At 35.2% G+C, this 70705-nt stretch overlaps 8 protein-coding genes and 2 long non-coding RNA genes across 10 annotated transcripts; 4 read left to right on the plus strand and 6 right to left on the minus strand.

Annotated features, from left to right (window-relative positions):
- Positions 1-2383: 2383 nt before the first annotated feature.
- Positions 2384-27229, minus strand: LOC110704595. The gene is made up of 5 exons (XM_021882406.1): positions 26780-27229; positions 25936-26223; positions 25629-25682; positions 25380-25436; positions 2384-2610 (listed from the first exon to the last, which is right to left on the minus strand). The coding sequence occupies exons 1-5, from the start codon at positions 27186-27188 to the stop codon at positions 2537-2539; spliced, it is 882 nt and encodes a 293-aa protein (XP_021738098.1). The 5' UTR covers positions 27189-27229; the 3' UTR covers positions 2384-2536.
- Positions 27230-29143: 1914 nt separating this feature from the next.
- LOC110704586 lies at positions 29144-31639 on the minus strand. Its single transcript, XM_021882398.1, has 4 exons — positions 31475-31639; positions 30507-30785; positions 29496-29543; positions 29144-29366 (listed from the first exon to the last, which is right to left on the minus strand). The coding sequence occupies exons 1-4, from the start codon at positions 31587-31589 to the stop codon at positions 29287-29289; spliced, it is 522 nt and encodes a 173-aa protein (XP_021738090.1). The 5' UTR covers positions 31590-31639; the 3' UTR covers positions 29144-29286.
- A 3171-nt stretch (positions 31640-34810) lies between these two features.
- LOC110704587 (vegetative cell wall protein gp1-like) lies at positions 34811-37968 on the minus strand. The gene is made up of 8 exons (XM_021882399.1): positions 37442-37968; positions 36857-36934; positions 36681-36725; positions 36494-36538; positions 35741-35785; positions 35535-35579; positions 35362-35409; positions 34811-35236 (listed from the first exon to the last, which is right to left on the minus strand). Exons 1-8 carry the CDS (start codon positions 37734-37736, stop codon positions 35157-35159), a joined length of 681 nt encoding a protein of 226 aa, XP_021738091.1. The 5' UTR covers positions 37737-37968; the 3' UTR covers positions 34811-35156.
- An 841-nt stretch (positions 37969-38809) lies between these two features.
- LOC110704596 lies at positions 38810-41747 on the minus strand. The gene is made up of 4 exons (XM_021882407.1): positions 41565-41747; positions 41010-41288; positions 39270-39311; positions 38810-39024 (listed from the first exon to the last, which is right to left on the minus strand). Exons 1-4 carry the CDS (start codon positions 41680-41682, stop codon positions 39014-39016), a joined length of 450 nt encoding a protein of 149 aa, XP_021738099.1. The 5' UTR covers positions 41683-41747; the 3' UTR covers positions 38810-39013.
- An 11088-nt stretch (positions 41748-52835) lies between these two features.
- Positions 52836-53975, plus strand: LOC110704588. Its single transcript, XR_002507976.1, has 3 exons — positions 52836-53068; positions 53420-53485; positions 53911-53975. It is a non-coding gene; the product is annotated as an uncharacterized LOC110704588 (long non-coding RNA).
- A 118-nt stretch (positions 53976-54093) lies between these two features.
- Positions 54094-54762, plus strand: LOC110704589. The gene is made up of 3 exons (XR_002507977.1): positions 54094-54144; positions 54232-54330; positions 54434-54762. It is a non-coding gene; the product is annotated as an uncharacterized LOC110704589 (long non-coding RNA).
- Positions 54763-57475: 2713 nt separating this feature from the next.
- Positions 57476-58933, minus strand: LOC110704590. The gene is made up of 2 exons (XM_021882400.1): positions 58474-58933; positions 57476-57729 (listed from the first exon to the last, which is right to left on the minus strand). Exons 1-2 carry the CDS (start codon positions 58910-58912, stop codon positions 57620-57622), a joined length of 549 nt encoding a protein of 182 aa, XP_021738092.1. The 5' UTR covers positions 58913-58933; the 3' UTR covers positions 57476-57619.
- Positions 58934-61991: 3058 nt separating this feature from the next.
- Positions 61992-63128, plus strand: LOC110704649. Its single transcript, XM_021882468.1, has one exon. It carries the CDS (start codon positions 61992-61994, stop codon positions 63126-63128), a length of 1137 nt encoding a protein of 378 aa, XP_021738160.1.
- Positions 63129-64004: 876 nt separating this feature from the next.
- Positions 64005-64799, plus strand: LOC110704650. The gene has a single exon (XM_021882469.1). The coding sequence runs from the start codon at positions 64005-64007 to the stop codon at positions 64797-64799; it is 795 nt and encodes a 264-aa protein (XP_021738161.1).
- A 1651-nt stretch (positions 64800-66450) lies between these two features.
- On the minus strand, positions 66451-69421 carry LOC110704597. Its single transcript, XM_021882408.1, has 4 exons — positions 69213-69421; positions 68658-68936; positions 66911-66952; positions 66451-66665 (listed from the first exon to the last, which is right to left on the minus strand). Exons 1-4 carry the CDS (start codon positions 69325-69327, stop codon positions 66655-66657), a joined length of 447 nt encoding a protein of 148 aa, XP_021738100.1. The 5' UTR covers positions 69328-69421; the 3' UTR covers positions 66451-66654.
- Between the last annotated feature and the right edge of the window lie 1284 nt (positions 69422-70705).

The following is a 70705-nucleotide window of genomic DNA, read 5'->3' on the forward strand; positions in this document are numbered from 1 at the left end:
ATTTCAGATTTATTTACCCACTTTAAAGTTGTTGTAATTTGATATAAAACACTATATTTTCATAATTCTAACATGTAAACTTAAAGTTGGGATGTTATATTACGGACTTTGATTTTTTGGGGACAATCTAAAGGCTTTATTTTGGTGATTTAAGAGGTTTTAAAGTAGTTTAGTATTGCTGTAATTTTAATTGCTTTGGTATTGATTTATTTCTAATTGTTTTGGTTTAGGAGAGGACTTTGTAGAAGGCGACTTCTAGTTTAAAGTGGCCAACCGGATTGTTTACACAAGGTACGTACAAGATACGAAACCTTGCTTGTAGGTGCATGTTTAAGGACGAATCTAGAACTTAGTATCATGTATAGGATTGACTGGGTTAAATTGTCTGGTTATACATTGTGAATTTCAAATGATGTGCACTAGTTTATAATGCAAGTATTATTTGTGCTTTAATTATGCAAGGTGCGCTTAAGGCAAAGGTATGTGATTGGTGTAAAGATCAAATTATTACTCGTTCATGATTAATGTAAACAGGATGAGTAAAGGAGAAATTCAAGTCTTGTAAGACGAGGTTAAGGTTTTGGGGTGCCTTATGCACTCAAGGTGTTTATACACCGAGGTAGTAATGGAATAATTAATAAATGTTGTTTGTCACTATTAAATCAAGAATCTAAATTGAGAATTTGCCATGTTGATTGAATTGCTTTTTGGGATGTTTGTATTGATATGTATATGAAGTCATCACCAAGTCTAACCTGTAAATCACGTAAGTGCAAGATGGATGAGCAATAAAACTCTGGAATGGTGCACATCTGGAGTAATGACAATCAGGGGTTGGGTACATGGGGTATTAGCCGTGTACTTTTATCGAGGCCGTCTGATCTACGAGTCTTCTTATTTCAAATATTATTTTTCTAAAACTAGGAGTTAGGTGAGATCTCATACTAACTACGGTCACGGAGTCGCTCCGTGGTCGTTGGATGTTTATTGATGTTTCCGAAAGGAGGCATGGGGTTTTTCTTTATTGATGTTCCAAATGGGACATGGGTTGGACAACCTTGTCTATTGCTAAATCCAATGAAATAAATAAATGAGTCAGTTTAATATTAATTAGTGAGGTCTTAATAAATTTGATAATCGAGTCGTGAATTGAGTTTGTATTTAATGATGCTTGTGCTTGAATATTAGTAGCATGTTAGGTATTTTCTTAATTTGTTTTCGCAGCTTGTATGTACTCAGCTTTGCTGACTGCGTGCTTTTGTGTGTGTCTTTCTTTGGTCATGGCCTTCGTCTTTCAATGACCCTGTGACGATCCAATTTTTACACTTGTAATATTGGGGAGCAGAATAACCACAGGTTCTTACACATGCAGCATTCATCAGGGTTGTGGGATCTTGAGTAGAGAGTTGGTTGTTTCCATATTATTTATTTTGCAAAGTTTGAATTTATTTTAATTCGATTTTAGTTGACACTAATTCTTTTGGTTTGAATTTATTTGAATACTGAATCTAATCACTGACTACTTTTTATTGGGTTTTGAATAAGGGCCTTAATGGTTCCAACTTGTAATACTTATTTTGATTTAATTCCTTTGTTTTGAGGTTTATTTAAAACTGTTTTGGTTTTCCGCTGCAAATTTCTGAGATAGCCTTAACGTTTGAACACGTGGCGGTAGCACACCAGTAATTCTCTTGAAATTGTTCAGGTTATATACAGGTTTCTCACAGGTTTTTAAGAGAGAATTATTGGAGTGTTACATCCATACTAATTAACCAATTGATGATACAAAGTTTTAAGATTAACTCTACCTAATAAAGTCAAACCATATCTTTTTTCAATGTTTCTGAGACTACAATGGGTTTCAATATGAAGTACTCCGTATATCAAAAGAGTGGTAGCTAGGATGCTAACTAAGATGCATGATTGGTTTATTATATGGTTTTGTGGACTACACCTCTTAGTACCATAATTTTTCCCATCAATCCATTCAAAAAAGTAAAAATTATGATGATGGATATTTTTAGATTCACAATAATACTGTAGTTTAGTATAATCAAACATTTTACTTCGATCTGTAGCATATGAATTTATTAACACATAGTTTAATGTGAGATAATTTTCAATCAATCAAGTTTCTCAAAAGTTGTGAAAATGTAATTAGGGTAATATTAATGGCCGATCATGGTAGCAATGTTAACGTATTATTCCATGAAATTTTATTGTCTGTATTGGTATGTTGTACGTATAGCAAAGAAATTTTCTTTTATAATAAAAGTCCAATATGTCACACACGTACTTCAATAGAATTATAACGCATAGATTATATTTCTTGGCATTGTTCTTAAGATAAGTAAAATAAATAAATAAATTAAAAAAAAAAAAGGACATTAAGAAGCTTTCATTTCTTGGCATTACAAAGCATAGTCTACAAGAAAAAATGGTACCAAAGTATCATATTTTTGTGGAATTCATGAAATGTCTAACGTACAATGTGGGTGCTACTTAGTTCAAATGATAAACGAACATGGAGATACAATTATTGATATAAGAAATATGTCAAGAGAAAGAAACAACATAATGATCCACTTATCCCAATCTTGTTGGCAGTGCCTGCTCAAAATAAACACAAAGATATTCTTTCATTAAAAAAAATAAATAAACACAAAGATACAATAAATATAATCTATAAACTTCCTCCCAATATCCGTTTTAGGTCACTCCTTAATTTTTTTGCAAATTTTCTCACTATACTTTTACCCTTCTTATTAGAGCCGCATAATCATTCATTCATTTTATATTAAAAATAAGGAAAATTTGTGAATAAGGTCCTTTTAAGTAGACTTTTTGTGACAAAGCCCCTTCTATAAAAAAAAAAAGGTGGCACAAAAGGACCTTATATCATGTTTGGGTTGTGAGGTGGGTCCTTTGACCATTTTCTGACGTTGACTTTTTTATTTTCCGGCCAAAAAAAGCCATGTGTAAAGCACGTGACTTATTTAAGTTCCTTTTTTACCCTGTTTTCTCTCATTGTGGGGAGGATTAGCCTTGAATTACTTTGAATAGCTTTCAATTTTAATTTATGGGATTATAATTGAAGTTTTAGTGTTGATTGTTTTCAGAAATTAGGGTTTAATAGGGGAAAAAAGGGAAAACGAGGGAAAAGAAGAGGGAGAAAAAAGGAACTTAGATGTGACTTTTTTTGGCCGGAAAATAAAAAAGACAACGCCGAAAAATGGTCAAAGGACCCTCCTCACAATCTAAACATGATATAAGGACCTTTTGTGCCATCTATTTTATAAAAGGGCCTGTTGAGCAATTAGGTTTTGATGATTATAAACTAATGATGATTATCTATCTAACGTGTATGTTAAGTTGTGCATAGAAAAAGCAAATTATGCTTGGAACAGGATACAAGGAACCTGAGTAATGACAGGTATATATGTAAGGAACTTGAGCAATATAGGATAAGCAATAGAGGAACAAGAACAACGATAAGTGTTATGGTTGATAAGCATGATGATGGCTAAGGGACCATGAAGGTAACTATGTAAACATGTGTTTACATATGTTAGCTTCATAAGGTAAGTTAGCTTCATAAGGTAAGTATCCTATACATATATAGGTTATGTATGTGTAGGAGTCTTTTAATTTAGTTTAGTTTTCTTTATTGTTTTTATAAATAAAAAACTAACCTTCTGTTTTACTTTGTTATTCTCAGAAGTTTGCTCAGTTCGTCATCATCAAAAAGGGACAACTTGTTGATCCTTATGAGGTTTTGATGATGATGTTAAGAATTGAGCAAACTTCCATTTAATAAGGATTTTCTAGTGTTGTGATGTTTGCAGGTTCAGTAAGCGTTGAGGGCTGAAGTAGGAATTGAAACAGAGGAACTTTAGAGGATCCATGAGGATACAAGTAAATTTAGAAGAAGAGTTCCAGAAATGGAACTTCCAGAAGTTTCTTAACAGGAACTTCAAAACGGGTTGTAACGACCTGGTTTCGGTGTAATGCTGGGGAAAACCCTAAGATCCAGAATATATCAAGACTACAGGATTCCAGAACAAGAGTTTCAGAGAAGCAACATGAAGACAGAGAAATAGAAGTATATTGCTCTAGGATTCATGTAAGTATGTTGGACATAAAAGTCGGTCTGGAACAAGTCTATATAGAACCAAGGTGAATTCCAAACAGTCAATGAAATTAGAGTAACTGACTTGTCAGGAACTCAGAGACTGTCAGAGTTCAGGAACCTAATAGGAACTTAAGTATGAACGTCGTTAAAAGTCGGTTTTAATGATATATATATTTACCTTATACGTGCATATCTTTTAGGGATTTGGTTTTACTGAATAAAGATATTTATCTTCTAATAAATCCCTTTTGGAAAAAGATAAGATTGTTTAAAAAGTATTTTAAACAAAAAGATAAGTTTTGAATAAAATCTGATTTTATGCTAAGTTTATCTTATTATTATTGACAGTTTTTATTCTTAACAAAAAGATATATTTTCGGAAAACTGATTTTTAGAAAATATCTTTTAAACTTATCTTTTCAGAAAATCTATCTTTTTCAAGATGAAATGAATAATTCGAGTGTACTATAAATATGCTCATATGCATTCATTCAAAGTTGAGGCTGACGAAGTGTAGTGGTCGTGCTTAATGGTTTTATCCTTCACCACGAAGCTAAGTCAGTCCTCCTGGTCAAAGTTCCTATCAGGTTTTTGGTTACAGTACGTCTAGTGAGTTCCAGACAGATCTTGAGTGTTCAACATATTAGTTTTATCTCTCTATTCATAGATATGTATTTAGGGATATTCGATGAGATCTTGTAATGGGAAAAAGGGTTTTGAGTGTTTTGTATTTTGGGGTGAGATTGTGAATTATCTTAAATTCACGCTTGTGTATGAGTTTGAAATCTCGTAAAATTCGAGTGGTAGTTAGTCACCTGAGTGGGTGTGTCTTGGATTGCACAGTGAGTGAAAGGAACCTGAGAGGTGTCTTGGGTCACCTAGGAAGTGTCCTGGGTAAAGGGAGAAAAAGGGTCCTGAGAGGTGTCTTAGGTCTGGTAGGAGGTGTCCTATCATATAGTCAAGTGTCCGTGGTGGAACTTTCAAAGCAAAGGTCAGTGTAATAGGTTGTACTAGGAGAGTTGCCTATTATAGTGGAATTTGTTTATAAGTCCCAATAGGGCCGAGGTTTTACTTCCAGTTAGGCACTGGATGGTTTCCTCGTAAAACTTGTTGTGTGCTTTAAGTTCCTTTACGTTTTGTTTTTAATTTCCGCATAAGTTCCGCGATTGGAACCTACTACCATTCACCCCCCTCTTGTAGTAGTTCATCTAAAATAACAATTGGTATCAGAGCAGGTGCTCTTGATAAACCGGGCAACCCCGAGGAGCAAGTTCCAGGCTAGGATGGATACCTACAAGGAATGCAGCGAATGGAACTCAACCCTAGAACGTTCCCAATACCACGTGAAGACCAAAGTCTGCTTGTGAAGCAGATTTGATTCAAAGATGAACATCTTTGAGGTAAGTGTCTCGTCTTTGAAGTCTTTGATTATATATGTGTACAAGTTCTTTGTAGTATTTCTAGTTAAATTTTGGATTTTGTTTTGAAAGTTTGCAAATCAATTTTGTGTAACCTCAAATCTGATTTATAGAGTGAAAAGTATTTGTCAAATTTACAAATTGATTTATTTTTAAAGAATCGGTTTACTGGAAATAGTTCAAGGAACGTATTATGTAGAATTATGCATATTTGGTCTCTTGGAACCTAGATTACCCCTGTATGGAAACTTAATTCTTTGGGCAAGGTAATGAACGTATATTTTGAATATTTGCCAAAGAATGACCTTATCATGTGTATGTGTTTTTCTGAATATTTATTATGTAGACACATGGTGTTTATTGTTAGTAAAGATAGTTGGTTTAACCGTAGTTGTTTTAATTATGGATTATTGATGTCTATTACTAACATGAAGGTACCTAATATAAATTGGGTAACCAAAGCCAAAAGATGACCGATTTTGCAGGCTAAGTGAGTGGAGACAACTTATTAATAATGATGATCTTTGGTTGTTTGTATATAAGCAATTATGTGCAAATTCCTCTCACTAGAAAGCCTTTATAAGAGGTTTGTAGTAGGTGAAGCGACAGTGGATAAGTGTGTAAGTCGCCTATACATCTCTCTGTAAATATTGGTCATGTGCTTTTAGTATGTATTAATCCTTCACAAAGTCCTATTGAAATTCAATTCCCTAATATTATGAAGGTTATTTGTGAATGGATGAAAAGAGAAGTTGTTTGGATGTTTATAATGTATATCATGACAAACTAACTTCTCTTCTAGCTTTGTGCAAGTTATTAATGATTGTTTTGTAGGTTTGTCCATTGAGACAAATTGGTGCGCAAAAGTTTGTTCCATTAGGAGCTCAGTGCTTAAATGGGTTGGAACTTGGTGAACTTGGAATGATAAAACGAATTAGGGATACAGGAATAACAAAGCTTCTATATCAAGGTGCTATAGGAGTTAGCGTATACGTTCCTGTAAAGATTCTTGTTCAAGTTCCAGTTAAGTTCTTATTTGGAACAAAGCATTAATTCCTGTAGCAGACTCTTATGAAGGATAATGAGTTAAGATGATTATCTTTGACTGCGTGTTGGAGATTCATCATTTTGTTGATGGAACGACATCTAAAAGGGAGTATTCTTACAGGAACTTTATGTTTTAACACTTTTATGCTTTAGGTTTTATCTACCTCTTTTGACTAACCTACTGACATTTTTAAAGGCACAAAGGAATCTCTTGGGTTGTGAACTTTCAGGTTATATCTTTTGAATGATAATATGAGGGACTTTGACAAGGTGTTGAAGAATTTGAGATTAAATCAACACGTTCCTCTACCCAAGATACAACGGTCTAAAGGACCAGAAGGACATGTTCCAACTTTATGTCAAAAGGAACATGGAAGAGTTGAAGGTTTATAATAGGAGGGAACTTGCATTATCTCGACAGCGAGGATCCAAAAGAGATGATGATAGCCAAATCAAGGTATCTCTTGCTATAAACCTGCAATGGAAGAACTTTGACTTATAATACTAACACGAAAGGTAAAATTTCTACATAACAGGAAGTTAGTAAGTCAAGTTCCTATCCCATTGTGAATATTTTTCTTGTCAAGTTTTTAATGCACATTCTGGTTTTCAATTGCTTGTAACTCTAGTTGTTTTATGGCTTCAAAATGACATCATCAATAAAGAGTGGAAATGTCACATATGAAGGGAGTCAAAAAGGGAACACATCATTTGTGGATCTCAAGGTGATTCCTAACAACAACCTGACATCTCTAGGTTTTATTGAAGATGAGATACCTCTATGCTTCAAACTGTGAACATGTTAATCTTTTCATGCTTGATAAACCTAGTAGGAACTCGATAATAGGTATATGTACATGTAAGTTCCAAACAGGTTAAGATCGAGAAGCATGAGAATGAAACACATGTTACATTCTCTTTCAACATCAGGTAGATGGTAAGTGTTTCGGGGTTTTCTGATGTCCTGCGGGAGAGTTACAATTCCGAGACTGGAACCGGACGCCTGTACCTGCAAAATAACGGAGACTCCTGAGAGCTCCGCCTCCAACGGTCAAGTTAGTACCTGATTAAGGAGTAATTAATACAGAAATTAAAGTAATAAGGTCTCTCTAGGTGAGAGTATTTAATGTAGGTAATCTGCTTTGCTAGCGAGATCAGCCGGTTATTAGTGTGTTCTGTAATGTATTCGGTCCCTTGATTAATGAGGATTAATCGAGTATTTATAGCCTTGGGAAGCGTGCAACTCTCTAGGTTTAAGGTAAACCTAGGGCCGATCGGGCTTCTAGACTGAAATGGGCCTTGATGGCCGGTTGTCCCATTTGGCATGGGTGGACACGTGGCGTGTCTTAAGTGGTCCGTGGAGGACGCGTGGCGGAACCTGGTTGGTCCACTTGTCAAACGGCGCTTGGTGGATAAAAATCCCCTAATCATTTGCCCCTCACAGGTGGCACGCGACTGGTCACGTGTCGCCTGTGACAGGTGTCGCACGGTGACAGGCGACGGCCCGTTACAGGTGTCACCTTGCAGACGGCCGGGAGACTCTCCCGCCCAAATTTGAATTCGGAGGCGACCCTTCGCCTTCTCATTTTGCCTATAAAAGGAAGTGCTGACTTCGGTCATTTTCACATTTGAGAATTTTTGCGAGAACATTCGGACCCCTGAACTTGCTCTGACATTTTCGTACTTTTTCTGCCTACCGCCTGTTCTGACAAGCCGACTGACCCGAACTTCCAGGACTTCATCAACTGTCATCCGTTCAGGTAACTCAGTTCTCTTACTCTTAATTTTCTTTTTATTTTTTGAAATGGCACCATGGAAGCACACGACACGCCCTAAGTTAGTGATCAGCCGGTCACCGGGGACGGCTGAATCTAGGACTAGGAGTGCCGCCTGCCCTTTTCTGGACCCATCTTTGCCCTTTATACAAAGTCCGACTGAATCTGTGTCTATGCAGAACGTGATGGCCAGAACAAAAAAGACTGCTAGAATATCAAACTCAGACGGCTCCTCCCAAAGGGTACTCCTTAGCGAAACATCTGACCAGGCGCCAGATGTGGAACGAGGCGACTGTCAAGCTGACAGTTCTGAGAGAGGGACCAAGGTGTTCCCTTCTCATCTAACCGTGGACATGTCTAATTTACCTTCTGCTCCTTCTAAGGGAGAGGAGGCGGGCCCCTCTAGGAGAGGGGAGGAGTCGTCCTCTTCGGACTCGTCAGGGGACGAGTCCGATTCCAGTTCTTCTGACCATAGTTCTTCTGACCATAGTTCTTCTGACTCAGAAGAAAAACATAACCGCCTACAAGAGGCGAGAAGTTCTCATGCAGTGGAGAAGGGGGATAATTGGGCAGAGCCGTCCGCCTCTTACAGAGAGGAAAACACCCCTACTACTGCAGGGTGCCCCGGGGCCGGATCGCAACCATGCGAGACAACGTGGCGAGCTTTATTGCTAACCACAAAATGGGCCCGGAGTATTTACTGTTTGTGCCGGATCCAGAAGATACTGTCGTCTGGCCGGCTGGTACCAGCTATGGTGACGGCTGTTTTGGCTGCTATGTGGCGGCCATCAAAGCTGGTCTGCGCTTCCCATTACATCCGGCTGTTCAGCGGATTTTAGATGGGTATGATCTGGGGTTATGGCAGTTAGCCCCCAACTCTTGGGTAAACGTACTCGGCTATGTGGCCGGGTGCGAACTGAACGGGGTGGAGCCAAGTTTTGAGGCTTTCGCCCACATGAACTATCTCAGCCGGACCCCTAAGTCGGGAGGTACCGGCTGGTATCAACTAACAAGCCACAGGGGTTACCTCATGACGAGAGGTAAGGCAAACAAATGGAAGGATTGGCGGAACACCTTCCTTATTATCGAGAGTTCAGACACGGAGCTGAACAAACGTTTTAACAAGTGGAACAGGGATCCGCCTCTTCTTGCAGGCGGCCGCAGCATGCCGCCTGTTCCCCCAAAGGCTAAAAGAGAGATCCTAGACAAAGGACTCTTCAAAGTAGAGACTAGGGTGAACTCTACTTCAGGGGTACGAGAGCAAGTACCCCTACACTGCGTCCCGAGCTTCAAGTGGCTCTATGATGAGTACTTCTTGGCCGCCTGTGGCCTCGGCAGTCGGTGCTCTAGAGGTAGCCGGCCTGACGAATACTCTGTTTTCTCACGCCTTGTTTACTTGGGATTTTTACTAACTTTGCTGTTTATTTCTTTCAGCCGACGCCATGAGTAAAATAACAGCATCTAAGACTGCGGCGGCCATGCTGCGGGTTTCGCTAATGAAGCAGTCGTACGCCGACTCCCCCAGCAAGGAGGCACCCTTGGTAAGCTTTGAAAACTCTTCCCCTTTAAGTTGTATTATGCATATACTAACCCTTTTTGTTTTCAGTCTGGCACTCCAAGGGCTTCTTCCTCGCAACAGCCGGACCCCAAGGCCCGGAGAACGACTGTTGCAAGCTCTCCTGGGTCTTCCAGGAAAACAGTGGCGGCTGAGAAGCAGCCGGCCACTTCTTCAAAAACCCAGGCGGGGCCGCCTAGATGTATGGACACTTGCTTGTAAAAACTCACTCTTGCTTCCTTCTTGATTAGGTCTAACTTGTTTTTCCTTCTGCTTAATGCAGCCGGCCCCCAGGGACTTGACTTGGTTGAGGTAGCCAAGTCAATGGTTAAAGTAGTTCCTCCCTCTGACAGGGAGGCGGTCAAGGGTGCCGGCACCCTTGACCTCGATGGAATTTCGGGGATCCTAGCTGAGGTATACCCTTTTGAAGTTCCAGGACGCCTGTTAACCCTTATGATTGGAAACTGACGCCTGTTTTTCTTTGTACTTAGGCCCTGCTCCGAGTCAACAGCCTTCGCAAGCCGATTGATCGGAAAAACAAAGAGGTAAAGGCCGCAAAGGCTATGGCCGCCTCCAGCTGTGATAAAGCAATGTTTCAAATTGCCCAAAATGAAGTACTGACCATTGATCTTCTTTATTATCAGGCGCAGGCGACCGCCGCTGTTCGGGCTCAGCTAGAGGCGGCCCAAAAGAAGGTTGACGAGCTGGAGGGGACCGTCACCAAATTTAAAGCCGAGCTGAAACCCCTTCGCCAGAAAATGCACTCTTACGAAGCCATGGAGAAATCTTTGGCTAACGTAAAAGAACGCCTGGTGAACCAGGAGAAGAGTCTTACCCAAGAGCTCTCGGACAAGGCCGAGCAAGAAAAACAAGAGCTCGTCCGGGAGATGGTGGAAGACTCCGCCCAAATCCAACGCATGACCTGGGAACGACTGTTCCCCAGTGCCGACTTTGCCTCATGGGAAAGAACGTACCGCCAGTGTTCGGAAATATATAATCAACAGATCCTGGCGGCTGCTGAAGAAGAGGCGATGGACGTTGCGTTGGAGGAGGAAGAGCCTGTTGTGGCGCTTGTGCCACTTGGGGGAAAGGCATCAAAAGATGATGCAGCGAAGGCCGAGTCCAGCAAGAAGAGTGCTGACCAGGCGGCTGCTGCTGATACTGAACTGCCCCCTTCTTAAGCTTTAAGTATATTTTTTCTTTTCACGGCCTGCGTGCCGTTTGCTTTGTAATTACCCGGCCAGGGGGCCGGGGTTTTGAATATTCTGCTGGTCTTTTATGGCCGGCTCATTTTAATCAAATTTTTTGTTTTTGTTCAAATTTGTCTAAGTATTTGAAATTTGCTCACTAGACAGACTGTTGTGCATGGCCGAACGTTAAGACAGGTACAAATAGTAAGTATGCCGCCTATGCCCCTGGACGACTGGTTGTCTGTTTCCAGGATAGATGATCAGTCGGCCATTTAATCAATCGGTATTCGAACTCTTTATTCAATTTGACCAAGTAAATAGAATTACCAAGTAGCCAAGGAATTTAAGTAGGAAAACAAGCGGCGGGTACCGGTTGTTTCCCTTTATTGCCAATGTTGGCCTCTAATTTGTTATTTGTTAACCTAGCAAGAGTATTGGTTGAGAGCCTTTGTTTATTAAAAACAGGTGGACGACTCGTACCTTTTAGGCTCAGTACTAAGTTTGAGTGACTATTAAGTTAACATAGGAGTTACTTAGTCTTCGTCACAATCTTGATTGAGTAGTAAAGGTATCAGGCGGCGTAGGCCGGCTAGACCCCTTGATTCACCAATGTTTGTTGGCTATTTACTCAATAGGTTATCCAGTAGGAATAGGGGTTCGAGTGCCCTTGTTTGTATAAAACAGGCGGACGACTCAAACTTTTTAGGTTCCATACCAAATTTGAAGGAGTGACTATGAGTTAACTTTGGAGTTACTCAGTCGCCGTCTCTTTTGTTTGAGAAGTAGAGGTACCAGGCGGCGTAGGCCGGCTAGACCCCTTGATTCGCCAATGTTTGTTGGCTATTAACTCAATAGGTACCCCCTGCATTTATCCCAAGTAATACAGGCGGTCATCTGACTCAGATGTCAACTGCTACCACTGGTTTGGTTAGTGATAGAGTTATCCTTGTCTCAAAAACGGCTACGTGGTTGCCCTTTGGGGCAGTCGTATAGGTGCCGTGTAATTAGTTTATAGAACAATGTTCCACCCAAAAGGGAGCTGCTCTCTGCGACGAATTTCATCCGAATGGATGCCGCCGGACGCCTGCTATAATGTTGGGACAGGTCGGATTAGTTTTTAAAAGTTAGATCAGTTGACTAGGCGCCTGGTCTGATCATTCGGCCGGTGGCCTTGGTAAGTTCTTGGTGAACGTAGGTGCTAAGTCAAAGAAGGGTAGCCGCCTGTTAGGCACAGGGTCGGCCAGGCCCTAATCTTTTTAGCTAAGTATTGTGAGTAAAATACTCAATGGAGAGTAGCCGACTGTAAAGGTACAGACGGCATGCCCCTCTGATGATAGAGTGAAAAAACTCAATGGAGAGTAGCCGACTGTAAAGGTACAGACGGCATGCCCCTCGTAATACAAAATTGAATAGTAAGTGCCAACTTTATTAAGTAGCTCTTTACTTTACATCATTCAAAAGAAATATTTCTTAAGGTTATCTACATTCCAAGTTCGAGGCAACGGTTGTCCGTCTGGTGTTTCCAGACGGTAGGTACCGTCCCTGACTTCCGCATAGATTCGGTAGGGTCCTTCCCAGTTGGGAGTTAGTTTGCCAGACTCGTTAGCCCTACCAACTGCTTCCATTTTTCTAAGTACAAAGTCCCCTACTTTGAGTGGACGCCTGTGCACTTTTTTGTTGTATGATCTAGTCATTCTCAGGCGGTAGATTTCATGGCGCAAAACAGCATTGCCCCTCTTTTCAGGAAGTGAGTCTAATGCCAGGCGCATAGCTTCCCAGTTTGCCTCTTCGTCATATAGCATTACTCGAAGAGTCGGCTCGTAGTGTTCTATTGGAAGAACAGCTTCTGCACCATAAGTTAGGAGGAATGGAGTTTCTCCAGTCGCCCCTTTTTCAGTCGTCCTAATGGCCCAAAGAACATGTGGTAGTTCATCTGCCCATAGGCCGCCTGCTCGTTCAATTTTTTTCTTGAGACCGTCTGAGATGATTTTATTAAAGGCTTCTACCTGGCCGTTTGCTTGTGGACGGCCGACAGATGCAAAGTAATGTCCAATTCCTTGGTCTCCCAACCAGCTTTTGAGAACAGGCGTCTCAAATTGGGGACCATTATCAAAAACCATAGACATGGGAACCCCGAACCGAGTGATGACGTTTTTCCAAATGAATGAAATTACATCTTTCGTCTTGATTCCCTTTACAGCCTCCGCCTCTACCCATTTAGTGAAGTAGTCAACGGCTACAAGTATATACCTTCTGCCGCCTGTAGCAGGCGTATATGGACCCAGAATGTCCAAGCCCCACTTAGCAAACGGTAGTGGGCTGTGAATGGTAGTGAGGTCAGTAGCCGGACGGTGAATTAATTTGCCAAACCTTTGGCACTTGTCACATTTTTTCACCATCTCCATTGCATCTGCTTCCAAAGTAGGCCAAAAGTAGCCCTGCCGCCTTGCCCTTTGAGCAAGCATCCTACCACCTATATGGGAAGCACAGAAACCAGAGTGAAGATCATCTAGTATCTCTCGTCCCTTTTCAGGAGTAACACACTTTAAGAAGGGTTGAAGGTGCCCCCTCTTGTGCAGTTCCCCCTGTATCATTTCAAAACAGGAGGCTCGTTTTTTCAGTGATGCCGCCTGTTGAGGATCATCCGGCAGTGTACCGTTTGTCAGATATGCCCTGATTGAATCCATCCAGGTTGAGCTTCTGTCTAGAATTCCAATAGGATTTTCCTCGATGCTTCTCTTCTCCATTACTTCCCCAAAACACAGTTCGAGGAGTATCGGAGGAGGCGGATGATGCTAATTTCGAGAGTGCATCTGCCTGGTTGTTTTCTGATCTCGGTACTTGGATCAGATGGAAATCCTCAAGGGAGCCGACTGCTTGTCGGACCGCCTGTAAATATTTGATCATGGCCGGATGTGTTGCTTCGTATTCGCCATTGTACTGACTCACTATCAGTTGTGAATCAGAACAGGCGTCTATTTTCCTTGCCCCGGCCGCCTTACACATGCGGATCCCGGCTAGTAAAGCTTCATATTCTGCCTCATTGTTTGAAGCCTGGAAACTGAAGCGTAGAGCATACTCGAACCTGTCGCCCTCTGGAGATTGACATACGACGCCTGCTCCACAACCGTTTGAAGTAGAGCTTCCGTCCACATATACCTTCCAGACTTGGTCTGGAACTTGAGAGTCAGGAGGACGAGTCATCTCTACAATAAAGTCAGCAAAGGCTTGCCCCTTCACTGCTTTTCTAGGCTCGAAAGTAACTTCGAGACTCTGCATTTCTATGGCCCATTTGATCATTCGTCCGGAGGACTCCATGGTGGTAAGGGGCCGTTTGATCGGTTGGTCGGTATACACGACGACTGCATGTGCCAGAAAGTAGGGCTTCAATTTTTTAACAGCCATGAAGAGTGCAAGACCAAATTTCTCCACTAGGGGATACCTCAACTCGGCATTTTTCAGTACGTGACTGACAAAGTAGACCGGAAGTTGACAGCCGTCCCTTTCAGCAAGGAGCACCGCGCTTAACGCATGATCAGAGACGGCCAGGTACATGTAGAGATTTTCTTTGGGCAAAGGGCTGACCAGCCTTGGCAAGGAATGCAAGTGAACCTTTAATTTCTGGAAGGCGGCCTCAGCATCCGGCCCCCATTCAAACCTTGCCTTTTTCTTAATTGCCTGGAAAAAGTATAGGCATTTGTCGCCTGATCGGCTTAGAAATCTTCCCAAGGCCGCCAGACAACCTGTTAACTTCTGAACCTCTCGGACGGTACGAGGCGACTGCATGTCAATGACCGCCTGTACCTTCTCAGGGTTCGCCTCTATTCCTCTCTGGTTGATAAGGAATCCGAGAAATTTCCCAGACTTAACTCCAAATACACATTTCTTGGGATTGAGCATGACATGGTGCCGCCTGAGTGTGGCGAAAGTTTCTCGGAGGTCCGTCAGATGATCTTTCTGAAGTTTAGTCTTAACAATCATATCATCAATGTATGCCTCGACGTTTCTCCCAATCTGATCAAAGAACACTGTGTTTATCATTCGTTGGAATGTAGCCGGGGCATTCTTAAGACCAAACGGCATGACCGTATAACAGTATAATCCCTGATCAGTGACGAAGGCCGTCTTCTCCTGATCTTTCTTCCACAAAGGAATTTGATGAAAACCAGAATAGGCGTCCATAAAACTCATCAAGGCATGGCCGGCTGTTGAGTCGACCAGGTTATCAATTTTGGGCAGAGGGTAACTGTCTTTGGGGCACGCCTTGTTCAAGTCTGTGTAGTCTACACACATTCGCCAGGTGCCATTCGGCTTTTTAACAAGTACCACATTTGCAACCCAATCTGGGAAGTAACATTGCCGAATGAACCCTGCATCAAGTAATTTTTTGACTTCGGCGGCGGCCGCCTGACCTCTTTCTTCACCCTGGTTCCGCTTCTTTTGCCGTACCGGCTTCTTTTTCGGATCCACAGCGAGTTTGTGTACTGCCAGATCAGGACTAATGCCTGGCATTTCATGGACTTCAAATGCAAAGATGTCCTTGTATTCTTTCAACAGGTTGTGAAAGTCATCACCAAGGTTTCTCAGAGCAGTCGTCCCAACTTTGACTGTTCGGTCAGGGCGGGAGTCGTCTAATATCAGGTCCGTATGCTCACCAGCCGGCTGAGGGCGGAACTCATCCGGCCGGTCCTCTGCCAATGATTGCTATTTTCTTGCCTTTCTGGCGGACTCTGTCTGGGACGCCTTTCTTTTTCTGTCGCCTGTTTCTTGAACAAGCGCACTTTCCTTGACATTGTCAAGGTCTATTTTTTCTCCACTTGACCCAGTGGCCTTAGCAGTGGGTTTGACATCCGAGAGATAGCACTCTCGGGCCATCCTCTGATCTCCCCTTAGGGAGCCGACTGTTCCATTGTCCCTTTCAAACTTAAGCAGCATAAGTGACGGGATTATAACAGCCTTGGCACTATTCAGGGTTGGGCGACCCAGAATCATGTTGTAGGCAGAGAGTTCCTCTACAACTAGGAATCGGACTACCATGTGTCGTCCTTCCCCTTTTTCGCCCAGGCGGACGGGTAGATCAACTCGTCCCAGTGGGTGGACGACTCCTCCTCCAAACCCTATTAAAGGGTGGGAGGCCGGATGTATGCAGTCCGTCTGATATTTCAGTTTTGACAGACATTTGCTGCTGATGAGATCTGAAGAGCTCCCAGTATCTATGAGGATTCGACCAACTCTCTGGTTGGCCACTTTACATTCAATAACGAGAGGGTCGTCATGCGGCCCCCTTATTCCTCCTAGATCCTCTTCAGTGATGACAATCTCAGGAAATGTATATTTGGACGGTCGTTCTTGGTGAACGGAATTTACATCTAACCGCCTTATATTATCTTTGTTGCCCCTAATAGTGGGGCCGCCTCCTGAGAAGCCGCCTGCAATGGTGTAGACGACTGCATCATCTGTATCGGAACTGTCGGCCTGTTGATTCTTTTTGGCCGACTGCTTTTTTGAGGAAGTATTCCCCGTAGATTTCTTGACATAAGTGTCAAGATCACCTTGATCAGCCAAGCGGTCTAGGTACCGCATGAGACTAATGCAGTCGTTGGTGTGATGACCAATGTCATCATGATAAGCACAGATTTTGTCTTGGTTCCGGTTGCTCGCAGAACCCTTCATGGGGAGCGGTTTCTCAATTGAGAGCCGTCCCTTTATTTCTTTTAGGATAAACTGGTTATCCTTGTTAAACACATACTTTGGGGAGTATGGTTTGAATTCCTTTTTCTTCTTGGCCGGCTGTTTAGAGGAATCAGCCGCCCAGACCCCTTTTCTTTTTTCATCTTTGTTGGACGACTGTTTCTGTCGTCCTTCTCTATTGTCGAACCTCTTCCCGTCCGACTGTTTCATTGTACACAGATCAGTCGCCTGTATATAGGCTTCTGCTTCAATCAAGGCCTCTTGAAGAGTCGCCACCCTTTTTCGAACTAAATCAAATTTGAAGGTAGACCCGTCTTTGAGACCTCTAAAAAAGTCAGTATAAGCTACCTCATCCGGTAACCCTTGAATCTGTATTCTCATCAGGTTGAACCGCCTGATGTAGGAACGAAGCCCCTCCTTTTCACCCTGCTGAATTGTTCCCAAATCAAGGGTCGTTTTCTTCGCAGGGATGTTCATTGCAAAGTTGGAGGCAAATAAGTAAGCAAGCGTCCTGAAACTGTTTACACAACCAGTCGGCAGGTTGCCGAACCATTGCTGTGCAATTCCCTTGAGAGTTGCTGGGAAACACTTGCACCAAGTGGGATCATCCAACCCTTGAAGGTACATCAGGTTGGTGAATGCCATCAGATGGTCTTCCGGGTTAGTAGTGCCATCATAGGCGCCTACTAAAACATTTTTTACTTTGGCCGGCTGAGCGGCTTCAGTAATTTCCTTGGAGAAGGCCGACGGCTGTTCACCAAGTCTAAGCAGCCGTAGCTGCCAGTCCATAGGTTGGACGTTTTTTGCTGCAGGTCCACCAAATGGAGGTGGCTGCATAAAATATTGTTGTTGCGGCACAAATGGTAAATTTGGTACCGCCTGCGCACTATGAAAGCCAGACTGACGGGAGGTGCCGCCTGACTGACTCTCATGGTACGACTGAGTTGGCCTCATCGAGGCATTTTGCAAACTGTCCTGAAAATTTGAAGTAGAAGCCGACTCTGATAATCGGTCACTCTTCTTCTGCTCTAGCAGGTGCCGAGCATCTGTGAACGTTTGCTTTGACCCGTCCGCCTGAATATGACGAACCGGTTTCCTATTTCCCGTAGGATAACGGAGTTTTGTGAAATCAAGAGCAGACGGCTCCCGCTTCTTAGATTTAGGATGGGGAGTCGCCTCTCGCCCTTGAACTGGCTTCCTCTTCAGTGAAGTGGAAGGTTTTTTGGCCGCCTGCTCTTTGACTGAAGCAGGCGGTTTTTTGTTGATCAACTCTTGGATCTCTCCCTTGAATCCCCTCATGAAGGTCATGAGTTCGTTCCTTGTGATGGGAGCAGACCCATCAGTCGGCTGTTGCCGAGCAAGCGGTGCGCCTGCTGGCTCGCTTCCTGTTTGAAGATACTCCCGTTCCCTTATTTCAGTATGACGGGTACGGCGGGCCCTTAGGGTCCCGTCTGGAGCTGTATGAGTTTCAACTTCAAATTCACTTTCGGTATCATGGTCCGACTGAACTTGAGGGTCGTCTAGGGGACGCCTCTCTTCTGGGGTCGGTACAGACTTGGATGCCATCTCTGAAGTACTCTCCCCACAGACGGCGCCAAATGTTTCGGGGTTTTCTGATGTCCTGCGGGAGAGTTACAATTCCGAGACTGGAACCGGACGCCTGTACCTGCAAAATAACGGAGACTCCTGAGAGCTCCGCCTCCAACGGTCAAGTTAGTACCTGATTAAGGAGTAATTAATACAGAAATTAAAGTAATAAGGTCTCTCTAGGTGAGAGTATTTAATGTAGGTAATCTGCTTTGCTAGCGAGATCAGCCGGTTATTAGTGTGTTCTGTAATGTATTCGGTCCCTTGATTAATGAGGATTAATCGAGTATTTATAGCCTTGGGAAGCGTGCAACTCTCTAGGTTTAAGGTAAACCTAGGGCCGATCGGGCTTCTAGACTGAAATGGGCCTTGATGGCCGGTTGTCCCATTTGGCATGGGTGGACACGTGGCGTGTCTTAAGTGGTCCGTGGAGGACGCGTGGCGGAACCTGGTTGGTCCACTTGTCAAACGGCGCTTGGTGGATAAAAATCCCCTAATCAGTAAGCAACACTAATCCATTGGATCTTAGTGATATGGATATGTTTACCATGTGATATGTAGAGACTAATTGAAAGAGATGTCTTGTTTATAAGTAATGAAAGCAAATGAATACTTGGTTTCTTTTCTTAATAGAAGAGATGATGAACTGTTTATTGAAAGTCTTTTCTATCACAGGGTATGTGGCTAAGTATTCATCACTTATGAGATTATAGATCTAACAATGGAACCTAGTTCCAGTCATGTTTAGTGTTTGTTGCAGGAACACAGGATTGTCAACAAGTTTCCAATTTTGAATCATGAAAGACAAGAAGAGAACAAAATTATATACTAATGGTCTTTTCAGGTTCTTTAGAATAGTTTTCAATGTCTCTGGCTACATCATCAACACTGAAGCAATAGATCTTTGATGAACAAGACACCCTATGTTCTACTTAGGGATGTTTGATGATAGAAGTACCAAGGCGATTTATCCATAAACGCCTAGACTAGTAAAACATAAAGAGTCTACACTATCATGGTTAATGTGCAATAAATGAACATATTTTGAGACTGACAGGTTTGTTCCCATCAAACAGGTTATAAAAGATGAACTCATGTGTTCTTGAAGAACTAACGGAGTTCCTAATAAAGAAATATGTCACTAAGGATAACAGCAAGGGCTAGCTACATATGTTGAGGAACTTTGAGATGTTAAGTTCAAACTCATGCAACAAAGGTCAATGAACTCAATACAAGAAAGCAAGTTCCAACAAAGTTCCAGAGCTAAGATAATATTTGTTCCGACCAGCAATATCTCAACAAACTATGGAACTAAAGTGTTTTTCATGCATATATATAACCAAAGGGAAAACCTCAACAACCAAGGATCTGAGAAGAGCCCGAGATATCAATCGAAAAGGATGGACTTTATAACTCATAGTTGTATAAAAGATAAGTCTGTTTTTAAGGTTGATGTAAACATGTAATTGGTTGTTATCAGGTTAGATGTGCAGCAGGAACTTAATAAGCTTAAAAAGAAGAAGATGCATGTCACATCCTGAACCTATTCTAGAACACCTAAAAAGGGTCGGAGATTAAAAAAGGTGTTCTGGCAAAAGCTTGTTGAGTAAGGCACGTGAATGGAACAAGGCCAGGTTGGTTCTTAAAAGAAACAACCAATACAAAGGTATGTATTGTCTTTAAGGAACTTGTTGCGTGTGTAGCTAGACTTGAAGCAAATTGAATAATATTTGTTCTTGCTGTTTATATGGGATTAGAGTTGTACCACATGGATGTCATGTATGTCTTGATATGAATTTTTGTAGACGTCTATGTGGAACATACTCTAGGATAGAATCCTATCCAAGTTCCTTCTTGAAAATTGAGTTTTAAAAGTATCAATTTTTGTTTTCAAGATTAACTGAGTTATTATTAGTACTTGTTTACATTGATATATCTCTGGTACTACTAACGAGCCATTGTGAATTGGTTTTTGCTAATTTATGATAAGAAAATATATTTGTAAGATTAACCACTGACAATGGAACTTGAGTTAGAAGTGGAAGTTCATATTAGATTCGAGATCATCAAGGAACATAACAACCACTTCAAGAACTCCAAGGTAAGCCATCATACTCAACCAATGCTTTAAAGTTATATTTTTACTGGTAAGAGACTACATAAGATATAAGTTCCTTTTCACATGTCGGCATTAGATGAATTGAATTGATATTTTTTTGGTATGAATGCAATATGTGAATTTGTGAATTGATTCTCTTATGGTCTTGTCTTGATTTGTCATATTCTTGTTTATTGCTTAATGGAACAAGACTTGATGAAACATAACACGAGTATAAAGTATTTTTTCCCATAAGTTATGTCAAGCTGGGGTTCCTATGTTATACTTAAAGTAAAGAATATGCGCTTATTTTTTATGTGTCACACTTAGTTCTTGTGTTGTAAAAGACATACTCACTTGCCTAAGAGTATTAGAGGTCTCATAATAGAACTATGGGTGCTGTCAAACACGAAGTTCCTAAGTTGTCAAAGGAACAATGGAAGAAACTTTGATGGAACAAGACAGGTAAGTTCCCAGACCGTTTGTAACTCACTTGTTTAAATTTCAGAGGGAACTAACCTATCTTTTAGCCAACTTTCAAGCATCTACGCCATATATCTTCGATCGCAACATTATTCTACAACTCTAAGTTGTGTGTCCGTGTTGCATATACTTTAATTGTCCCATATTTAGAAAATCGAAGATTCTTATTAACCCAATTCAATTTCCTCTTTCCGTTCACACACTTTTACTTTTTATTCTTAATTCCCATGTGCTCTAAGTTTGTTCACCATCTTTTTATGGTTCAATGAAGCGTGAAAAAGGGTGATTACATGTTGAGGGGGAAGTTGAAGAAAAAGAAAGAAGTAAGTACTTGAAAAGGAAGAAGAATGGTAAGGGACTCAGGGGGAATAAGGTAGGAACCAAGAATTCAAAATGGTTCAGATCTGGTTGTGGAACTCAAGTGTATGAGTAAATATTCTCTTCATTAATTTAAAATGTGTTATACTAGGAAATCATGCAAAATTTGCGTAATGACACCCTTTGAAAAAAAAAAAAGAGAAAGAAAAGGAAAAAGGGTGGTCAAATATTTAATTTCCTGGGTATCTATATATGAAGAATGTTGACTATGTTGATGTCGTGTACTCGTATACTTGGTGAGCTAGTGAAGGAACAATAATAAACGACGAAGGAACTTGATTATGATGAAACTGAAATCTATTTAAGTTCCAGTATGGAGAATGTTCCTCAAAGAAGTTGGTGGTTAAGGTAAGGGAACTTGGTTATCAATTGGCAAGATGAATATGTGTTGTGTTCAATAGGAGATTCAAGAGTTTGAGATAAAGTACAATGTGGCGGTTCTCATCTCAAAAGGTTTAAACGAAGAGCACAAATTCCACTTCACGTTCCCTCTACTTATTTTGTTCCATATGCTTCTTTATATATCCTTTAAGCTTGCGCTTTAATTGGTCTATTCATGCAATCCATTTCTAACTTTTTAGCTCTGATCTTTACTTGAATTTTAACTTCTTATTTGTCAAGTTCAATTAAGGGTTTTGAAGTTGGGCCTTTGGATTGTGAGTTGGAAGTTAGTGTGGAAATGGTATCCGTGTTTGAAAAGTGAGTACCTTGAGGCTTTTAGGAACAACAAGTGTTTAACTAGTATATACTTACTTATTATATGGTGGTAGGTGTGACATATGACTTTAAGTGCATATAATTTACGAAAAACAAACGTGTGGAACAATACCCTTTTTGATAATGACAAAAGGGGGAAGAATATGTATGATGCTTATGGTATGCAGTAATTAAGTCTAAAGTTATTACATCATGATTGTTGAAAGTATTTATATATTGATAAATGATGTGTATTGCTAAGTTCCTAACTATTAAGTTCTTGTGTATGTTCTTAACTTGTTTAAATGTTATTTCCTTGAAAAACTAAGGGGGAATAAATGTACAACGATTATCCTTTAATATGTGATGAGCATCAATAGTTTGTCATCATCAAAAAGGGGGAAATTGTTGAGCAATTAGGTTTTGATGATTATAAACTAATGATGATTATCTATCTAACGTGTATGTTAAGTTGTGCATAGAAAAAGCAAATTATGCTTGGAACAGGATACAAGGAACCTGAGTAATGACAGGTATATATGTAAGGAACTTGAGCAATATAGGATAAGCAATAGAGGAACAAGAACAACGATAAGTGTTATGGTTGATAAGCATGATGATGGCTAAGGGACCATGAAGGTAACTATGTAAACATGTGTTTACATATGTTAGCTTCATAAGGTAAGTTAGCTTCATAAGGTAAGTATCCTATACATATATAGGTTATGTATGTGTAGGAGTCTTTTAATTTAGTTTAGTTTTCTTTATTGTTTTTATAAATAAAAAACTAACCTTCTGTTTTACTTTGTTATTCTCAGAAGTTTGCTCAGTTCGTCATCATCAAAAAGGGACAACTTGTTGATCCTTATGAGGTTTTGATGATGATGTTAAGAATTGAGCAAACTTCCATTTAATAAGGATTTTCTAGTGTTGTGATGTTTGCAGGTTCAGTAAGCGTTGAGGGCTGAAGTAGGAATTGAAACAGAGGAACTTTAGAGGATCCATGAGGATACAAGTAAATTTAGAAGAAGAGTTCCAGAAATGGAACTTCCAGAAGTTTCTTAACAGGAACTTCAAAACGGGTTGTAACGACCTGGTTTCGGTGTAATGCTGGGGAAAACCCTAAGATCCAGAATATATCAAGACTACAGGATTCCAGAACAAGAGTTTCAGAGAAGCAACATGAAGACAGAGAAATAGAAGTATATTGCTCTAGGATTCATGTAAGTATGTTGGACATAAAAGTCGGTCTGGAACAAGTCTATATAGAACCAAGGTGAATTCCAAACAGTCAATGAAATTAGAGTAACTGACTTGTCAGGAACTCAGAGACTGTCAGAGTTCAGGAACCTAATAGGAACTTAAGTATGAACGTCGTTAAAAGTCGGTTTTAATGATATATATATTTACCTTATACGTGCATATCTTTTAGGGATTTGGTTTTACTGAATAAAGATATTTATCTTCTAATAAATCCCTTTTGGAAAAAGATAAGATTGTTTAAAAAGTATTTTAAACAAAAAGATAAGTTTTGAATAAAATCTGATTTTATGCTAAGTTTATCTTATTATTATTGACAGTTTTTATTCTTAACAAAAAGATATATTTTCGGAAAACTGATTTTTAGAAAATATCTTTTAAACTTATCTTTTCAGAAAATCTATCTTTTTCAAGATGAAATGAATAATTCGAGTGTACTATAAATATGCTCATATGCATTCATTCAAAGTTGAGGCTGACGAAGTGTAGTGGTCGTGCTTAATGGTTTTATCCTTCACCACGAAGCTAAGTCAGTCCTCCTGGTCAAAGTTCCTATCAGGTTTTTGGTTACAGTACGTCTAGTGAGTTCCAGACAGATCTTGAGTGTTCAACATATTAGTTTTATCTCTCTATTCATAGATATGTATTTAGGGATATTCGATGAGATCTTGTAATGGGAAAAAGGGTTTTGAGTGTTTTGTATTTTGGGGTGAGATTGTGAATTATCTTAAATTCACGCTTGTGTATGAGTTTGAAATCTCGTAAAATTCGAGTGGTAGTTAGTCACCTGAGTGGGTGTGTCTTGGATTGCACAGTGAGTGAAAGGAACCTGAGAGGTGTCTTGGGTCACCTAGGAAGTGTCCTGGGTAAAGGGAGAAAAAGGGTCCTGAGAGGTGTCTTAGGTCTGGTAGGAGGTGTCCTATCATATAGTCAAGTGTCCGTGGTGGAACTTTCAAAGCAAAGGTCAGTGTAATAGGTTGTACTAGGAGAGTTGCCTATTATAGTGGAATTTGTTTATAAGTCCCAATAGGGCCGAGGTTTTACTTCCAGTTAGGCACTGGATGGTTTCCTCGTAAAACTTGTTGTGTGCTTTAAGTTCCTTTACGTTTTGTTTTTAATTTCCGCATAAGTTCCGCGATTGGAACCTACTACCATTCACCCCCCCTCTTGTAGTAGTTCATCTAAAATAACAGGGCCTTTGTCAAAAAAACGCCTACTTAAAAGGACTTTTCTCACAATTTTTCCTAAAAACAATAAAGACCCAAGTTTATAGTCCCTCGTCATTTGGTAGCATCCATTTAAAAAACATTACATTATTTTAACTTTTGACACTATTGACTTGTTTAAATTTATTCACAATTTTCTATGGAATACTAACTACTCCATAATATATAAAATTAATAAATATCTTATAAAATATTATGAGATTTTTTTCAATATATTAGTTCCATGTTTCATATGAGTATTATTTGAACTAAGAAATATGTTATTTTTCACAAACTACGGAATAATCTCTCTCTGTTTTATGATAATTGCAACATTAATTTGACCGGCACACATGTAAATGCACAACTTTGACCCTTAATATTTGTAGTTATTAATTATTAAGAAATATAAAAGGTTAATATAATGAAAATACACTCAAAGACTAATCCAACAATATTTTACATTGCAACATACTTCGTATGTGTTTTATATATATGGTTAAAAAATATAGTCAAAGTAAGCGTATGAATAGTGCAAGAGTCAAAGTGTTGCAATTAATATGAAACGGAGGAAGTAATTTTTTTTTTTTTTTTTTTTGGTGTTTAGAGAGCACAAGGGCGGGGGTTGAGAATCGATCCCAAAATCTCCTGGAGACGGGAGGGAAGCTCTAACCACTTGAGCTATCCCTCACTCTCAAACGGAGGAAGTATTAACTTTATATAATGTTTACATATAAATAATTATAGATAGTAATAGTGTAGATTTTTTTTTTTTTTTGAACGGGAATAGTGTAGATCTTATATTGGTATAAATGAAAGTCAGAATGATGTAATTATATCAAAACTAATTAGTATGAATATTACCTGAACTTTTGCTCCTTTCCGTTATAGGACTAGCAGCTTTGAGGCTTTCAACGGAACCTTCAAATTTTAAGTACCACAAGTTAGTTTGACATTATAATGTGATCAAAACTTATTTAATTTGTCAATATGTTTTAAATAATAGTACCTCTGCTTCGCATTACTCGCAATAAACGAATATTTTATGTCTCACAAATAATACCCTTTGTTGCGAGTAATGAGAAGCGGAGGTAGTAATAAAAATAAAATTACCTTGAGTTGTCAACAAAGGAGCCGGTGCTGGTGCAGGACTTGGAGCTAGACTTTCTGCTTAAATTTGAAGGAGAAGATTAGTCAATAGAAATTTAAAACTATAGGGAAAAAAATAAATTCAAAAATATAAATCTATTTATTTATTTATGTGCTTAATACCACATTTTATTTTAGTATTTTACTAATATACTTCATGTGTGTGTGTTTTTTTTTTTTTTTTTTTTTTTTGTGTTGTTTATTATGATTACCTCTTCAAACCATTGGTCATTTTGGATAATAATAAAGAGAAGAAAAAGTAATACATTACCTTCACAGATGCCGCTAAGAGAATCAACAGAACCGGCAATGCTACAAACAGACAAGATATCGGTAGTATTTTCAGCAAAGGAGGGATTTTCTTGAATAAATGTATTGATGCTACAAAAGCATTGCTTCTCAATTCTTGCTGTTTGTTGCATCATTGAACAGCACAAGAGTTCGGTTGCATTGAACAAGGGGCTTGATGGATCAAACTTTGGCTCTGATTCACTACGATTAACATTTCCTCCGATGCAATCATTGATTTGCTTCCAACACGGCGCCTCTTGAAATTTCACTGTTGCGAGTGAATTTGACAATGTCATCTACTCATCAATAATGACCAGTCGTAATGCCTGACTTTAACAACCTAAGTGCCTAACACATATGTAAATAATTGCTAAATTCCCCTTAAAGACGTGGAAACTCATGTGAGTTATCACTTATTGGATAATAAGAGACATGTGAATTTAATCTAATTACAGGTTTGAAAAACATTACCTTGCTATGCAAATTGGTTTATGTATATAGATAATTTTTATTTCAATATTTCAAATTATTCTTTAGGAGAATTCAATATAGATCTACGTACAATTATTACTCAACAATTTTTTTTCTACTTCTAAATTATAATTGAATCAAAATATTCAAAATTAAACTATTGGAAATGCATGGAGTACTTGTATGTAATTTTTAAGGGGTATTATAGAGAATAAGTGGTATTTGACTTTCATTAAAAAAAACCCTAATTGGGGGAATTAAGCCTAAAAAGATAAGGCTACTTACGTTAACGTATTTATTTTAATTTTTTTGATATAAAGGAATTTTAAAAAGTAGAGGGTTATGAATAATACCGGGGCATAATGTATCAAAAGAAGAATTGAAGCTACAAAGCGTAAGTAGGTCAGATATGGTCTCGGCAATTGTATCATTTTGAAGAGCAAGAACATTCACGCCACAAAAACACTCCTTTTCATTGCTTATCTCTTCAGTGATCACCGGACAACACTGCTGTTGGATTTCTCCAGGCGAGGCGCTACTTGTGCAATTCGCAATCCTCTGCCAGCAATCCCCAGGTAGACCTTCTTGCGCCCATGATGGCATAAACAACGATAATATTATTCCAACCACCATTACCACCTCCATTATTTTTGTGTGTTTCATGATCATATTCTTTCTTTCCTCTCCTTTTTTTTGTTCAATTTTGCGTATGTTTTTTCTTGTAAGGTACATGTAATGTTTCAAGGTGTACTCTATCGTCATGAAATTTGAGTGCTAATATATAATTAGATTGAACTATTCTCTTTCCAATTAAGTGCTAATCACGAAGACGTTTTTCTTAATTGTTCAATGGCAACTTGGCAAGAAATGTACAAGTGCATACTGTTATATTACGCCCTATTATTATTATTATTATTTTTTTTTGAAGAAAATATTACGCCCTATATTCTTTGTTCACCAAGTTGGCCAATTTAAAAGCAGGGTACATTATTGCGTTGGAATATTTGTTTCACTTTTTTTTTATTACGCCCTATATTCTTGTTCACCAAGTTGGCTAATTTAAAAGCAGAGTACCTTATTGCGTTGGAATATTTGTTTCACTTTTTTTTTTTTTTTTTTTACTCCTAATGTATAGGAATATGCTTTTCCAAAGTAATTCATTTGCATTGGGGTTTTGCGTTTGTAGTGAATTTATTGGGATAATGTCAGGCATGATAAATTAATGATCTTAGGATTAGTTTATTAGTTTTGCACAATATATATATATATATATATATATATATATATATATATATATATATGTATATATATATATATATGTATATATATATGTATATATATATATGTGTATATATATATATATATATGTTGACATGTTATGTATATATATGTAGTAGTCCGTTTTAAATGGATTAAATAAATAATTACATAAAAAGTTCTTTTTCAATGACACCGTATAACTTTAACAGATCGAGTGTCTAAAATATTGAAACTTTGAATTTCTTATTGGATGGATTTCTAATTGTGTACTCCCTCTTTTCTAAAGCCCATTACCATTTTAACCTTTGTGGTGAACAAAGTAAGAGTTAATGATTTCAATAACATAAAATATCATATTCCATGAAAAAAAAAAATCACAAATCAGCACCGTGTGACTAGTTATCGTGAGGATTATTTCGTTAGTGTTATAGGGGGGCCAATTGACCAGATTGGTATATAAAAAAGACCTCTAGCGACAATTTGGTAAAAAAATTACTCCGGCGATAATTTGGTAAAAAAAAGCTAACAATATGCGACAATTTGGTAAAAATAATAAACTCTGGCGACATTTAGACCAAATAATCTATTTTTTCCCGACAAACTCTTTAAAAATCCTATTTTAATTTGTTTTTGTGTTCTTAAATTTATTTTTTCCATTTAAAATTTTGAATTTACATGTCATCCCTTTTTATTTCCAACCCCTTTTTAAAAATATTTCATTAATAAGGGGTATGAAACTTAAGTGAAAATTTATACTTAACGTTTTTTTTCTTCAAATTGTTATTTCCGTAAAAAAGGGTTGGTTAAATAACAAGAAAAACGAACTATATTAAGCATTCGCGAGTAACTTATCGAAAATTTTTGCATTTTTTGGGTTAATTATCGCCTGAGATTATTTTATTTACCAAATTGTCACTTAAGGTTAGTTTTTTTACCAATTTGTCGCCAAGGGTCTGTTTTATTTACTAATCTGGTCAATTGGCCGTTATAGGGGTTACTCGATTGACCAATTGGTCGTTGGTAGTGGTGATTGGGACTACACTAGGTAGGGAGGACCCGTGTTCGATCCCCCGCAAAAACAATTGGAAAGAGATTGGAATCTAACCACCCAGAATTGATCCCCGAATCTGGATTAGCTAAAGGGTGAACTAGGTTAAACACCAAAACAAAATAAGGGTTACTTGATTAGAGTTACATGGATTATATTACTTCGTCAATTATACATCAGCTTCTCGATCAAAGTTTTAAGGATTACTCGCTTCAATGTAATAATATAAGGAATACTTTGTTCTTTTACAAACGATCACATGGTATGTCCACCCACACACAAAACGAACTAAGTTGCGGCCTAAAACTTCAGGCTAGGAAGTAATATAGGTTCAAAGTCCTTTACAATACGGTTGTGATCTGCTATGATAAAACTGAAATCAAATAATCTTTTTATTTAACTGTGATGATTGTTGAATAAGTCTCAAAATTAACATATCAAATGATACACTAATTAGAAAATCCAAAAGAACTTTCCAAAAGAAATTAAATACAAAATTGATAGTATCTTATAATGCAAAAGACCAAAATACATGTAGATCCGTCTCATCTTCTAAAATAGGACACAAGTCAAGAGAACAAGTAGGCCAGAAAGTGGTCCAACCATTTCAATCTTGTTAGAAGCACCAGTTTCTACAAAATTTAAAGTTGTTAACTTTGTCAATAATCCATAAAATCGATTGAGATTTTGAAAAAGAAAATGTCAAATAATCTACTCAACGACCAAATTAAAAGCTGTTATACTACATAATAAGACATTACCCGCTGTATTTCCATTCGGACTCAAAGCAGTCGGGCTTTCTGATGACCCTACACATTTCAAATAACAATTCAAGATTTTTATAGCTAATACGCGAACTATAAAGCTTAATCAAGGAAAACATGAAAATGTACCCAACCTTTCTAACCAAACAATTGGTGATTTGGTAACAGTTATGTTAGTTTTAATTGAATCCTTTTCCAACCCTAAAAATACTCCTACCAAACATGTTCGATTCACCTTATTTTCACTTATATCAGGAAATATATATAAGTTTATAAGGGTTAATAAGTTCAGATAGATAAGTTTAGGAAAAATAAGTACAGATAAGTTGTGATAAGGGTTAATCAGGACTACCCAAAATCAATTTATAATTAAAATAAATTCTAATAAGGCCTAATAAGTTCAGATAATTAAGTAAAAATCATGTGAATAAAACGCACTCTAAGTCTCTAATCACAGTAAAAAAAAAAAAAAAAAAAAAGGATTAACCTTTATATTTGGTTAAGAGGCTACGTACATACTCCTCATCAAGTATGATTTTGGGATCAAACTTCCTTTTTCGAAGTAGGTTTTATCTAAAATTGATAACTAACAATTAAAATAGAGAAAGCTAAACATAACTTATAAAGCAAAAGGCTAATCACATGTACCATTTATTTATATATATTTTTTAGGGCATTCTACAAGTTGTCCTTATAACATGAGGCATTTATCATCAATTATACTCTGATAAGCCTATTGAATCCTTTTTAGCATGTTAAATTTTGGGTAATCAATTAATTAGCACTGGCATTTAAAATACAGAATTGCATGCATTTCTTTTACTACTCCGTATATACATGAAATTGTTTATTCGTTGGTTGAAAACATATACACGTACTTCATTTTTCCAAAATTAATAGTTTATGATGATAGCGTAAGTTGATTACCCTAATTTGAACAAATAATTTGACAAATAAATTTATACGAGAGGTTAAGATGTACAAGTAATAATTAATAGTTGGTATTACCAAGGCAAAAGTCGTCAAGTGCAGGAATTGAGGTGGCAATGCCGCATGTAGTTAAAATCTGGACAAAATTGGTAGACACAGCGGGACTTTGGTTAAGATATGAGCTGATGCTACAAAAGCATGGTTTCTCAGTGCTTGCTGTTTCTTGGATGAGAGAGCAGCATGCGTAATCTGTCTCGTTAAACGACGCGCTCAATGGATCGTATTGAGGCAACGACTGGCTGTTGTTGATATGATCAATCCAGCAATTTGAGATGCTATCCCAGCAGCCCCCTAGCCCTGGTGAGGGTTATGTTAACACACGTACAATAACAGTAAATTAGATAATCTAAACGTAGATACGTTAAATTTTACTTTAACTCAAACACAAAAATACAATGAATTAGGGCTAAAAAAAAGGCAAAGGGAGCAAGGAAAATAATTCAATATAACTACTTATTACTTATTAGCTCCATGCGTACGACGATTTTTCTATTGTAATGAGACATACAAAAATTATTTAATCAATTAATAATGTAATATAAGTATGAAGTACGGAGTATTAAAACTTCTACCGAAAAAGGGATGTTTCTACAATGGTCGTTTGAAATATAACTGTCTTATTATTTTAATGATAAATAATATGAGCGATCCAATTATTCACCCTATAAATTGGACACAATTAGTATTTTAATTTCTACAATGCAAATATAATTTTTGAAAATTTTAATCCAACATAAAATAAATATTTTTTAAGAAACTATAAAATAAGAGTAACAATTACATAAATAAAACTAAAAATTTTATAAATGAAAAAAATATTTATAACAATATTTTACAGCAAAAATAGAGTAATAAAATTAATCACTTAGTTAAAAATACGTTAATTATGAACTATATAATCATTAAAATATTATGATAGTCATATTTCAAACGACCACTATAGAATTTTCACCGAAAAAGAGGAAATAGTGATGAGTTACAGTTACCTAATGGTGTAGGGGCTGGAGGTAAAACTTCGGGGCTTGGAGTTGGACCTTCTTGTGTAAATGAAGGCATAAATTGTATAGATAACAATACTATCATTAATGCAACCACCTTCATGTCTACGTGTTTTCTTTGATTTCCCTTCTCTTTCAAGATTTATGCTTAATTTTGCTGTATGTAGTCGACTATATAGACCATATATCCATGTGTTGGTTTTTTTATATACAAGGCATATTATGACTATTCCGTAAATCAAATAATGCCGTCTTTGTTGAATTGAACGTTTGGAACTTTCTTAGCTTTCCAAGCAAACTAAATTCATCCAAAAAAACTTGTAAACTTCGATCTAGAACTATTCCTCAATAAATCCGTCATTTTCACGTGCATAATTATATCTTGTATACTTTTTCTAGCATATACTAGGTATACAGTTTTGACCACTATTTTGAATTAAGCAAATTCATTAAAGTTGCACTTGCATGCATAATATATGAGTGAAAAAAATTATAGAGGTACCTCAAGCTATTAAATGTTAAACATTTTTTTTCCTTATGTTATTGGCTTGATTATATATATATATATATATATATATATATATATATATATATATATATATATATATATATATATATATATATATATATATATATATATACACGAGGGCAAGTGGACTTGTTACTGATGACAAACCAAGTAAATAAATTAACCTTTGTAATATTTAAAGAACATCTGTAATATTTTCATGTTCTTTATTAATATTTTCATGTTCTATATATACGAGGGTATGTAAGTGGACTTGTTAATGATGTTCTTTTGCTGTTTTCTTTTTCGGTTGTTAACCCGCTCAGTCCAAAAAAAGAAAGATAGTTTCCTTCAGCTCACCTTTTCTTAAAGTTTGTGTTAATATATATACGAGGATAAGTGGACTTGTTAATGATGACAAACCAAGTAAATAAATTAACCTTTACTTGAATGGAATGTTGTTTGCAAAATAATACTTTATAAAAATGCATGGATATAGTGTTGGTACACCCACGTAAATTGTATATCCAAAGAAATTAAGAAAAATGAATAAAGCACATATATGTACTATTTTTATTTAATTATAAGGATGACCAAACATTTATTCATATACAAGGTAGTGTAAAAAAAAAAAAAAAAAAAAAAAAAAAAAAAAAAAAAAAAAAAAAAAAAAACCTATAATATAATGCATAATAGTATTTAATCCATCAATGTCTGATAAATGATAAGAACCAAGAAGCTACAAAATGATACTTCATCGCGGTCTTGGTAGAAGCACCTGTTCAACTCAAGAATCATCACCTGCAATATAATAGTACACTTAATCTTGTTAGAAAAACGAAATACCTAATCAACAAACAATAAAAACACACTTAAGTAAATCAAGAATAATCTAGATTACCTGAAGGTGGCATCATAGGAGCTGTGGCTGTTGGGCTTTATTTGAACTTCACCTACAATCTCGATTTCAAAAAAAATTAAGAGAAATTACTTTATTTGCTAATTGTATATCATGTGTATCTAAATAATGTGATATAAACTAAGGAGTAAATTATATACAAAGCTATAAATTTAGTTGTTACAACTCACTATACTAAGCTAGTTCAAATTTAATATAATATATAATTTTTATAGAGGATTCAAACACATACAAAACCAAAAGTATAGTATAAAACCTCATGTGATAGAATATAAAATATTTCAGGATATTATGTAAATGATATATTTCATATTCTCATCATCATATATATAAATATAGTATAAATATATCATTTACATAATATCCTATAATATTTCATATTCTATCATCATGCTCTGATATGATCCAGCTCAGAATTATAGTATGTAAAAAAATTTATTAATAAAAGTTGATAAATTCGCACGCGCACGATAACAACTTTTACCTTGGCAAAAGTTGTCAAGAGAAGCAAGTGAATCGATGATGTTGCATATAGACAAGAGTTGAGTAACATTGGTTGCTTGGGAAGGATTTTATGAAGAAATGTGGATACGGTACAAAAACAAGGCTTTTCTGATATGATCAGTGACGCAATCTTCATACCTAATCCAGCAAAACTCTTCATTACTTGATAATATTACGAGCATTCATGATCAATCAACACGTTCAATTAACAAACTCTAACTTCTATTTAAAAGGCAATATAAAGTAATCCTAAATATTCAATGCATGCATGCATGCAACACAGTACAACCACAAATATAAAGTTCTTTTTCAATGACACCGTGTAAATTTAACAGGGTGTCTACAATATTGAAACTTTGAATTTCTTATTGGATAGATTTCTAATTGTGTGTTCCCTCCTTTCTAAAGCCCATTACCATTTTAACCTTTGTGGTGAACAAATTAAGAGTTAATGATTTCAATAACATAAAATATCATATTCCATGAAAAAAAAAAATTCACAAATCTTTATATGCGGCTAGTCACACCGTGTGACTAGTTATCATGAAAATTATTTCGTTAGTATTATAGGGGTTACTCTATTAACTAATAGGTCGTTGGTGTAGTGGTAATTGAGACTACACTTGGTAGGGAGGACCCGTGTTAGATCCCCTCCAACAACAATTGGGAAGAGATTGGAATCTAACCACCTAAAACTGATCCCCGAATCCGGATTAGCCATAGGGTGAACCGGTTTAAACTAGGGGTGAGCGTAGCAGGGTACCCTGTAAAAATATCAGGACCCGAAACCGGAACATGTTGCAACAGGTTCCTAAAAATAGGAACCGGAACCGGAACCTGTTGCAACAGGTTCCTAAGAATTGAGAACCGGAACCGGAACCGGAACCTGCAGGTTCCGGTTCCTAAACAGGGTACCCTGTTTGTCAAAGTAAGTTTAATAGTTACTTGATAAATTGTGACAATTTTTTTTTTTAAAATAGATGATCACAATAAAAGCTTACAACTTTAGTATAGTACTTCAAATATAACAAACCAACACTAATTGTCTAGAATTTTTAACACCATATAGGTTCCGGTTTCATGTACCCTATAGGGAACCTGTACTAACAGGGTACCCTACAGGTTCTAGATCCAAAATTTTATTACCCGGAACCGGAACTGTTGCAACAGGTTCCTAATTTTATTACCCGGAACCGGAACCTGATCAACAGGTTCCGGGTTTGGAACCTGCGGTTCCGAACAGGTTCCGGTTCCATATCAGGGTACCCTGAATTTTTGCTCACCCCTAGTTAAACACCATAAAAAAAATAAGGGTTACTCGATTAGAGTTACATGGGTTACTTTGTCACTTCGTCAGTGATACAACAGCTTCTTGATCAAAGTTTTAAGGATTGCTTGCATCAGTGTAATAAGGAATACTTTGTTGTTTTACAAGCGATCATATGGTATGACCAACCACACACAAAATGCACCAAGTTGCGGCCTAAAACTTCAAGGTAGGAAGTAACATAGGTTCAAAGTCCTTTACAATACGGTTGTGATGTGCTATGATACAGCTGAAATCAAATAATCTTTTTATTTAACTGTGATAATTAATTGTTGAATAAGTCTCAAAATTAACATATCAAATGATACACTAATTAGAAAATCCAAAAGAATTTTCCAATAGAAATTAAATACAAAGTAGATAGTATATTATTGTGCAAAAGACCAAAATACATGTTGATCCGCCTCATCTTCTAAAACAGGACACAAGTCGAGAGAACAAGTAGGGCAGAAAGTGGACCGACCATCTCAATCTTGTTAGAAGCACCAGTTTCTACAAAATTTAAATTTGTTAATTTTGTCAATGATGCATAAAATCGATAGAGATTTTGGAAAAAGAAAATGTCAAAGAATCAACTTAACGACCAAAATCATTTATACTACATGATAAGAAATTACCTGTTGTATTTCCATTCGGACTCAAAGCAGTCGGGCTTTCGGCTGACCCTAGACATTTTAATTAAATCACAATTCAAGATTAATAGCTAATACGCGTATTATAAAGCTTAAACAAGGCAAAAATGAAAATGTACGTACACAAAGATAGGGAATATATATGTGTAGGAGATTACCTAGAGGTGGATTGATTGGACTTAAAGCAGTGCTTGGCCCTTCACCTTCAATTTCAATTTGAAATTAAAACTAATTGTTAATAGCCCATATATTATAATAAGTTCTACATGTATATAAATATATACTCCGTGTATGTATTGAACACTTTATACCAAATGGGAAATACTCAACTAAAATTGAAATAAAATAGAAAAGAAATTATTACCTAGAGGTGTTGTCGTTGGATTTGGAGTAAGGCTTGAAGCTTCACCTTGAAGTTTAATTTAATTTTATAGATTAGATTGATTACTTATATAAGTACTTAATTGATGCTAGTTACGTACATGTGACAAATAATAATAAGGCCCCGTTCTTTGGAGCTGCTCTGCTCTGCTTTGCTCTGTTGAAATCTGCTCTGCTCTGCCCTGCTCTGTCCTGCTCTGCTTAAAAATAGTACTTAAAAATAGCTGCTTCAATCTGCTCTGCCCTGCTCTGCTTCAATCTGCTCTGCTCTGCTGAAATATGCTTTGCTATGCTCTGCTCTGCCCAAAAGCTCAAAAGAACAGGGCCTAATATTAGTAATGCACCCCTTAGGCCCTGTTCTTTTGAGCTTCTGGGTAGAGCAGAGCAGAACAAAGCAGATTTCAACAGAGCAAGCAGAGCAGGGCAGAGCAGAGCAGAGCAGAGCAGGGCAGAGCAGAGCAGATTGAAGTAGCTATTTTTAAGTACTATTTTTAAGCAGAGCAGAGCAGAGCAGATTGAAGCAGAGCAGAGCAGATTTCAGCAGAGCAAAGCAGAGCAGAGCAAAGCAAATCAGCTCTAAAGAACGGGGCCTTAGACTTATGAAATAACCAAATTACTCTCCTTGTGTATGTCAATGTAGGTTACTTACACAATTCACAGTAATAAAAGTACATGAATACATTTTGTCAATTTTGATACTAGTCGTGGATGAAATAGCGGAGTTAAATTAAATTACCTGTTGGTGTTGGGGATGGAGTATCACTAGGGCTAGAATTAGGACCTTCAAAACAAACCAAAGTTGTATGCAATATTAATAAGTATGAATATATATGATCGAGTTGAAGCTGATTTAAACAGATTTTTTAATGAAATTGAATGTGTTAATATTAATTAATATGTCATCAAATAAATTAAGGAATTACCTGGTGGTGGGGCTAAAGGAGTTACATTGGGGCTTGAATTAGGACCTTCAATTCAAAACAAAAGTTACATGATTTATTAACCTAAACTTAATTACATTATTTTCAATTGTTTTATTTTAAGTTTTATAAAAAAAGAAGCAAAATATTATAGGAAACTCAAACTAGTTAGATTATACCTGGAGAAGAAGCAGAAGGTGTTGGAGTAGTCGATAGAGGTGGAGCTGATGGAGTTCCCGGGGGGCTTGGACTTGGAACTTCATTTTAGAATTGCTAAGTTAGTTGTAATAAAAAAAATTCATTTAATTTCCAAAACTAATGATAGATATGTTTGATTTAGAAATATGTTAAATGCATGACAAATCATGTACTTGTTAATTATGCTGGATAATGTTAATATTCCTAAATGTAAAAAATTTATAGATTGTCCACATCCACAAAAAAAAAAAAAAAAAAAAAAAAAAAAAAAAAAAAAAAAAAATTATTAACATTCTTTCTTATTTTACACCCGCACGTCTACAATATTAACAATTTCTCAATTGTGTATTTATAGTAGGTGGGTAGAATATAAAAGAACAGGGTAAGTACAACCACTAGGGTAGTACATATTTATCAATTTTAATTGCAAATCTAAATTACTTTATATTTAATTAAACTTCTGAGCAAACGTTACTTGGTTGAAACCTAATTAGTTGTAAAAAAAAATAACCATAATGGCATAAAATAGTTACTCCATTAAAGAATAGAATAGTAGGAAAACATACCACCAGGGCAAATTTTGTTATAAGAAGCAGTAACGTTGCATACGGTGAGAAGCATAGAGATGCCATCAACATCGGTCGCATTAAGACTAGACTTGATGCTGCAGAAACATGGCATCTCATTCGATACTATTTGTAATACCACAGGGCAACACACCTGCTGGAATTCCATCGGTGTCTCGGCTCCTCGACGGCAAGTCTGGATCCTGTCCCAGCAAAACGGAGTATTTCGTTGTGCTAATGAGGGCATAAATTGCATTGACATGAACAATACAATTCCCGCCATCATAATAACCATTTCCGTTCCTACGTATGTTTACATCTTTTACTCTCTATATGATATGAATTTTTAACGTCTGTTTTGTATATGAGGCTTATATATATATCGTCGTCTATTTAATTATATGGAGTATTTAAGTTTAGGGACACATTAGGAGTGAATTGAACTTAATTGATTAATGAAAAATGCTACGAAAGTACGAATTATATGATAGTGTGGCTCACGTAGATATACCGTGGTATGTGCCGGCCATTAGTTTTGTATAATACTAGAATTTCACCGGCTTGCTTCATGAACATGATACATGCTTCTTCGTCATAAGTTTATTATATGTATATGCTAGCTCAAGCAAGAAAGGAGCCAGCCAATTCCTTAGGAGCATATACGTAAGATGATATGGATCGCGACCGGCCATGACTCATTATTGGATGACTTATATTATAAAAGCTCTTATTCGTGGAAGGCGGTAGATAGCTCGTATAGTAGACTCATTCAATTCAATTTAGTCATTTTCCTAGTGAATATTTTTAAAAGTCTATCGTTGTACAGTTGAGAATTAGCTAGAGATGATAATAAAATTTGAGTGAAAAAATTATACAAACTCTCATTTGTACTACGTACAAAGTATTGTATATATAGTAGCCTACTAAAAAATGTACATTTGTACAACTGTAATACCCTTATGATTATTATATATATGTAGTCAAAATAAAATAAAATAACTTTAACATATACGTAGTATCATGATTTATATGAAAAAAAGGTGTAGTAGTCTCATTCTTGATCGGGCCGGTTTTATTAAATTTGTCTTTTTCATACTTTAAATTTTTGTTGAATGATATATTTGTTGAATAATATATCATTCAACAAAAATAACTTTAACATATACGTAGTATCATGATTTATAAAATTTTTGTTGAATGATATATTCGTGGATCGGGCCATGACTCAGCTTTAGTAATATATAGTTGAATGATATATTTGTTGTAAAGAGGCAAATGGAGTGTAAATCACAAGCTAAGTGAGTCAAACTTCTAAGAGTAGATCAAGTTAAGACAGTATATATAGTAGCAAGGTCGTAATTTTTGTAATTATATAATTGCAAAATAAATAATACAAAATGAAAATTATTACACAAACAAATACAGAAATCTTTATTTAGAACTTAGAAGGTCAAATAGCACATTCCTTATTATACATATACATTTTACTCCATAAAAATTTAAGATAAGAAGATAATAGCCCGTCATCGCAATCGTGTGAGAAGCGAAATACTACGTATGACGGTATTAATCTTAAGAATTACCTGCAATTGTAAACAGAATAATTTGTTAAAATTTAACTCAATACAGTTTGCAACATTTCGTACCATTGATGTACGTAATGCTTGTACAATTAGTTGTAACTACCATTATTATTTTATTCAACTATGCCAGTTTAATGTTAAAACATTTCGAAGAGTACGTCTCAAAAACCATACAATACTTTGGGGTGGAGGAAATATAAGTTTATCCATTCTACCAAAATTCAATTGGCAAAAAAGGCAATTACCCGGTGACATCGTTGGAGCTGCGACAGGGCTTAAAGCTTCACCTGCATTTTTAAGGATGAGAGAAAATTGATTACTTAATTTAATGCTTCATATATAAGCCATCCTCAAAACTAAATTTGAATAGACAACTTATTTGAATTATTTAATCAACTTTTCACTAAATTAGTAGTAATTAATTATCTCCCTGTTCATAATTTCTTGCAACAACTTGACTGACACACGACGTGTAAAATGATAATGCACAAGGTTTACCTCATAAATATGTGAATAATGTGATCATTAAGTATTATTAACAACTAATTCGTTCATATTTGAAAATATTTAGTACATTCAATTCAGAGATTTGAGACCAATTCCACACAATAACATTTGATTTTGATTTGAGAGGACTAATTCAACACAATAAATTATTTTTTATTAATTTTTTATATATATAAATTATTTTATTAAATACTTCGTAGGGCCTGTTCATTTCAGCTTAATTTCAGTTCAGTTTAGCTCAACTCCAAGCAATTCAGTTCAGTTCAACTCCTTATTTCCTTTTCTCATAAAATATTCATTTCAACTCTATTCAGTTCAGTTCAGTTCAACTCCAATCAGTTCAGCTTAGTTCGGTAAATATGAACAGACCCTAGTCAATATTAAAAATATGATGAATAGTGTTACAGTCTAAGTATTATTAATTTTAAGAACGGAGGATGTAAACTTGTAATATACTTGATCAATATTTTATACTTATCAACAAAAGGAAATAATTATCGCTTGAGAAGGAGCTGAGGGTGTAAGAATTACTATTCATAAGATTGAATTTGCCAATAATAAAAATTAAAAGATTGGAAGCACAGGGTTAAAATATGTTGGGATATGCTCTAATTAAAGGTGCGTTTGGTATGAAAAGTGAAAATGAAGTGGAAAAGAAATAAATAAGGAGAAGGAAAAGAATAACTTAATTAACCATTATCTTTTCATTTATTTGGCTTAAACATGGAAATAAATCACTTAAACCTCACTCTCTTTATTTTTGTTTGAGGAGGGTAAGAGTATTTTTTACCTTAGCTTTTAGAGAGGTAACAAATGGGTGGAAACCATTACCCTTATGTAATGCTAATTGTTACCAACTTTTCTAACCAAACACTTGGTAACGGTAATGGTTTAATGAATCCGTTTCCAACCATAAAAATACTCTTACAAACATGATCTAAGTCTCTAATCACATGAAAAAAGAGAGAATCAACCTTTATATTTGGTTAAGAGGCTACATACTCTTCAAGTTTTTATATGATTTTGGGACGAAACTTCCTTTTAGGTTTTATCTCACACTGATAACAATTAAAATAGAGAAAGCTAATCACATCTTACAAAGGAAATGGTAAATATTTCTACCAATTTTCCTTTTTTTTTTTTTTTTTTTTTTAGGGCATTCAACAAATTGTCCTTACATGAGGCATTTATTATTAATTATACTCTAATAAAACATTTTATCCTTTTTAAAATGTTAAATTTTGGGTGATCAAGTTAGCACTGGCATTTAAAATACAGAATTGCATGCATATCTTTTACTACTCTGTATATACTTGAATTATTGTTTATTCGTTGATTGAAAACATATATACGTACTTCATTTTTCCCAAATTTATAGTTTATGATGATAGTGTAAGTTGATTACTTAGATTTGAACAAATTTAACAACGTGGCAAATAAAATCAGACGAACAAGTATTAATTAACAGTTCGTATTACCAAGGCAAAAGTCGTCAAGTGCAGGAATTGAGGTGACAACGCCGCACGTAGTAAAAATCTGGACAAAACTGGGAGATACAGCGGGATTTTGGTTAAGATATGAGCTGATGCTACAAAAGCATGGTTTCTCAGTGCTTGCTGTTTCTTGGATGAGAGAGCAGCAAAAGAAATCTGTCATATTAAACGACGCGCTCAATGGATCGTATTGTGGCAATGACTGGCTATTGTTGACATGATCAATCCAGCAAGTAGAGATGCCATCCCAGCAGCCTCCTAGATCTGGTGAGGGTTAACACACGTACAATAACAGTAAATTAGATAATCTAAACGTATGTACGTTAAATTTTACCAACAAATTAGGGCTAAAATAAAGGCAAAATGAGCCAGGAAAATAATTCAATAACTACTTATTACTTATTATCTCCAGCATGAATACGATGTTTTCTCTATTGTAATGAAAAATTCAAAAAAACATTGAAATCAATTAATAATATAATAGAATTATGAAGTATGGAGTATTAAAACTTGTACCGGAAAAAGGAAAGAATGAGTTACCTAACGGTGTAGGGGCCGGAGATAAAACTTCGGGGCTCGGAGCTGGGCCTTCTTGTGTTAATGAAGGCATATACTGTATAGATAACAATACTATTATTATTATTGCAACCACCTTCATTTTTATGTGTTTTAATTTCTTTGATTTTTCTTCTCTTTTACTTGTTTTCAAAATTTATATTTTTCGCTGTATATAGTCGACTATGGACTATGTATGCATGTGTTGGTTATTTATACAAGGCATATCAAAAACTATTCCGTAAATCAAATTATGCCGTTTTTGTTGAATTGAAAGTTTGAAACTTTCTTAGCTTCCACGCAAACTAATTTATCCATATATTAATTAATTTATTGATGACTTATTCTATGTAATGACATCGATCAAGAACTATTCCTCAATAAATCCGTCATTTGTACGTACATGATTATATATATCTTAAATAAACTTCTTCTAGTACATACTAAGAATACAAGTTTAATTACTATTTTGTATTGATTTTAACAATTTATTATATTTTGCATGCAAGATATATGGAGAGAAAAAAATATTAGTACCTCAAGCTATCATATGGTGACCTCTTTTTTTTCCTTATAGGCTTGATTATTTTTTAAAAAAAATGTTCACAAAGTATAATAAAATGTTCGGAAATTTTAACCTATATACTTATCAGTTTGACTATTAATCTATGTAGACAATATAGTACAAGAAGATTTTGGTTCCAATTGAAAAACTAGTAGCGCGATAAATTATTACGGATTATTGAAAAATCAGTTTGACTCAATATTTTAGAAAATATTTATGAACTCATGAGTCACTTATTAATGGAAATAAAAAATCTTTTTGGAATATAGCAACAATAATAAAGTACTATACATGTGTCACTTGACTTTAATTTGCGTTTGTTGCAAGTTGAGTTGATAGCATATACTCTGTAGATAGTATGTATTTTTTAACATGCCTTATGATTTACTTGTGGATAAAAATAATTGTTTACCGGTTTTAGACCGGATTGAAGCTAAGACAGAAAATAAATTTTCAAAAAATTGATGATCGGGTGATTAAATTGGGACCAAATTTAATTTGGACAACCACCGGTTTTGATATATATATATATATATATATATATATATATATATATATATATATATATATATATATAAAGCTAAATTTTTAATAATGCATTCTGAAGAAGTGGAGAGGGTTAATGAAATTGACCAAGACTGGCAAGAGAAGACTTGACAAAATAATAAAATAATTGAGAACCAATTTTAATGTCTTTTTTCATTTGTAAGTCTAATTAAAAAAACTCAAAAAAATTAAAGTTTTTGTAACCGATTAAGAATATTAAAAAGATTTTATGCATAATTTTAAGAAAAAAAAATGTATAAGACCAGTTTTTGAAGGGCTTTGAACCGGATTTGACCAAAAACGAAAAAAATTCATTTTTGACACAGCGATAACCAATCCAAATTAGGGTTGGTCCGGTTCATTTTTTCTCATTCAGTCTAAATAGGTTTTTAAACACCCTCGACTGTAATGACTTTTTATGTTGAATTTATTGAAAACTCCCCTTTTTAAAAAAATGTCATTTGGAAACATGCAATAAATTATTAATAGTCAAATGTGCAATGACAACTAAAAATGACTTTAGTCCGTCAAGTGTTAGCCATATGAAATACAAGTTTATCATGTGTTAGTATATGCCATTGGAGGTTGACTACATATAACACCCGTAAACTAACTCGCCTTTTCTAAAAGTTTGTGTTAATATCTATACGATGGTAAATGGACTGGGTAAATGGACTTGGTAATGATGACAAACCAAGTATATAAAATTATAAATTGACCTTGAATGAAATGTTGTTTGTAAAATAACACTCGCTAAAATGCATGGATATAGAATGGTAGTGTGGTACTGGCATATCCAAAGAAATTAAATAAAATTATAAGAAAATAAATAAAGTACATGCATTACTTTTATTTATAAGGATGTCCAAACATTTTATTCATGTAGTGCACTCAAAGTAAAAAATAAAAAATAAGAAGAAAAAAATATAATATAATATAATGTACTGGCTCCGTTAATTGTTATCTGCAACTTTGGGGTATTATTTATGTGATATAAAATATTCTAAAGTTGCAGATAACAATTAATGAAGGTAGTATAATAGTATATAATTCATTGATGTCTGATAACTAGGGGTGTTCAAATCCAGGTACCCGGGTTTTCGGGTACCCGAAAACCTGGGTACCCGAAGTTTCGGGTACTTGTTAATCTGTCTCATGTCCCGACCCGACCCGAATTATTCGGGTCAGGACATAGGATACCCGGATCTCTTAGTTCCAATTTCAGTAGTTCTAAAACTTAGTTCCAATTTCAGTTCTATAAATACACATGAACAAACGCTAAATTAAATTCAATAAACAAACGCAATATGACAAATTTGAGCACGAAATACACTACAATTAGTACAATTACCACGATAATACAAATTGAAATCGCATGAGAATTACAACGAAATTTAAAAAATACCCCTAAATACAAATTCAATTGGATTATATAAATTCAAATCTACCACAAATTACAACGAAATTAAAAAATACCCATAAATAAACTAGCATGAGAATATAAATTACTCGAGAACTCGTCAAAACTGAGGATTGAATCGCTTGCCTTGAACTCGCATGAACTCGTGAAGGCTTGAATGAAGGCACATCCGTGAAGGCTTGAATGAATGAAGGCACATCCGTGAACGCGTGAAGGCTTAAACTCGTGTGAACTTGTAATGGTTGGAAGCAGCGAAGCAGAGAGAGCCCAGAGAGGAAGAGAGAGAGAGAGAGAGAGAGAGAGAGAGAGAGAGAGAAGAGAGAGGGAGCGGCGTTTGGGAATTGAGGAGGTTTTTCTTTTTTTTTTTTTATATTAATTTATTTTCGGGTAATTGGGTACCCGAAAATTAATAAATCTGTCCCATGTCCCGACCCGAAAATAGGTCAGTTTTCCGGGTCGGGTACCCGTACCCGAAAAAAGAGTTTTTTTCCCCAAATTTCCCATCGGGTTTTTATCGGGTCATCAGGAAATCAGGTCGAGACAATCGGGTCGGGTTTTTTTTAACACCTCTACTGATAATTGATAAGAACCAAGAAGCTACAAAATGATACTTCATAGCGGTTTTGTTGGAAGCACCTGTTCATCTCAAGAATCATCACTTGCGATTATAATATTACACTTTAATCTTGTTAGAAAAATGAAAAAGCTAATTAACAAACAATAAAACACACTTAAGTAAATCAAGAATAATCTAGATTACCTGAAGGTGGCATCATAGGAGCTGCGGCGGTTAGGCTTTGAACTTCACCTTTAATTTCGAAAATAAAAAATAAAAAAAGATCAAACAATTTTTTTTTTTGCTAAATGAATATTATGCGCATTTAGCAAAAAAAAAAAAAAAAAAAAAAAAAAAAAAAAAAAAAAAAAAACCAGCCCCCCTTCCCCACAACCACTACAGCCCCTGCTAGCGGCCGACGCCGACGATCACCTTCATCCCGGTCGGTTTCCCCTCCCTTTACCCTATAACACCACCCATTTTCCCCTTTCCCCCCATCGGAAATTGCCCCCTCCCCACACCTGAATCGACACCCTACCCTCCCTTTGACATATTTTCGCTTCCCCCACCTCAACGGGATCCACCCCGACAATCCGACAAATATTCCCTTTTCCCCTATCAAAAACTGCCCCCTCCCCTCGTCCGCCACCTAAATCGACCCCCTACCTGTTTCCTACCTAGAAACAACACCTTTAAACCCTAAACTTAACCCACAAACCACCCTGAACGAGTTTGGGTACACTAGTAGAAAAAATCAAAAAGGCACCCCCTAATTGGCACCGGTTCAGTCCAAACCCGTGTCAAAAATGGCCTTAAACTTTGGTGGGAAGTTGAACCAGGATATATGGCACCGGTTCACTTCAAACCGGTGGCAAAAACATAAAAGGGCACCGGTTTGAAGTGAACCGGTGCCATTAAATATTAAAAAAAAAAAAAAAACCGGCCCATATAAAAGCCCCCAACCCTAACTTATTAACTCAATCAGCCGTTTCTCTTTCTCTCTCCTCCTCTCTTACTCTCTTCCTCTTTCTCTCTCCTCTCCTCCTCTTTATCGATCTCCTTCTCCGTCCTCCTTCTCCATCCTCCTTCTATTTCTCTTCCCTCATCTCCTTCTCCCTCATCTCCTTCCAACATGCAACACCGTCCTCACTTCTTTCAATCGATTTCTTGGTATTTTTTTTCGAATTCTTTTTTTTTATTTTTACGATTTCTGGGGGGTTTTTTATTCGATTTCAACTTTGATAGATTTTTATTTTATTTTGATTATTATTTTTTATTTCTGTTCATTTTTATTCGATTTTAATAGGTTTTTTTTCGATTTTGATTTATTTTTCTTCGAATTATGGGTATTTGTTTTTCGATTTCATTTTTGGGTATTTGTTTTTCGATTTCATTTCTGGGTAATTGTTTTTCGATTTCATTTTTGGGTTTTGTTTTTCGATTTCATTTCTGGGTATTATTATTGTTTTTCGATTTTGATTCATTTTTCGATTATTATTTGTTTTTCGATTTTTGGGTATTTTTTCGTTTTTTTTTTATTTTCTAGGTTTTTAACTAATTTTCGATTTTAATTTTTTTTTATTTTTTTTTAATTTTCAGGGTTTTAATTTTTTTCGATTTTCTGGGTTTTAATTTAATTTTTTTTTTCATTTTCTGGATTTTCTGGGTTTTAACTAATTTTCGATTTTAATTTTTTCGATTTTCTGGGTTTTAACTTTTTTTTCGATTTTAATTTTTTCGATTTTTTTTTTAATTTTCTGGGTTTTTAACTAATTTTCGATTTTAATTTTTTTTGATTTTTTTTTAATTTTCTGGGTTTTAATTTTTTATCGATTTTCTGGGTTTTAATTTAATTTTTTCTTCATTTTCAGTATTTTCTGGGTTTTAACTAATTTTCGATTTTAATTTTTTCGATTTTCTGGGTTTTAATTTTTTTTCGATTTTAATTTTTTCGATTTTTTTTTAATTTCTGGGTTTTTAACTAATTTCGCAGCTAATACATTTTAATTGATTTTGTTGGATGAACTAATTGGCGCAGGTATACTATTTGCTTTGCAAGCCCAAAATATTGCACATAATTGAAGAATCAAGAATCAAGAATCAAGAATATTTATTTAGATGTTTGGTTTTTTTTTTATTGTGATGTAGTAATATTTTTTTGATTTATATTGTAGTTCTTTTTTATTTATTTATATGTTGTAATTGTTTAATTTTATAATTTGTATATTGTAATTTTTTCTTGATTATATACTGTAAATTTCGGTTATATTCAATGAAATTCGATTAATATGTTGTTGTTCTTATTTATTTTAGTCAATTTGATTTTTAAGTGAAAAATGACAACAACAAAAAAAAAAAAAAATTGATTTTTGGGGGTTTTTTGGCACCGGTTAACCGGTGCCAAAAACTTTGAAATAATTTTATGTGGGCCTTTTTGGCACCAGTTAACCGGTGCCAATTTCGATTTTTGGCACCGGTTTGAACCGGTGTCTTTTTAAACCCCTTTTTGGCACCCCCCACATAGGCACCGGTTCAAACCGGTGCCTTAGGCCGGGTTTGAACTGGTGCCAAATTCATTTTTTCACGTAGTGGTATCGTTTAATTAGGTGGTTTTCGGGTTGGGGGGTTGGGTTTAGAGACGGAAATGGGGAAAGGGAGGGGATAGGGTCGTCGGCAACGGGGGAGGAAGTGATCGTTGGTTGACGGGCCACTGGTAGGGGGAGAGGGAACTGGCAATGGCAAGGGTGGTGGTTGGGCCTTTTTTATTTTTTTTTTAAAAAAAATTTCTACGTTTTTTGTTTGTTTTTTTTATTTATTTGATATTATTATTTATTGTAATTTATTTTAATTTTATTTCACCAATCACAGGTCGTCACGTGTATGGTAACTTGTTATAACAAGTTATATAACCGGTTGGGATTAATTAATTTAAGCGGATTGAGTATAAAGGTCGGATTATTTTTAGCAGACGCTCCAAATGTGAGACTATTTCGGACAATTTTTTCATTTATTCAAATATAAGTTAAAGTAATTTTATTAGTTGATGGAGGGGAGGACCAATATTCTTAACACATACAACAATAATTGAAGTTCAAAAAATTGAGAAACAATAATTCAAATACAATTTAAATTAAAATGTTACAATTTATTATTTATAAAGAGATCGATATATAATCCAACGCGCACTCAATAAGCAATCTTCATAATTGAAGTAAAAATTTGAAGAATATAGTTACTCCGTATTACATACGAAGAGTAATATAGAAGGACATGGAAGCGATGAAAGAATTTAATTTGCATGCAAATGTCCTTAAGACGACGTGAAAGTTGTGCTGACGATGAATAAGAGTGAGAGTAGCAAAGCCCATCCAATCTTCTGTCCAGAAGCACCTGTAAAAATAACAATAATATAATTATTATAGGTACATATCCATTAATTACTTATTCTAAAAACCAACGCAACATAAAATGTAACTCTGCGTAAAAGAAAGATGAAGGTATGAAGCTAACAAACACATAACAATTAACAAATTCAATATGCGTCATAGCTAACCATGTCAGGAGAGTCTCTCGATTCGCATTATATTATAACTTTAGTTGTTGGTAGGATTAATGAAAGAAATTGTATAAACAAATATTTTTAGAAGTATTATATATATAAGTACACTATTCTTAAAAGTTGAAAAAAAAAGAGACAATTAGCGTCAATAATGGCACAGGAGATGGTATAATTATTCAAACACTATTCATAAGAGTTAACTCAAACTTTTTAAAAGGTAGGTATGTAGACAGAATATTATGTTGACAAAATGAAAAAAAAAAAGCATGCAAATAATAACATACATACCTGAGCACAAAGCAGTAAGAGGACTAGTGACATTGCAGATAGACAATACTTGATTGAAGTTTGAAACATGCGAGTTATCATAATCAACAATGATATCAATACCGCGACAGAAACACTGTTTATCATCCTTCACTTGTTGCTGGATGACCGAACAACAAAGTACGTGACTCGCATTGAACGTAGGCTCAGTTAGGTCCAACAACGATGTTTCGTTGAAGGTGGCGTTAACACACCGCACTATCTTATCCCAGCAAGGTAACGTCTTGGCAAGCATACCAGAATCGGGTGCTGGTGCTGATGCCGCTGTGGTTGTTAATGGTATCGACAAGCACATCATTCCTAGAACCATTACTAGCCCTATTTCTATGTATAGTTTTCCACCTGCCATTTATTTGCTTTAGTTTTATGGGATTTTCTTTTAATGGATTTCGATTTTAATCAGTTGTTGCTTCTATCTATAAAATGTATGAAACTAAAAGTCATTTATAGTAACCCAAAGAGAATTAATCAATGGAAATAATATGATTTTATATAATTCTAGTACTATAACCTATTCGTTTGTTTAATTAATCCGTAAGTAGAAGATTAGGACTAGCTAGTATAATTTTCTTCTTGTGATTTAATTGTGCCACCACGATCGAATATGTTTGGAGTATTTTTCTTTTTTGAAAATTTCCTCATAAGAGTATTGTTTTGTATTAACTGAAAATTCTAGTATTAATTATTTTTGTAAGAAAATGATAAGGTAATAAAATTGATAATTTATAAATATAGCTGGTTGCATTATTTGCTTGATATACTTAAAATCTGAAATTTTCTTCTTGTAAAATTAAAGTTTAACACGATAGACTTTTTGAAAATTTTTGAGGATTTGTATTTTAATGATATTTTCAAAATTTCAGAATTCAGCTCAGAATTACTGTTATTTTCATTCCAACATGGACTATAGTTGATTTTCATATCAGCTTGGTCAATGGTTCCTAGAATGAAAAAAAGGGTATGTGGCGATCTTCATAAATCATTCAAATTTGTTGATAAGGTTAAGAATGGCGCAATATGATTGTTAGTTTTGAACATATGACCAGGACTTATAGTCTTATTGATTGCCCTCAATTGTAATTGAATTGATATTTGCATTTTCTATATTCAGAATCAATATATGGCCTTATAGCTAGGTGCATATACTATACTTTGTATTAAATTATTAATCACATATATTGATAGTTAAGTGTTAAGACTTAGGAGTACGTGAATTAGTACAAGAGAAAAAAGGACAATTGGTACACATCACTCAATTCTTATACATATTCTCTATTATACGAATTACTTTGTACTAAATATAATTTTTTATACTACATCCGTTTTTTATTATGTGCAACAAAAGAAAAGTTTATATCTCACAAACAATTTCTCTTTGTTGCACATAATAACAAACGGAGGTAGGATAATAATTAAAATTACCCCGTACCATTATAAAAAAGTTTCCACCCTCAAATGTAGGCATGTACTGAGTACCATACCGAGTATGTACGACTAATGCGAGTATTTATAACATGTGATGCCCGAATATTCCTTGTTGAAGCCTAATTACCAACAATTGGTCTTGTATGGACCCGGTCTACAATAAATTATTGTAGACCCAAAATTTGACACTTTCAAATAATATAATCACATTCTGGATGATATAATCACTTTTTTAGATGATATAATTATCTTTTTGTGAGTCATATTTTGATCTCATATTAAACCATTTAATGAGATTATATAATTATCTTTAGGATGATAAAATTTTAAAATCATCTTTTGAATGATGTAATTTACTATTTGATATTTTTTATAATGATAAATTCACTTTTTGAGTGATACATTTACATAATAGTTTCGAGATGATATAATCACTTTTGTAATAATATAATCACATTTTGTATTATATAATCACATCCATATGGTACACTAGAAGGTTGGGTCTACAATAAGTTATTGTAGATCGGGTCTATTCTAGTCTTAATAATTACCAATGTGTGATGAGTTGGCATCGATTGATTGAGACTCATACCAAGTAATTTTAAAATAAAAGTTGAACATACTAGTCAAAAATTAATAGTAATGATAATATACTAGTATAAGATTAAGAAAAATATATGCATGTTATATATAACCCTAACGACTTTGCATCCTATCTTAAAATTACGATATTTAATGAATATCATGCCAATGTGTCACATATATTTTGCTGTCATAATACATACTTCTTATGTATTATTACTATTCAAAATTAATAAGCTAAAGAAGAACTATTGCTTTGATTGAATGGTTTATGTTATTGGTGCTTTAAAAGTCTAAAGACTAGAGGTACCAAAGTCCCTGTTGGAATACTTGGACCAGGCTCAATTATGAGATAAAGGTCTATTCTACTCACTTTATTTCAATTAACTTATTTTATGAAAGATAATAAGTTTAAATAAATTTAATTTGAAAAAAAAAAGTCATAATTAATTCTAGTAGGAGATGATAAGGTTATCTAAGTTTGATGATTAAAAAAAATTTATCATAATGCCTAATGTGTTCTAATAAGTTCAATAAATTTAGATAAATATAACGCACCTAATATGAAGGACTAATAAATCATAAATATCCTTGTAAGTCAAAAGAATTTATTTTTTTTAAAAAAAAAGGAAATTTTGACTTTTGCTACCTGTCAAACAGGTCGAATCCACTTTTTCTACCCATCAAAACTTTTATTTTATTTTACTACCTAACATATGCCCTTTTTTAAAATTTCGTTGAGTTTTTTTTTTTAAAAAAAAAAAAACAAAATACACTAGTAGAAAAATGTACATTTGCGTCGCCATATTTGCGTCACTCATTCTAAGGAGCGAAGCAAATGTTTATTTTTACCATCCTTTTAAGTTATTTGCGTTGCATGTTATTCAAGAAGCGACGCAAAACTCAAGTGCATTTCAGCTTTCTCTCATTAGCGTCGCTCTTATTTATTAAAGCGACGCAATTAATAAACTTATTTGCGTCACTCATTTGTTAACAAGCGACGCAAATAAGTGATTAAGTAATTTGCGTCACGCTTTTACTACATGAGCGACGCATATGAGGTGTGTACAATATCATAAACAAGGTTATTTGCGTCGCTTTTTTATAATAAAGTGACGCAAATAACTCTTTTGGCTTTAGGTTTTCTGCGTTTTTTTACCTTATTTTTTCATCACATACGCCTACATTCACTAAACAAAAAGAAAAAAAAACAAGAGTTCTTCAATTCCAGTGAGTTGCTACAGCAAAACACCCACAAATTCGTCTCTGAAATCCAACAAATTAGGCCAAAAAACTGCGATTCCCCAGCAAATTTAACATCTAAATCAAAATTGCAGTCAAGTTGAAACAAATCCGAGCAATTTTGATCAAAAATTTAGACCAAAAACCCTAAGAAATTCGAACCCTTAAACCCAGAAAAATTGATTGTTTTCGACCAAAAATCCCCCATTTCGAGCAAAAAATCAACTCAAAAGCATACGAATTCGAACCCTAGAAACCCCAAAAAATTCAATTTCGGTCTTCAAGTTCGATTGGGGGATTTCGAGGGGGTATTTCTTGGGTTTTTGGCAGCGACGCAATATACCCTAAGAAATTCGTCCCATTTCAGTCATAAATAATTTTTGTTCGAATTTCAGTCAAGAAATTACAGGAACAATAGTTTCAGTCAAGAAATTACAGCAACAATAATTATTCGAATTACGTATTTTTCTGGGTTTAAGGGTTCGAAATCCCCCATTTCAGTCATAAATAGAAATTGTTCGAATTTCAGTCAAGAAATTACAGCAACAATAATTCTAGGGGGGATTTCGGCTTGACATTGTTGAATTTGTGAAGTCAATTTCACTTAAGGTAAGATTGCTTCTATTTATGTTCATTCTTTTCATGGTAGATAGAATGTAGCATTTAACATGAACAATGACTTAGTTTAATTTCAAGTTTGGTGTTAGTTCATTAATTAGAAAATATATATGGCAGATTTTAGTTGAATATATAACTGGTTGCATCTTTGAGCTGCTGATTTTTGTGCTGCTGGTTTGCAATATATTACTGATTTCAAATATATAACTGAAATCGAGTGCATAGTATGACTATATGAGCGGTTTTGCAAAAATAGATAAGCCACGTGTTGTCGATCTTCATCCTGGCCATTAAATTCAGTAACATTGACCCTTGTTTTTCAACTGTCTTATCTTTAATTTGCTGTAAAAATGCTGCTAAATAAATTACAAAATACATGTAAGACTTACACTCGTTTAGTTGGAAGTCAGTGTTTACATATATGTTATTTAGTTGGAAGTCAGTGTTTACATATATGTTATTGGGTCTCTTGGTTAGTTGGAAGTCAGTGTTTACATATATGTTAGAAGAGTGTTTTTTGAGGTTTTCTGTGGACTGATACTATGAAATCTTGTTGCCTGACCATTGTAATTGTATTAGCTTTGCTGTGCTGTTGATTGAAAAGAGAGATGAAGAAGGGCAATTACAAGTACTATCAGCTGCACTTGAGGTAAAATACTAAAATCCTCTGGTTCCTTTCAACTGCCCTTTGTATTAAGTTTCTGTCTTATGTGTTGATGCAATTAAAACTATAAAAATCTTATAATGCTTGCTCAGATTCAACTGCTCAATGGGATCATTTTGCATTTATGTTTGAGAATGTAGGAATATATTAATAAATTTTGATTGTATACAGTGGCCAACAATTACTAAATCTGTTTGGAAAACTTATAAGATAATTTAAAATCGAGGAGTATTTGCGATGCTCATGGATTGAGCTTACAAATTGTTTAAGTATAATAATGCAGAAGTGCTACTTTTATTTGTTGGGTAAAAAGTTTGATTTATTCTCTGGTTGCAGATTGCTGAAGCAGAGAGTATTGATCTAGATTCAAAATTCCGTGCCCTGGTTGCTATTGGATCATTGGTATGTTGTCTTCTTATATCTGTTGTGTTATGAGAATGCCACAGCCCACTGGGTAATGTCAAGAGATACTTTCAAGTATAAAGAGGCTATTTTTGCAATTGTTTACTATACCGGCAGCTCTTTGTGGAGCTTCTGGAGGGGTGATTGCCATACAGTTTTGCTGTGCAAGTCTTTGGATGTTTGTATGGTCTTTTGAGTTTCTTGTTTTCAAACTATCTTGTCTGCTTATTTAATACGGAGTACCAAGTACTTTTCTGATTAGTATAAGATCTAAATACCTGCGGATGGCTAAACACTCGTTTCAGGTCTTCAAGTTTTACACCATGATTGGCTAATAAGCAATGCCGAATAACAACTTTTATGTCACATGGCAGATTAAGTTGAATCAACTATGTTGGTTTAATATATGTAATTTTTTATGGCAGATTCTTAATTATGCGGAAGTGAATTCCACAAGTTGCTCGAGGTTCTGGTTGTTGACAAACGATTAAGGCGGTAGTACGCATACGAGATTGTCTTCACCTGTGGTATATATACGAGGTTCTGGTGTGTAAGGGTAATATATATGTTATTTGTTTCAAATGTGTAGTGCTTTTCGAATTTTTAAAGCATTAAGTGGACAATCTAGGGGAAGTAAATTGACATGGCATTTGGGACAGGTTACCTTAATTTCTTACCCTAACTTTTAGTTTCTTAATAATTTAAGTATAGCAATGTAATTCAACTTATAAATATATTACATGTAGTGTCCTCAACAATTGGGTGGACGTGAGTGTGGCTACTACGTCATGCGTTATATGTACGAAATACTTGAACATCACCATAGCAATGAGGATCTTATTCAGGTATGAGTTGTCAAATATTTCATTTTTGTTTGATAAATACAATTTGTTGTTAGCTACAATCTTGAATTAAAACTTTCCTCTTGTATATTTGTTGTGTTGATAGGATTTTTCAAGAACTACACCGTACACCGAGGAGGAGATAAATGAGATTCGAGATATTTGGGCAGAGTATTTTATATGTAATGTTGAACTTTAGATTTACACTTAGCGCATGTTGGACTCTTGTTTTGGATTATAGGCTTGAAATGAATGAATTTGGTTAATTGGTGTTGGGATGATAAGTATAATGTCTATGATATTGAGATGTAATTTATTGGACAGGTTGTTAATATAATGTCGTCATTCCCAATTTTATGGGTAGGCCAAATTACAAAGGAGACTCTGCCGAAATTTACATTTGCATTATTCAATAATATTGCATTTTAATTTCAATTATATTAGCGTTAGCATATTACTTTATACCACTAGTAAGGAAAACAGGTACTACAAACATATACAAGGCAATTGTTATAATTAAAAAAAAATCACCTCATTTGCGTCACTCATTAAACAAACAAGTGACGCAAATACAACAATTTTGTAGTGTCTACTCAGTCATTTGCATCAATCCTATATAAACAAGTGACGTAAATAACAAATAAAAAGTTTATCAGAAGAGTCATTTGCGTCGCTCTTTTATAGAGGAGTGACGCAAATAACAAAACAGAAGTTTATCAGAAGAGTCATTTGCGTCGCTCCTTTATAAAGGAGTGACGCAAATAAGAGTCATTTGCGTCGCTCCTTTATAAAGGAGTGACGCAAATAACAAAAAAAAAATTTATCAGAAGAGTCATTTGCGTCGCGAGCAGTTGCGTCGCTCATAGAAGCGACGCAAATACACTATAAATGAGCGACACAAATGAGCCTTTTTCTACTAGTGATAATTATAAATTAAAAATAAAAAAACAAAAAAATAAACCACCCACCGTACCCCTGCCACCCCTCCCCTCAACTGCCGCCCTTCCCTCCCCCCTGCCGATGGCCTGTGCCCAAAGCTTCGGCCGGCGCCGGCGCAAACCCACCCCCCTCCCTTTCCCCCACCCCTACGCTGCCAACCGAATCCACCCCTCTTCCCTTTCCCCGTTCTTGCAACCAAATCATCCACCACGCGCAGCTCCTCTCCAAATACCAGCCCACAATCGCAACCCCTGCAGCCACCTCCTCACTCAACCCGCACAAAATCAATTCCCAACCACCGATACTCAAACCACCAATCGCTTCCACCCACATTATCAATTCCTGAAATCAGAGCAAATCGCAGATCCATCGAACCTCGTGTAGAAATCAATTTAAGTTTGCCAAAAAAAGTTGTGGTGTGGTGGTTTAGGGGTTAGGGTGGTCGAAAAGGTTAAGGCGGTTCGATTCGTTAGGGTTCGGAGCAAAGTGTTGCAGAAGAGTGGTGGTAGTGGTGGTGGTTGCGGCGATTCGGATCTTTGATTGTGGTTTCGGTGTGGTGGCTAGGGTCGGGGCAGCAGGGGAAAAGGGAGGGGGCTGGGTTGCGTTTGTGGGGGAAAAGGGGTGGGATGGGTTCGTCGGTTGCCGGTCGGGGGAGGGAGCTGGGTGGCTAACGGGAGGGGCAAGGTTGGTTTCTTGGGTGGTTGATTTAATTTTGGTGGCTGACAGGGAGGCTTGTACGGTGGCAAAGGAGGGAGTGGTGGCCGGAAGGTGGTAATGAAGGTGGTAACGGAATTATAAACGAATTCCGTTCAGTGGTAGCAAAATTTTAAAAAAAGGGCATATGTTAGCTTGTTAGGTAGTAAAATAAAATAAAAGTTTTGATGGGTAGCAAAAGTGGATTCGACCTATTTGACAGATAGCAAAAGTCAAAATTTCCAAAAAAAAAATACAATGTATAGTACTTAATTAAATCGTCCACTATAAGTTCATGCACAAGCAAGACCATTGTGGACAACCAATAAGAAACTTGTTTGATGGAGATGATGACCTTGATATTTTGAGGTCACAAACTCGAGTCCCTTGCAAACAAATACTTAAATAATTATTTCAAAAACTTTATATTACTACTTTGGATGACCTTTTCATTTGATAGTTAGTAATAAATTGTGTAGTGCAAATGGCTATTAGAAACTTGTATAATTTGATAACCAGCTTTGTAACATAGATGTTCCTCAACTCCTTTTGTATGCCTAAACTTAGTTTTTGAAACTTGCGATGAAATTGTATAGGATGTATTTTTGGGCTATCCTATGGGAAGCTAAACAAACGTTTTTACTGGTTACGTTTGATTAAGTTCCCTCTTTTACCTCAAAAAAAAAAAAAAAAAAAGGCACTGGTATAATTTAGTATGGAAAGCAACTTATAATATCCACATAAGACCACAATCTCATCACCCAATCATTTGTTTTCTTCATGTTTTCCATTACCATTCATTACCACTTGCAAGTGGTATTGATGGAAATCGAAACTCATGAAAAAAAAAAAATAGCTATATGTATTTGAAAGTCATCTTGAAAGATAACGGTAATGAACAACTTTTTTTTCCCCAATTTACCTACTTATTTATTCAATTCTCATTATATAATCATTGTTTATGATTGGTTATCAAATGAGACGTTAGTATATACATGTCTAAAAAGACAATTTACAATTTACTAAATCATCAATTCATTATAATGATAATGAATATATATATATATATATATATTATATATATATATATATATATTTATATATATATATATATATATATATATATATATAAAAAAAAAAATATATATATATATATATATATATATACACTCCTTTTGTCGCTAAAAGAACAACCCTTTTGGCCAAATTTTAGTCCCAAAATGTTCATCACATTTATTTTAAATTACTTTCCAATTTACACTAATATTTAAGCAAAATTAGTTTTCCCATGTAAATTTTGCTTTTTTCATTTAATTTTTTTACTTTCTCTCTTTATTTGCAAATCGATCCCAAATAAATTTACCTTTTCAATGTACTTTTATTTGCTTTCTCATACACTTGTATTTTCATTTATATTTCTTAATACCCGTAAAAGCTCCCCAAAAAAGTCATTCATTTAGGGACGGGGAGAGTATGTATATTTCATTTGTTTCTTGTAAATGCATGCAACATATTATTCCGATGGAAAAAATATCTCTCATTATTTCAAATTTTGATCCCTTATACAATTATAAATCAACAACACAATCGACAAACGAAAAATAGTGATACATTCCAAAAGTCCAAATTACAATATAATACTGTATTATGATATCCCTAATTAAGACATGATCATCGTCCAAACAAAAAGTGCGCCGGGAATCAATCCAATAACTGATATAATCTTATTGGCACCATTTTCGGACATGTTCCCCACCTCACTCTCAGAATCTGCATGGGAATGAAAGAATGGAGATTTCAAATTAATATAAGTAAATAACATATATAATTGTTAAAAGGTCAACATATACGAGTTCTACTGTACATTTGTACAATAATGTAGTATGATAGACTGCTGTAGTAACATACGTAGTAATTTTAGTTGTTTGCATTAGTTGCCCTTTTTGGCTAGCTAGCTAAGGCCCTATTCACTTCACCTTAAAAAATAATATGAAGTAAAAATAATTTTACTTCCAGTACGTAAAAATTAGTTTAGTTCGGTATAAATAATTTCAGTTCAGTAATAATAATTTCAATGTAGTAAAATTCAGTATCTCTAAAGTAGAAATATAATAGAAAATCAGTCAAAATAATTTCAGTTCAAAAAAATTAATTTCAGTTCAGTAAAAATATCTAAAGTTCATCAAAAATAATTTCAGTTCAGTAAAAATAAGGTGAAGTGAACTGAGTCTAACTCTTGTGGATCACACTATACAAATAACTCGTCGCATACAATAACAATTAGTAAAATTAACATTTGATTGTTTATACTACCTCCGTTAATGTAATATATATATGCAGCTTTAGAATATTTTATATCTCACAAATAATACTCTAAAGTTGCACATAACATTTAATGGAGGTAGTATATCATGTTTGTTTCGTGAAAAAAATAAAGATAAAGGTAAAGAATAATATAAGTATAAAAAATATGTACAAGAGATAAAGAGAGAGAGAGAAAATTCATACACATACCATGGCACAATTTGGCGAAAGTGGTGTCAATACTACAATCAGCAAAAATCTTGTTATATTCAAGCTCGATTTGGGAGAAAGGAGGAATGGCGGGTGGTTTGTAAGTAACATTAAGAGTAGTAGACATATTTTTAAGATCAGCAGTAAGATCACGAGTAAGATTCTTATAAAGACCCTCGATAGTACAAAAACATGTTGCATTGGCTACTCCAGTTTCGATCACTGAACAACACTTTGAGTAGTCTAGCTTGGTAGTTGGATCTGTTACGTGCGCATTTTCTTTAGCCACGCATTTTCCTATATTCGCTAGGCACTCTGGTTGTTCTGGTAAGCCTGGCAAAGAAGGGGTTGGACTAACCATTTCTTGCGCGAATAAGGGCATTATTGTCATTGACAAACATACTATTCCGACTATCAACATGACATTGTTAATACCCATTTTTATGAAAGAGTTTCAGATTTTGTGTAGAAAATGTACGTACACAAAGATGATGATCAAAATGTTGATTTATAGTAGCTTGATAAGGATTAATTAATGGATTAATATGGTTATTAGTCAAATACAAGTATATTTTTATTATATCATTAGGATGGATGATTAAGCCGTTAGGTACGTAAGTATAATGGTGCTCACGATTGAAGATGATTAGTTATTGATTAGCACGATTGAAGGAAGATGTTAGGGGTGTTTGAGCTGTTTTAGCTTACAAACTTGTAATTTCCAACTAAGACTTAAGGGGCTGAAAGCTACCTGTTAATAGAAAATTAATTAATACTTTATGCTGCTTCAAAAAAAAAAAAAAAAAAAAAAAAAAAAAAAACAAACAAACCTTGATGCTATCCATTCAACGGGCCTCATTTGTATAACTAGCCCATGGATCAAGCTAGCTGCACCTGATTTGGTCAATTAATCTATTTATAAGAGGATAACATAGTCCAATTTGCTATTCAATAGGCCCAATAAAAGGGCCCATTTAGCACCCATGCTGTTCTGCCCAATGCCTAGTTACCTACAAGTCTACAACAGAGTATGCACCCAGAGTATTAGTCCATTGTTACAAAATACTTTTTGATATCTGTTTTGGTGTTTTAAGAGTCATTACAAGTGCAGCGCATGTAATTAGAATCGATACAAGGATAACTTAAAAGCGAGAGAGAAAATCAAATCTCCTCACCCATCTCTTACTCTTTTACCTTTATTTTGATAATTTATTTAATAGAAATGCTGTTTTATTTTTTATTTTTTTTATTATTTTTTATTTTTTTTTACAAGAGAAATATTGGTTAGCAAAGTAAGCTTTAGCATTATGATTAGCATAATTATATGCGAATTTATCACTAACTAGTATTTTGGCTCACGCAATGCCTTGGACTATTACATATAAATTGCAATTGTACGTTTTATACACAACTCAACATTTTATTAAATACTGTACTTTTTTACTGTTTTATTGTTCACATCATTTTGATTTGTTATGCTCGTATTTGAAATAAAGTGTAGGCAACTAGCCATTTACTTAATACATTTTTATACAAAGCTTATTAGTGTATAACTATAATAATAATAATAAAGTTTAGATATAGACATAGATCCATTAGAAAAACCCATCAAAGGGAAGCAACACCCATACTATTATTTTTTTTTTTTTTGACGGGAACACCCATACTATTAATTAAAGTATTAGTCTATTAGCATCCCTCACCACAACCCTTTTTTTAAAAAAAAGAAAAACTTTTATGAAAAATTCATAATCATAGCAAATAATATACTCCGTATATTTTGTACATAAATTTGATTTTTGTGAAAAAACTTGATTAAAATATTATCATTATTCCAGCAAAAAGTGCGGCTGAGGCAGAAACTAATCCAACTAGTAATCCAACGTTGGTAGCACCGTTTTTCACCATTTCTGTAGCTGGCGGCTTCCCCACCTCACTAGAATTACTCCCACTTCCGGATTTATTCACATCTGTATCAGAAACAACATTACATTATACTGGTAATATATTGTTACACCACATACGAGTACAATTGTAAATATAGTAAATTGTTTGCAAAATCAGTTGATGACTTGTACTAGATAGATGTGTTCTCGTTCATTGTGTGAGTTGTTTGCACAATGCTTGACATTCGAATGTTGAAGTCCTTGAAGAGCTTCCTACTTGAAATTTGTCTAAGATGATACACCGACCACTCCTAATAAGATCATACGAAGTAATTTACTTCGTTCTAAATTTTGCTTAAACTGATGATTGAATTGAATGCAATATGGGTTTGAAATGTGAATGCAATATGGGTTTCACAATATACAATGCTTAATATTCCACTAGAGGGGTGGATGAGGATTGAACATGTGATATTCTTGTCACGATTGCTCTTATACCATACTAAAAGAATACCTCAATGTAACCAAAAACTTAACTTGATGTATAATGCCAAAAAATGAGTTATATAATCTCTTGGGCTTAACATGAGCATGTGACATTTTTGTCATGAAAACTTAAACTGATGGTTGAAGTCTAGGATTGGTTTATAATCTCTTGGGCTTAACATGAGCATGCGATTTTCTATTGGAGAAGAAATGAAGGCAACTTACCCTTGCACAATTTATCAAAATTGGAGCCAAGCTTACAATCCTTGAGAGACCTATTAACAATAACGTCTTCGGTACTACAAAAGCATGGTAAATCAGCAGCCATTTGTGCTTTGATCTCCGGACAACACCAGTCGAAGCTTGTAAGTGGTTGTAGCCGTAATGCCCCCGAAATGCATTCGTACATCTTTTGCCAGCAGACTGGTTCATCCTTCGAATTCACTGATGAGGGCATTATTGTCATTAACAGCATTACAATTCCAGCCATTACTATCACTCTCATTTCTTTGTTCAATCTCCCACTCAAAACCATGTTGAACACGTAATAATGCACGTACTTGTTTTACGTTCTTATTACGACGTATTTTATTTTATTTATTTTTGACAGGATTTATTTACGCAACGTACTCCTTAAAACTTGTTAATAAGAGATGAAAACAAGCCTATTTATAGGAACCTAAATTCCTAACTGAATTTATAAATCCGTATAAAAATGGGATAAAAATGTTAGAGATTATAATATTTTGAACCATTTGTGTATATAAATATGCAATAAATCTTAAAGTCAATGTATGATACAGAGTAAAACTTTCTTCTTTTAATTGGTTAGTATATATATGCTGCCCACGATCGAAGATGTTGAGAGTATTTCTATTGCAATTTGTATTTATCATAATTTCCCACTAGGCATACAATACAGTAATACACTATACTACTTCAAATTAAGCTTTTAGTAATTCAATAATTATTAAAATTAAGTTGAAATTAGTAGATTAATAAAAATAAAGAGTGAGATAAAATGAGCGAGAGCGAAGGGCGAATGGCCTCTCTTCTGAGGAAAATGACCTGCTTCGTAGGTCGAATAAGAAATTTAAGAGAAACTCGTCTGAGATTTCTCCTTCAGTGCATTCAGATGATGTCGAGATGAAAAATCTTGTTCCAGAGTCAATGGGAGGCAGTCAGAATAAGGAACAGAGTTCCCCTGCGTCTTATATAAAGGCGACGGCGGGTGAATCTAAAACCCTAAGAAATGAGATGGATATGGAGGGCTTGGATGACGACGATGTTTCTGATGATGACATCCCGCTAGACTGTGACTCCGAGGATGAGGACTGCCCGACAATCCTGTTAACAAAGGAGGGAAAGAGGAGGTTGAGAGCTCCATGGAGAAATGCCCTAATTATCAAATTGTTTGATAAGAGGATGAGCTATGCAATCTTGGTGAAACGATTGAGATTGAAATGGCAATTGAAAGGGGATATCGCTTTAACTGATGTTGGACATGATTATTATGTGGTACGTTTCAATAACATGGAGGATTATGATTGGGTATTATCTCAAGGTCCCTGGCTAATTGGAGATAGTTATCTCACTATTAGAAAATGGGAACCAAATTTTGTTGCTGATGAAGCTCCAATTAAGAAGCTGAATGCGTGGGTTCGAATTCCTCAACTCTCTGTAGAGTATTTCGATAAGAAGTTTCTATATGAAATTGGTTCGAAAATTGGAAAAGTGGTCAAAATTGATCGAAACACTGAATCCAGAGATCGAGGCCAGTATATCAGATTCTGCATCGAAGTGGATTTGACAAGGCCTTTGCTGTCAAGGTTTAAGATGAATGGAAGGATATGGAGAATTCAGTACGAGGGATTGAAGCAAATATGCTTTAAATGTGGTCATCTGGAACATAAAGAGGATGCTTGTACTCTTTTTAAAAAGACAGCTGGAGGGGAAGGCAGTGAAAAGGCCCAAGGTGCACATCCTGTAGTGGGTCAAGGAGACCGAAATGATACGAAAAGACCTAAGGAACAAGGAAAATATGGGACATGGATGTTAGTCCAAAGGCCTCAAAGGAAGACTGCTACTAAGAAAGTTGATCAAGGTAAAAATAAGCCTAATGTTTCGAGGCTTGGGAAACAGATTGCAGGGAGTAATAGCATTGAGGAAGGTAGTAGTAAAAGTGTGAGGGGTAATAATAATAGTAATGCTGGGAAAAAAGTTCAGGGGAACGTGGCAAGTAAACAGGGGTCGAGATTTAGTGTATTGAATCATGGTGATTAGATAGAAGAAGAAGATCAAATTATGGAAAGAAATAACACCTCTGTTAACTTGGAAGCAAGTTTGGAGTCGAACAATTCTGTTTTGGTAAAAAGTGCTATTAACTTGAGTGATGAGGAAAGCAGGGGACAGTTTAAAGAAGGGAATAATTTTATTCAGGGAAAGAGGAACCAAAATTTGGAAGAGGATGCAATGGAGGAAGATTCTATGGTGAATTTGGGAAGTTCTTTGGAAGAGGGAAGTAAAAAGATTTGGGAGATTATCTCTAAAAAGAAAAAGATAATCTTGGGGTAAAAAATCTAGTTGATAAAGATTTACACCAAGAACTTATCTTTCCAGAAAATAAATTCCCTTTGGCAGTGAATAATATTGTGAATAATTCTGTGCCAAGCCCTATTGAATCGAATTACATTAATTCTTCTCAACCAGTGATTGGCAAGGAGAATTTCTGTGAAGTGGAGCCCTCGATACATCTGGATCTTCGTGGAGATAAGGAGAAGTCGAGGGAGTATCAAGAGGATGTCATACCAAGTTCCTATAACTCTGGTGACTCGGATCCCAAGGGAGGTCGAAATGTTCATCGACAATCAGACCGAAGGTCCGACTTTGGTGTGTGCTCACCCTATGGAAAACAAGGTGGAGATGGAGGTGAATGCGTTTCTCCCCCCACAGTTCATTCCACCAGAGTTGTTGGCAAGATTCAGTCTGTCGTTCGAGACGGAAGGACCGATGAGAGCATTAAGGGATCTATACCTGAGCAATCTGCTGGGAATCCCTCTGGAAATTTATGATAGGTACCCCATTTTCCCAAATTTTAATATGTCTTTAAGAATTTTAATTTGGAATGTGCAAGGGGCTGGGAATAAGCTCAATTCTATTATGGAATTGGTGCGAATCAATGATCCAATGGTGTTGGCTCTTGTGGAGACTCACTTGAGTGGTGAGCAAGCTGATAATATTTGTGCTCGAATTGGTTTTTCGGGGCAACGTAGGGTGGAAGCTCAAGGGTTTAGCGGTGGAATATGGCTATTTTGGAGGAGGGAGCAAGTGTCAGTCACTTTATTTGATGAAAATACTCAGCATATGACGGTGATAAATAAGAAAAATGGAGATGATCCTTGGTTATTTTCGGCTATATATGCCAGCCCGAGTAGCAGTTTACGTAGAGAGTTATGGCAACAGCTTGAAAACATTCGCAGGAACTACTCGGGTCCTTGGTTGCTTGGAGGCAATTTTAATGATACTCTGTCTATTGATGAGAGGAATGGAAATAATAATTCGAAAATGCAGAGAAGGCGTCAAGAGTTCTCGAACTGGGTCGAGAATAATGGTCTTATTGATTTGGGTTGCACTGGTCCTGAGCACACTTGGTTTCGAGGTTTAACTCCGGACAATTTTAAATCTGCGAGATTGGATAGAGGGCTAGCTAACGAAGAGTGGAGGCTGTTATTTGCGGAGGGTGCAGTGCGGAATCTCCCAAGAATTAAATCGGACCATTGTCCGATTTTAATTAGCACTAATGGTTTTGCCCCTATTTCGATGGTGAACAGACCCTTCAGATTCCAGGCTGCGTGGGTACATCATGGTAAATTCGAAGAGTTTGTTAATGCGAATTGGAATAAGACTGCTCCTATTGTTCCTTTTTTAAAAGAATTTGCGCTGAAGTTGGAATAAAGAGGAATTCCACAACATTTTTAGGAAAAAAGCGGAACTATGGGCTAGACTTGAGGGCATTCAAAGGCTGTTAGCTTAGGGAAGCCAACCCCATCTTATTAAGCTCGAAAGTAATTTAAGAGCGGAAATGGATGAAATCCTAGACCAAGAGGAGCTACTGTGGTTTCAGAAATCTCGTGAAGAAGCTATAATATATGGTGATAGGAACACGAGGTTCTTTCATCTGGCTACGATTCTGAGAAGAAAAAGGAACAGGATCGAGACTCTTTAGAATGGAGAAGGAGATTGGGTTACGGAAGCAAGTCAAGTGCAGCAACTTGTTTTAGATTTTTGGCAGGACATCTTCAAAGAGGAAAGGGTCGGTTTTCGTCAGGAAAATATTATTCCAGACTACTTTCCCTACATTGATTCGAATAAGTGGGAGAAGGTGAATAGACCGATTGAAGAATGTGAAGTATATAAAGCATTGAAGAGCATGAAACCTTTCAAAGCTCCGGGTCCGGACGGGTATCAACCTTTATTTTTTCAGAAATATTGGGAGTTAGTGAAGACTAAAGTGCTTGAATTGGTTAAAAATGTCCTAGAAGGCCGTGAGTTTCCGGAAGGCTTAAATGATGCTTTTCTTGTTTTGATTCCAAAAGTTGATGTTCCCCAACAAGCTAAGCAATTTCAGCCAATTGGACTTTGTAACATTGTGTACAAATTAGTCACCAAGGTGATTGTTAATCGGTTGAAAAGCCTATTACCTTCGCTTATTTCCGCTACTCAATGTAGTTTTGTCCCTAAAAGGAAGATTACGGACAATATTATCATTGTTCAGGAAATGCTACATACCATGAGACACAAGAAGGGTAGAGTGGGGTATATGGCAGTGAAGATCGACTTCGAGAAAGCCTATGATAGGCTGCGATGGAGTTTTATTCGGGAATCTCTCATTGAACTTAGACTCCATCAAGCTATGGTGGATGTTATTATGCAATGTATTACTTCAGCTCGGCTAAGTATTCTTTGGAATGGAGAGCCAATGCCTTATTTTGACCCAAGTAGAGGGATTCGTCAAGGAGATCCCCTTTCTCCTTATCTGTATGTTATATGTATGGAAAGACTTGCCCATCTTATTGAGCGTGAAGTGAAGTTTAAGTGTTGGAAACCGGTCCGAGCTAGTAGAGATGGCCCTCCCATTTCTAATCTTGCCTTTGCGGATGACCTCATTCTCTTTTGTGAGGCCTCGGTGGATCAAGCTTCTTTGATGATTGAATGCCTAAATAAATTATGTGAAGCCTCTGGAAGTAAGGTAAGTGTTGACAAATCCAGGGTGTATTTTTCCAAGAATACGAATTTTGATGTTAGGGATGCTATTTGCAACACATTGGGGATGGAAGCTACAGAAGACTTTGGTAAATATCTTGGAGTGCCCACCATTAATGGTAGGATTTCTAAGAAGGAATACCAATATCTAGTGGATCGTATTAATGGAAAAGTTGCGGGTTGGAAGACTAAAATGATGTCAATGGCTGGTAATATATAGTTGAATGATATATTTGTTGTAAAGAGGCAAATGGAGTGTAAATCACAAGCTAAGTGAGTCAAACTTCTAAGAGTAGATCAAGTTAAGACAGTATATTTAGTAGCAAGGTCGTAATTTTTGTAATTATATAATTGCAAAATAAATAATACAAAATGAAAATTATTACACAAACAAATACAGAAATCTTTATTTAGAACTTAGAAGGTCAAATAGCACATTCCTTATTATACATATACATTTTACTCCATAAAAATTAAAGATAAGAAGATAATAGCCCGTCATCGCAATCGTGTGAGAAGCGAAATACTACGTATGACGGTATTAATCTTAAGAATTACCTGCAATTGTAAACAGAATAATTTGTTAAAATTTAACTCAATATAGTTTGCAACATTTCGTACCATTGATGTACGTAATGCTTGTACAATTAGTTGTAACTACCATTATTATTTTATTCAACTACGCCAGTTTAATGTTAAAACATTTCGAAGAGTACGTCTCAAAAACCATACAATACTTTGGGGTGGAGGAAATATAAGTTTATCCATTCTACAAAAATTCAATTGGCAAAAAAGGCAATTACCCGGTGACATCGTTGGAGCTGCGACAGGGCTTAAAGCTTCACCTGCATTTTTAAGGATGAGAGAAAATTGATTACTTAATTTAATGCTTCATATATAAGCCATCCTCAAAACTAAATTTGAATAGACAACTTATTTGAATTATTTAATCAACTTTTCACAAAATTAGTAGTAATTAATTATCTCCCTGTTCATAATTTCTTGCAACAACTTGACTGACACACGACGTGTAAAATGATAATGCACAAGGTTTACCTCATAAATATGTGAATAATGTGATCATTAAGTATTATTAACAACTAATTCGTTCATATTTGAAAATATTTAGTACATTCAATTCAGAGATTTGAGACCAATTCCACACAATAACATTTGATTTTGATTTGAGAGGACTAATTCAACACAATAAATTATTTTTTATTAATTTTTTATATATATAAATTATTTTATTAAATACTTCGTAGGGCCTGTTCATTTCAGCTTAATTTCAGTTCAGTTTAGCTCAACTCCAAGCAATTCAGTTCAGTTCAACTCCTTATTTCCTTTTCTCATAAAATATTCATTTCAACTCTATTCAGTTCAGTTCAGTTCAACTCCAATCAGTTCAGCTTAGTTCGGTAAATATGAACAGACCCTAGTCAATATTAAAAATATGATGAATAGTGTTACAGTCTAAGTATTATTAATTTTAAGAACGGAGGATGTAAACTTGTAATATACTTGATCAATATTTTATACTTATCAACAAAAGGAAATAATTATCGCTTGAGAAGGAGCTGAGGGTGTAAGAATTACTATTCATAAGATTGAATTTGCCAGTAATAAAAATTAAAAGATTGGAAGCACAGGGTTAAAATATGTTGGGATATGCTCTAATTAAAGGTGCGTTTGGTATGAAAAGTGAAAATGGAGTGGAAAAGAAATAAATAAGGAGAAGGAAAAGAATAACTTAATTAACCATTATCTTTTCATTTGTTTGGCTTAAACATGGAAATAAATCACTTAAACCTCACTCTCTTTATTTTTGTTTGAGGAGGGTAAGAGTATTTTTTACCTTAGCTTTTAGAGAGGTAACAAATGGGTGGAAACCATTACCCTTATGTAATGCTAATTGTTACCAACTTTTCTAACCAAACACTTGGTAACGGTAATGGTTTAATGAATCCGTTTCCAACCATAAAAATACTCTTACAAACATGATCTAAGTCTCTAATCACATGAAAAAAGAGAGAATCAACCTTTATATTTGGTTAAGAGGCTACATACTCTTCAAGTTTTTATATGATTTTGGGACGAAACTTCCTTTTAGGTTTTATCTCACACTGATAACAATTAAAATAGAGAAAGCTAATCACATCTTACAAAGGAAATGGTAAATATTTCTACCAATTTTCCTTTTTTTTTTTTTTTTTTTTTTTTTTTTTAGGGCATTCAACAAATTGTCCTTACATGAGGCATTTATTATTAATTATACTCTAATAAAACATTTTATCCTTTTTAAAATGTTAAATTTTGGGTGATCAAGTTAGCACTGGCATTTAAAATACAGAATTGCATGCATATCTTTTACTACTCTGTATATACTTGAATTATTGTTTATTCGTTGATTGAAAACATATATACGTACTTCATTTTTCCCAAATTTATAGTTTATGATGATAGTGTAAGTTGATTACTTAGATTTGAACAAATTTAACAACGTGACAAATAAAATCAGACGAACAAGTATTAATTAACAGTTCGTATTACCAAGGCAAAAGTCGTCAAGTGCAGGAATTGAGGTGACAACGCCGCACGTAGTAAAAATCTGGACAAAACTGGGAGATACAGCGGGATTTTGGTTAAGATATGAGCTGATGCTACAAAAGCATGGTTTCTCAGTGCTTGCTGTTTCTTGGATGAGAGAGCAGCAAAAGAAATCTGTCATATTAAACGACGCGCTCAATGGATCGTATTGTGGCAATGACTGGCTATTGTTGACATGATCAATCCAGCAAGTAGAGATGCCATCCCAGCAGCCTCCTAGATCTGGTGAGGGTTAACACACGTACAATAACAGTAAATTAGATAATCTAAACGTATGTACGTTAAATTTTACCAACAAATTAGGGCTAAAATAAAGGCAAAATGAGCCAGGAAAATAATTCAATAACTACTTATTACTTATTATCTCCAGCATGAATACGATGTTTTCTCTATTGTAATGAAAAATTCAAAAAAATATTGAAATCAATTAATAATATAATAGAATTATGAAGTATGGAGTATTAAAACTTGTACCGGAAAAAGGAAAGAATGAGTTACCTAACGGTGTAGGGGCCGGAGATAAAACTTCGGGGCTCGGAGCTGGGCCTTCTTGTGTTAATGAAGGCATAAACTGTATAGATAACAATACTATTATTATTGCAACCACCTTCATTTTTATGTGTTTTAATTTCTTTGATTTTTCTTCTCTTTTACTTGTTTTCAAAATTTATATTTTTCGCTGTATATAGTCGACTATGGACTATGTATGCATGTGTTGGTTATTTATACAAGGCATATCAAAAACTATTCCGTAAATCAAATTATGCCGTTTTTGTTGAATTGAAAGTTTGAAACTTTCTTAGCTTCCAAGCAAACTAATTTATCCATATATTAATTAATTTATTGATGACTTATTCTATGTAATGACATCGATCAAGAACTATTCCTCAATAAATCCGTCATTTGTACGTACATGATTATATATATCTTAAATAAACTTCTTCTAGTACATACTAAGAATACAAGTTTAATTACTATTTTGTATTGATTTTAACAATTTATTATATTTTGCATGCAAGATATATGGAGAGAAAAAAATATTAGTACCTCAAGCTATCATATGGTGACCTCTTTTTTTTCCTTATAGGCTTGATTATTTTAAAAAAAAAATGTTCACAAAGTATAATAAAATGTTCGGAAATTTTAACCTATATACTTATCAGTTTGACTATTAATCTATGTAGACAATATAGTACAAGAAGATTTTGGTTCCAATTGAAAAACTAGTAGCGCGATAAATTATTACGGATTATTGAAAAATCAGTTTGACTCAATATTTTAGAAAATATTTATGAACTCATGAGTCACTTATTAATGGAAATAAAAAATCTTTTTGGAATATAGCAACAATAATAAAGTACTATACATGTGTCACTTGACTTTAATTTGCGTTTGTTGCAAGTTGAGTTGATAGCGTATACTCTGTAGATAGTATGTATTTTTTAACATGCCTTATGATTTACTTGTGGATAAAAATAATTGTTTACCGGTTTTAGACCGGATTGAAGCTAAGACAGAAAATAAATTTTCAAAAAATTGATGATCGGGTGATTAAATTGGGACCAAATTTAATTTGGACAACCACCGGTTTTGATATATATATATATATATATATATATATTATATATATATATATATATATATATATAAAGCTAAATTTTTAATAATGCATTCTGAAGAAGCGGAGAGGGTTAATGAAATTGACCAAGACTGGCAAGAGAAGACTTGACAAAATAATAAAATAATTGAGAACCAATTTTAATGTCTTTTTTCATTTGTAAGTCTAATTAAAAAAACTCAAAAAAATTAAAGTTTTTGTAACTGATTAAGAATATTAAAAAGATTTTATGCATAATTTTAAGAAAAAAAAATGTATAAGACCAGTTTTTGAAGGGCTTTGAACCGGATTTGACCAAAACCGAAAAAAATTCATTTTTGACACAGCGATAACCAATCCAAATTAGGGTTGGTCCGGTTCATTTTTTCTCATT

Source organism: Chenopodium quinoa, unplaced genomic scaffold, assembly GCF_001683475.1.
Source record: "Chenopodium quinoa cultivar QQ74 unplaced genomic scaffold, ASM168347v1, whole genome shotgun sequence".
NCBI classification, from domain to species: Eukaryota; Viridiplantae; Streptophyta; class Magnoliopsida; order Caryophyllales; family Amaranthaceae; genus Chenopodium; species Chenopodium quinoa.

Coding starts and splice junctions, on each gene's coding strand:
- LOC110704595 (XM_021882406.1), bottom strand. CDS start 27,188: ATGACGATAGAGTACACCTTGAAACATTACATGTACCTTACAAGAAAA. Junction 25,683..25,935: donor TCTTAGCGGCATCTGTGAAG/GTAATGTATTAC, acceptor AAATTTAAGCAG/AAAGTCTAGCTCCAAGTCCT. Junction 2,611..25,379: donor GGAAAGGAGCAAAAGTTCAG/GTAATATTCATA, acceptor TATTTTGAGCAG/GCACTGCCAACAAGATTGGG.
- LOC110704586 (XM_021882398.1), bottom strand. CDS start 31,589: ATGAAGGTGGTTGCATTAATGATAGTATTGTTATCTATACAATTTATG. Junction 29,544..30,506: donor ACTTGACGACTTTTGCCTTG/GTAATACCAACT, acceptor TGAAATGTGTAG/GGTCATCAGAAAGCCCGACT. Junction 29,367..29,495: donor TCCGAATGGAAATACAGCGG/GTAATGTCTTAT, acceptor TAAATTTTGTAG/AAACTGGTGCTTCTAACAAG.
- LOC110704587 (XM_021882399.1), bottom strand. CDS start 37,736: ATGGTTATTATGATGGCGGGAATTGTATTGTTCATGTCAATGCAATTT. Junction 36,935..37,441: donor TAACAAAATTTGCCCTGGTG/GTATGTTTTCCT, acceptor TCTAAAATGAAG/TTCCAAGTCCAAGCCCCCCG. Junction 36,539..36,680: donor TCCTTTAGCCCCACCACCAG/GTAATTCCTTAA, acceptor TTTGTTTTGAAG/GTCCTAATTCTAGCCCTAGT.
- LOC110704596 (XM_021882407.1), bottom strand. CDS start 41,682: ATGAAGGTGGTTGCAATAATAATAATAGTATTGTTATCTATACAGTAT. Junction 41,289..41,564: donor TCCGGCCCCTACACCGTTAG/GTAACTCATTCT, acceptor AACCCTCACCAG/ATCTAGGAGGCTGCTGGGAT. Junction 39,312..41,009: donor ACTTGACGACTTTTGCCTTG/GTAATACGAACT, acceptor TTAAAAATGCAG/GTGAAGCTTTAAGCCCTGTC.
- LOC110704590 (XM_021882400.1), bottom strand. CDS start 58,912: ATGGGTATTAACAATGTCATGTTGATAGTCGGAATAGTATGTTTGTCA. Junction 57,730..58,473: donor TTTCGCCAAATTGTGCCATG/GTATGTGTATGA, acceptor ATTCCCATGCAG/ATTCTGAGAGTGAGGTGGGG.
- LOC110704649 (XM_021882468.1), top strand. CDS start 61,992: ATGAAAAATCTTGTTCCAGAGTCAATGGGAGGCAGTCAGAATAAGGAA.
- LOC110704650 (XM_021882469.1), top strand. CDS start 64,005: ATGGAATTGGTGCGAATCAATGATCCAATGGTGTTGGCTCTTGTGGAG.
- LOC110704597 (XM_021882408.1), bottom strand. CDS start 69,327: ATGAAGGTGGTTGCAATAATAATAGTATTGTTATCTATACAGTTTATG. Junction 68,937..69,212: donor TCCGGCCCCTACACCGTTAG/GTAACTCATTCT, acceptor AACCCTCACCAG/ATCTAGGAGGCTGCTGGGAT. Junction 66,953..68,657: donor ACTTGACGACTTTTGCCTTG/GTAATACGAACT, acceptor TTAAAAATGCAG/GTGAAGCTTTAAGCCCTGTC.